This window comes from Eriocheir sinensis, chromosome 65 (assembly GCF_024679095.1).
Source record: "Eriocheir sinensis breed Jianghai 21 chromosome 65, ASM2467909v1, whole genome shotgun sequence".
NCBI classification, from domain to species: Eukaryota; Metazoa; Arthropoda; class Malacostraca; order Decapoda; family Varunidae; genus Eriocheir; species Eriocheir sinensis.
The window spans coordinates 9,600,122-9,657,884 of NC_066573.1; the positions used below are offsets into that span (position 1 = coordinate 9,600,122).

At 43.5% G+C, this 57,763-nt stretch overlaps 2 protein-coding genes and 1 long non-coding RNA gene across 3 annotated transcripts; all 3 read right to left on the reverse strand.

Annotated features, from left to right (window-relative positions):
- Window positions 1–1,945: 1,945 nt before the first annotated feature.
- LOC126987611 (proclotting enzyme-like) lies at window positions 1,946–4,343 on the reverse strand. Its single transcript, XM_050844733.1, has 6 exons — window positions 4,179–4,343; window positions 3,814–3,866; window positions 3,090–3,628; window positions 2,756–2,976; window positions 2,426–2,628; window positions 1,946–2,217 (listed from the first exon to the last, which is right to left on the reverse strand). Exons 1-6 carry the CDS (start codon window positions 4,303–4,305, stop codon window positions 2,053–2,055), a joined length of 1,308 nt encoding a protein of 435 aa, XP_050700690.1. The 5' UTR covers window positions 4,306–4,343; the 3' UTR covers window positions 1,946–2,052.
- A 27,128-nt stretch (window positions 4,344–31,471) lies between these two features.
- On the reverse strand, window positions 31,472–42,480 carry LOC126987472 (glutamate receptor ionotropic, delta-1-like). The gene is made up of 9 exons (XM_050844442.1): window positions 42,408–42,480; window positions 40,626–40,747; window positions 38,732–38,978; window positions 37,948–38,093; window positions 36,682–36,771; window positions 36,228–36,294; window positions 35,466–35,565; window positions 33,417–33,645; window positions 31,472–31,677 (listed from the first exon to the last, which is right to left on the reverse strand). The coding sequence occupies exons 1-9, from the start codon at window positions 42,466–42,468 to the stop codon at window positions 31,654–31,656; spliced, it is 1,086 nt and encodes a 361-aa protein (XP_050700399.1). The 5' UTR covers window positions 42,469–42,480; the 3' UTR covers window positions 31,472–31,653.
- A 1,279-nt stretch (window positions 42,481–43,759) lies between these two features.
- LOC126987473 (uncharacterized) lies at window positions 43,760–50,513 on the reverse strand. The gene is made up of 6 exons (XR_007740919.1): window positions 50,383–50,513; window positions 48,136–48,355; window positions 47,468–47,586; window positions 46,433–46,644; window positions 45,296–45,873; window positions 43,760–43,876 (listed from the first exon to the last, which is right to left on the reverse strand). It is a non-coding gene; the product is annotated as an uncharacterized LOC126987473 (long non-coding RNA).
- Window positions 50,514–57,763: the final 7,250 nt, after the last annotated feature.

Consider the following 57,763-nt stretch of genomic DNA (forward strand, 5'->3'; position numbering starts at 1 on the left):
GTAAATAATTTCTGTAATAAGCTTTGCCTCATATCTTCTCATCCCCCTTTTTTCCCCATCGCCCCCCCTCCTCTCCTCTCAGCCCCCCCACTCCTCCACCACCCCACCCTATCTACCTTGACCCTCACCCGAATTACGCCCCCCCCACTCCCCCGTCCCCTCCTGCCCGTCGCCTCTCCCCCCCAGTCTCCCAAATGATGTCACGGAGAGTTTCAAGTGGCTTAAACAAGTGGGTCACCGTAATTGTTGTGACATTTATTGCCTCCCTGATTCTCTCTCTCTCTCTCTCTCTCTCTCTCTCTCTCTCTCTCTCTCTCTCTCTCTCTCTCTCTCTCTCTCTCTCTCTCTCTCTCTCTCTCTCTCTCTCTCTCTCTCTCTCTCTCTCTCTCTCTCTCTCTCTCTCTCTCTCTCGTCAGACAGATGAGCAATCTCCTTTCATCCGTGCCACCTGTCAATCCAGCAGTGATCGGGAGCCTGATGTCTCGCCTCCCGAGTGTGTGTGTGTGTGTGTGTGTGTGTGTGTGTAAGTAAGGTTTCAGCGGTAGCCGAGCCTCCACGTACATGATCTTACTAACTCATTCGGGGGCAATACTGGCTGGCGATGGCGAGTCTAGCGCTTGATCGATCAGACTATGGTGAATTTTGCTGTTTTTAAAGTAAAGTGATGATGATATTAATTCTAATAGATGCAGTCATATCAAGGACCATTATTACGAGCACCATGCAAGCAAAAAAGCAACTAATTAAATTATTATCGGAATGCATTAACCGGGGAACAGATGAATATATTTTTATGTTGTGGATTGTTCACAAAGGTCACTGGGAGAGCAGTCTGGGAAAAATAAATCACAGGCCTTGACGTAACAGACTCAATTTACGTCCTAAAAGCCTTCATCGTCATCCTCTTTGAAATTTAATTAATAAGTCTCAAAGAGCACTTCCCTTCCGCTCCTCGCTGCTGGGTGGCGGCGAGCCTCATTACGGCGCGCACCAAGAGCCGGGGAATTAATAGAAGTGTCATTACAGCCCGCCCTCGAGCTTAGGAACCCTCGATGGCCGGGATGGCGATGTTACGGGACGGGGGAAATATTCTAATCGCCAATATCCTTGCCTCCACGATTGCCTCCTTCGCGTACTTGACCCCACGGTATATTCACTTTTTCCCCACTGTACTGTCTACGGTGAAGTTTTTGTAGGTAGATTTGTAACAGAGAAGTATTCCCTTAGTGACTCCGGTATGGAACTCCGCTTTGTAACATTCTCGCCATGCCCCGATCTGTAGCTGCTTACTGTTTTACTATCCCGTCTCTCGCTTCCTCTAGTCATTCAACTATCCTTTTATATCTATCAATCCTTTACCTACCTATCTGTCTGTCGATCAACCTTCATCGTCCCATATTAGATCATCCCGTACCCACCTTCAATTAAGTCCCACGTAATCATCCTTCTCCCTCCACTGGACCCATCGGACCCTATCTCTCTCCTGGGGTGTATCCTCGTTCGGCTCCATCGACTGGTTCGTTATGAGGCGGACGCTTTCGTGGAGTCTTAGTATTACAACGTCGAGCTTAGTCTGTGTTACAACGTCGATAAAGGTTTCTCAGGTATCTTACTCATATTTTAGGTTTTGAAATTTTATTATGCAGTTCTAGCATTTTTTTGGTATGAATCAGCAACATGGTATGGATAGAAATATTTGTCCGGCAAATTTTTGGCAAGAATTTGTTCCCTTTCCCTTTCCAACCTCAGAATATAAACATTAGGATGAGCAAAGTATTATTGTAGGGAATGGAAAGAATTATTTTAGTCACGCGTGTAAACAGTCATGTCCTTTAAAAGCCCTGCCGTTAGGATTTCCTCAAGCATCTTGCCCATTCGCTTCTTTAACGAACCCTCAGCCTCATATGGACTAAGGAATTCAGAGAGCTTAATTGAAAGTTTCGTGGTGTTTAAACAATCTAAAATGTATTTATTAATTCCCATCTCTACAATAGTAAGAGTAAACCAATTAGTGTTCAGTGAGCTAATCGAGGCTGAACCGTATGTACTCAATCACGCGTTGTTGATGGCCCAGTTGATAAGGCCGAGGTGGAAGGGCACACTCGTGTACACGCCGGGGTACTGCGCCCGCCCGCAGCCCGTGCCGAAGCTAACCACGCCCACCACGAACCACTTGTCGCTGGCGTCCTTGTACAGCAGCGGCCCGCCGGAGTCGCCCTGGAAAAAAGTTAATGAAAGCTCTTCTTAGTAAACTTTAAGGAAATAGTAAAGAAGACTTTTCAAGTAGTAAAAGTTAAGCTAATTGAAGGAACGAGGTTCAAATTCAAGTAATTTCAAGGTTACACTTATAAGCTAATTAAACCCAGACACTGCATCTCACCTGACAAGCGTTATAAGCTAATTTAACCTTGACACTGCATCTCACCTGACAAGCGTCTTTGCCCCCTGCCTGGTCCCCGACGCAGTACATTCTGTCGCTGCGGTACTGGTTCGGGTAGGCGGTCTGGCACTCCGAGTGGGCCAGCACGGTCACCTGCACGTCTCGCAGCACGTTCACCACAGGGCCGCCCTCCATGGTGGCGCCCCATCCGATCACCCACAGCTTCGTTCCCACCGAAAGCTGGAACTCTGAAAAGATGAAACCATGTCAAAACCTTATATAGTAGCCAGGAGGATGTCAGAACTGAAAATGCAGTGCAAAGGAAGGAACGCAAGAAAAGTACAGCCAAGCCCTCCGTTCACGCCTGGCACTCACGCGCAGAAGGGAGGCAGACGGGCGCCACCTGTCCCTGGGTGTCGATGGGGTCCATCACCACCATCACCCCTACGTCGTTGTTGTAGGTAGTTTCGTGGTCGTATTGGTTGTGCTGCATCGCCTGTTGCACCCAGCGCGTCGTGGAAATGGCCTCCGTTGTCGTGGAGAGGTCGTGGTCCCCAACAGTCACCTTCAGGGGATAGCGGTTGGCCAGGTCAGGGCTGCGGGGGAGGAGATTAAAGGATTAATGAAGCAGATAATTTTGATTTAAATTGCGTAATCAGACTGTTGTACTTGTAGGAACAGCGAGTTGGCTTAACGAAAAAAAACTTACTGTCCAATGCAGTGCGCGGCGGTGAGGACGTGTCGCGGGGAGATCAACACGCCGCCACAGTAGTGCACGTCGTTCTTGTCCTTCACCACGACAGCCCACGGCCACTCTCCCACAGAGGCCAGCAGACCCCCGATGATGCGGCCCCGTGAGCCACACAGGGAACTTCTTGAGGTCGGAGGCCGCTGGAAGCCATCAAGTTTGTACACTTCGCGGAGAATCGGCGTAGCGAAGTCATACAGCCTTTTCCTGGAATGTGGGGATTGGCCCAGTGTCGCGGACTCCGTGGTTGTTTGCTCCTCGGTTAATGATCCTGTAGTTTGTTCGTCGAGGAGGGCAGAGTCTTTTTGTTCTGTGGCGGCGTGTGGGGAGTCTGTAGTAGTGGCCTTCACGTCCTCAGGGGGAGGCGTGGTCGCGATGTTCTCACTGGCGGGTGTAGTGGGCATGTCACCTCCTAAGGTTGTAGTTGACACATTCTCATTGGAAGGTGTAGTTTCATTCTCCAGAGAGGATGTCGTGGTCTCCAGAGAGGGTGTCGTGGTCTGAGGGAGGAGGAGAAACTGCAGAACACTAACAAACTGAACACTAACAAACTTTACCAATAAACTTTATAATATATTGGATTCGGAGTACTGGCAAGGCTTTGAAACCGATCTGAACCACTCTAAATGGCAACTAACCACGGAAAGCCAAACTAGATATGATGACCCTTACTGTCAGTACTTACCTCTTCAGTGGGGTACTCTGTTGTGGATTCGAAACCACTTCCTTCGGTCACAGCTTTGGAAAAAAAAACTTCGGTCACAGCATTGGATATAAAGACAAACTCCGAACAGCATTGGATATAAAACTCATTGGGAAAAAAAATCATCCCTCTCAAAACAATTATCAACGCAAGAAGATCAAAGTATCGACTTGAACACTAATCCAGAACACTTGAATAGCCCCTTAAGCATCACAACTTTCCAGATAAAAGAAAAACACATGATTGAACGACAGCAAAAGACCAAGGCCCTTCTACGACCATGAAGACGTAGAGAACCTGCAACAGTAGTAGACAATTTGGTTCCCCTTAACAACCCATCCACTCACCATCGTCCCCAAAGCATCCAAGAGGGGAACCGCACAAGAGACCCAGCACCAAAACGATCACCCACGTCCCCGCCATCACTACCGTCGCTGGAGTATTCTTCGCTGGGCCGCGGCTGTGGACTGGCATGTGGCCCTGTCCGTCCGCCCACCTCCTCGCCTCAGCCCATCCCGACCCTTGCTTTGATTTCCTTCCCAGCACAGTACCGAGACAAGCAGAGTGGTTTAGAGCTTTGTTGCTTCGAAAGGGAAATGAAACAGTGTGTGCGGGGAGGGGGGAGGATAAGTGTGTGTGTGTGTGTGTGTGTGTGTGTGTGTGTGTGTCCACCTTCCTAATTTTACTCAGCACGTTATCATGATTTTAGTTCTGATTTAATTCTCTTTTTTTTTTTTTTAGTCTTTCTTCCTTCTTGCTTTTCCTCTTTCTCTTCTTCCTCTTGCCTGTTCTGCTTCTTCGGTTCCTCTTCCTTTTCTTCTTCCAACTCTCATACTTTGTTCCTCTTCTGCAAGCGACACACACACACACACACACACACACACACACACACACACACACACACACACACACACACACACACTTATTCTCTCTCTCTCTCTCTCTCTCTCTCTCTCTCTCTCTCTCTCTCTCTCTCTCTCTCTCTCTCTCTCTCTCTCTCTCTCTCTCTCTCTCTCTCTCTCTCTCTCTCTCTCTCTCTCTAATTATGGAGAGAGAGAGAGAGAGAGAGAGAGAGAGAGAGAGAGAGAGAGAGAGAGAGAGAGAGAGAGGTATTACTTTTCACACCTTGGTAATTACCTGTTTCATTCGTGTGCTATCGCTTCGTAATTAGAGTTCGTTAGTCAGTCAATCAAACCGCAAAAAGAAGCGTAGTTACCTGTGACTAATTACCTGTATATCTTGGTTTCAGTTTTTTTTACCTGTGTCTTATCTGCCTAATTATCTGCCTGTCTATTCGTATATCTATTTTTCTATACCCTTTTTTACCTGTAATTTATATGCCTATTTATCTACCTTTCTTTATCTGTTTTTGCCTACCTATCCTCGTCTATCTGTACCTGTCTATCTATTTACCTATCTACCTGTTTATATGTCTCTATAGCAACGCGTTTATCTGCCAACTAATATGTATCGTCTTTTATCTGCTTTTGTTTATCTGCGTCTATTTGTCTATTTGTTTATCATTTCTCTATATAAAATTCAGCGTGCGTGTTCGTTTTTTTGTTTTTTTGTTTGTTTGCAGATATTGTGAGCAGCGAGTAGCGGGCTTTTTTGTTTTGTTTGTTTGTTTACTTTTTTTGTGCCCTTGAGCTGTCTCCTTTGTTGTAAAAAAAAATATCTCTATCAGAACAATATAGAGCAACGTGGCGAGTGGGTTGTTTTACGAGCTGTGACCTTTCTGTCAATACCGGAGGAAAAAAAGGCACGCTATTTTATGTCCTTGTCTGTATCGCGCTTCAACATAACCGGATCCTCGACCTTATTTTTCTTACAGCAGGGGAGGCAACGAAAGGGCAATATAAACAAAAACAAAGAAAAAAGAAAAAAACCCGCTGAGTGTTAATGTGTAATAATGATTCTGTAATGTGCCTCAGTATCGTTTAATTTACTTGACCATCAAATACGCATAAACCTAATTTCATGTGTATTCAGTATGAGGTATTGTTGTACTTGTATGTCTGTATTTGTATTTCTCAGTCTGTTAATCTTGTTTTTCTCTATGTGCGTATTAAGAACTTAGTCTGTCTGCCAGTCTGTTTTACCTGAGAGGTGATCTTGGCGTGGGTGAAGTAGCGGGCTTTTTTTTATAATATTTTTCTTTACGCCCTTGAACTGTCTCCTTAGCTGTAAAAAAGAAAAGAAAAAGTGGGGGATGGCTTAGAAGGGGAAAGAAGAAGGAGAGGAAAAACGGACGGAAATGGACAAAGAAAGAGATCGTAGAGGAGGAGGAAGAGGAGGAAGACGTAGGGAAGGAGGTGAGTGAGATAATGAGAGGAAAGGTTTGGCTGATGATGAAGACGGAATGATGGATAAGAAGTCTTCGGAGGTTGGGTAGGCGGTGGCTGAGTGGTAGCGTGCTGGGCCCACATTCACCGCGTGATGGACGACGCGAGTTCGAGTCCCCACGCTACCACCTGGGATTTTTCAGTCACCGCCGAGTGGCTTAAGACTACCCACATGCTGTCCTGAAGACCACCCATCAACTCGGACTCTAGAGGAAACCGTCCAAGTGAATCAAGAACGAGTTCCTTGGGGCAGCATGAGCCAAGAGAAGATGGCGCCACTATAAACACTTGTCTGCGCCATGACGGGCTAGGGCCGAACACCATCCAGGCCCCTCAAGCAAGCCTACCGGCGCCATAGGCATAGACGTAAAAAAATAAAAAAATAAATAAACAATACCGGAACAATACAGCCTTCTATATGTCTTTCTAGATCTGTATGACCCGCTTACCAACACAGGAACAACACAAGTCTTCATACGCCTTTCTAGGTCCATATACCAGTCTATTTCTTGCCCTTTCTATTCATGTCACGGAGGCTAACTTATGTTTACCGAGTTTCAATGGGTCTCGTTTGACTAAGAAGTGTAAGCGAGACAAACCAGGAGGAACACAGCCCTTCATACGCCTTTCCGGGTCTATATAAGTCTAGTTGCTACCTTTTATATTTCTGCTGCGGAGGCTAACTTATGCATATCGAGTTTAATTGAATTCGAGAGGGAGAGAGACGGAGAAGACGAGGAGAGAACAAGATAGAGACAAGACGCTCCACATATTCCACAATTCGGGAGGGAGAGAGAGGGATGGACAAGACAAGGAGAAAACAAGATGAAAACAAGACGCTCCAGATATCCCACAGTTCAAGAGGGAGAGAGAGAAATGGAGAACACAAGGAAAGAACAAGATGAACACAAGACGCTCCAGATCTTCCTCGACCACTCTTCCCTCCATTGTCCGTTCGGGGTGCGCGAGACATTAATACAAAGCCTAACCAACTCCCTAAAACACCCAAGAAGAAGACATTAATACAAATCACGCTGCCAAGGCCCGGCCGGAAAGACTCTTACCAGTGATTTGAAAAAAGTGAATCGCCTCGGAAACTTTCGAGTCCAGTGGGATGAGGGATGATCCTAGCGGAGACGGGCGGAAGAAGGCTTTTGAGGTGTTTTGAGAGAGAGAGAGAGAGAGAGAGAGGTTGTCGACCCCGAATGTCTGAATAAGCTAAATAAAACCTTCTTTTACCCGAAGCCTCAAATGCGGAGAGGTTGTCGACCCCAGTAGCACCGAATGTTTGAGTAAGCTGAATAAGCCCTTCTTTTACCCGAAGCTTCAAATGCGAGGTGGCGAGCGGAATGTTATTTTTCACGGCTCCTCTCGGCCTTCATATACGACTTCTACGACCTCTTTCTTTGTTCATTTCCATCTGTTTTTCCTGCCGTTCTTCCTTCCCTCTTCTTAAACATCTCTCACCTCCCACATCAAAGATTTTTCCCCATTATTTTCCTTCCATATCTCCAAAGACCTTCAGACCATCTTTCCCATACCTCTCCTCTCGTCATCTCTCTCACCTTCATCCCCACGATTTGCTCCTCTTCCTCCTCCTCTTTTGCGGTACAAGAAGCCTTTGATTGGAGCTTTCACTGGGTCTTTCGCTACCCCACCTTATCCTCCACCTACGACTCGACCCCAACAAATAAACACAAAGATCATAGGAGGAGGAGAAGCCGCGTCCCATTGTGAGTGTGTGTCGCTACCTTTTGTGGTCTCCCTTTGTCACACACACAGAGGTCGACGAATTTGTGGGAAAGAGAGACATTTATACGAGAATACGGTATTGTGTGTGTGTGTGTGTGTGTGTGTGCGGGGGATGTTGGAAGCTTTGGTACATGGAAGAAGAGTAGAATGAGGCAGGCAATAGAAAGTAGAAGAAAGACTGGTTAATAGATAAGAGAAGTATGCAGGTAGCTACGTAATTAGAGAGAAAGAAAGGTATGTAGGCAGACAGGTAATCAGAGACAGATATGCAGGTAAAGCAGGTGTAATAACTGAAGATGTTTGTATATTGAACAGAAAACGAAAAGGATGTTATATAGTATCTCTCTCTCTCTCTCTCTCTCTCTCTCTCTCTCTCTCTCTCTCTCTCTCTCTCTCTCTCTCTCTCTCCAGTAATCAGCCATGGTGTTTTTTTTTTTTAAGGCTTTTGACTCGCAATATTGCTCCTGCTGTCCTCAGGGTCCATGCATATATATATTTTTTTTAGATTTTCATTAGCATCACACACACACACACACACACACACACACACACACACACACACACACACACACACACACACACACACACACACACACACACACACACACACACACACATACACACACACACACTAGGTAAATGAGATACTGTGCTTCTGTTTGATTTTTCTTTACTTCGTTTATTTCTATTCCTTCTTTTTCCTTATTTTTGAGTCATTTTATTTGTACCCTCTGTCCCCTTGTCCCCCAGTCCTATAATCTCCTCCTCAGTTTCCTCCGATTTTTCCTCTTCCTAGTTTTCCTCCTCCTCCTCCTCTGCCTTCTTACCTTCCTACTTCTCTTCCTCCTCCTCCTCCTCGTCTTCCTCCTCCTCCTCCGGTTTATCCTCCTCCTAGTTTTCCTCCTCCACCTCCTCGTCCTCCTTGCCTTCTCTCCTTCCTCTTCCTCCTCCTCCTCCTCCTCTGCCTTCTCATTTTCCTACTTCTCCTCCTCCTTGCCTCTCAGTGACTCACCTTTCTACTTCTTCTCCTCCTCCTCCTCCTCCTCCTTCTCCTCCTCCTCATCCACTTCCTCCTCCTCCTCTTTCTCTTTCAATTGATGTTGCGCTATATTTTCTTTCCATGATTGCTATTTACAAACGTTTAAAATATGTAAAGAAATTGGAAAGGCTTTTATTTTACCTGTGCTTCTGTTATCTATATATTCTCTTTATTAACCTCCCCGCACACCTTTTGTTTCCAGGTGAGAGAAGAAAAAGTGGGGAAGGACGGAGGGTTTTGGAAGACCTTGAAAAAAACTTTGATAGTGGAGAACGGTGGAGGAAGGTTGTGGAGTCTTTTTTTTTTTTTTTACCTGGAAGTCGTGGCGAAAGAAAATGATGATGATGATGATAAAAAAGTAAAAAAAAATGACTAAGTGTTTGAAATTTTTTTGGTAAAGTATAGAAGGAAAATGAGGAAAAAAATGAAAATATGAAACTAAGAAAAAAAGAATAGTTGTAAAAAAAAAAGATGATAGAAAAGTGAAGAAAAATGACAGTAAGTGTTTGAAAAAGTATATAAACTCGGAAGGAAAACTGCGAAAATAAAGACAAAAGAAAAGATGGTAAAGTATAGAAGGAAAATGAGGAAAATAATGAAAATATGAAACTAGGAAAAAAGAATAGGTGTAAAAAAAGTAATGTAAAATAAATGAAAGAGGATGAAAAAGAAAGAAAAAGAATGAAAAAGTGAAAAAGAAAGAAAAAAATGAGAGAGAGAGAGAGAGAGAGAGAGAGAGAGAGAGAGAGAGAGAGAGAGAGAGAGAGAGAGAGAGAGAGAGAGAGAGAGAGAGAGAGAGAGAGAGAGAGAGAGAGAGAGAGAGAGAGAGAGAGAGAGAGAGAGAGAGAGAGAGAGAAAAAAAAAAAAACACGAACAGATAAACTCAAGGCGGTGCTCTGTAAAAAAAAAAAAAAAAAAAATAGTGATAGTTACGATGCAGTGATAAAAAAAAATAATGATAGCAGTTGATAATGGTGATAATGATGATAGCGTTCGTAAGCCAGCGTGGAAATAATTGAAAAGACTTACAATACACGTTCGGTACAAGTGCTAATATAAACTTGAATCTTGAAACTGAAAACAATGAAAGTGTCGAAGTTGAAGAGAAAGATGAAAACAAAAAATCGTAAACTTGAGATAATGAAAACAGATAATCGAAAACTAACCGAGAAAATAAGAGAAGAGAGACAAGGAAGGGAGAAGAGGTAGAAGGAGGACAGAGGAGGAGGAGGAGGAGGAGGAGGAAGAAGAGTAATATAAATACCTTCCCTGCCCATACCTTTATTGCAATCTCCCTCCTCTCCTCCCCTTCCCAATCTCCCCTTCATTCCCCTCTTCTTCCGACCACCACCACCACCACCACCCCTTCGTCCCTCTCTCCTACGTCCCATCATCCATCGGCCAAGGTAAGGTAGAAATGCTTTGATATCATTGAGAGAGAGAGAGAGAGAGAGAGAGAGAGAGAGAGAGAGAGAGTATATATATCTTTCGTTTCAGACGTTTATTCAATCCATTTCAGCTCCGTAAAGTCAACAAATGTTTCCATCTCTATACTATCTTTCCCTCCTCCTCCTCCTCCTCCTCCTCCTATCTCCTCCTCCTCCTCCTACTTGTCCTCGATTTCGTTGTCCTCCTTTTCCTCCTTCCTGTCCTACACTATCTCATGTTTCTTTGTCCTTCCTCTGTATCCATTTTCCATTCGCTCTTTTGTTTGTTTTCCTTTATTTTCCTCGTCATATTTTTCCTTTTTTTTTTCATTTGTTGCTTTTTTCTTCTGCCTTCTCGCTTCTCCTGTTCCAAGCTGATTATTTTTTTTTCTTTTTCCTATTTTTCGTATTTTATTTCCGTATTTTCTTTCATGTTCTCTCATTTTTCGTCTATTCTTCTCTGTCTCCTTTTATTCAACGCTGTATGTTCTTCCCTTTTCACATTTTGCACTTTTCTTTCATATATTTTCTTTACTGTTTTCGTCTTTCCTTTTATGTTGTTTTCCGCTTCATCATTTTATATTTTCCTCTCTCTTTTCATGCAGTTCAGCTTCCTTGTTTTGTTTATTTTTACCCACTTGCATTCACGTTTTATCCTTTCACACTTTTCATTATCTTTTTCTTTTGTATTATTTTCCAGCATTTTCTTCGTTTTTTTTATTTCCCTCCAATCGATGTTTTCAGTCTAACTATTTTGTTGTTATTTTACAGTTTCTTATTTTCCTTTCTTACTTTCTCTCTTCCTTCTTCTCCTCCTCTTTTTATCATCTTCCAATTCCTTTTATCCTCCTACCCCCCTAATCCTCCTCCTCCTTTTCCTCTTCCTCTGCGATCTCTTTGGCCTCCTTCTGCTCCTCCTCCTCCTCCTCTTCTTCCTTCTCTTTGGCCTCCTTCTGCTCCTCCTCCTCCGGCTCCTGCTCCTTCTTCTTTTAAACTATTTCGTTCCTCTCCCGAAGCACTTTTGTAGCTTTAATGCACTCCCGCCGGGCCCCTCCAGCGCCCTTTTCTGTTGCCTCCCGACCTCTGAGGACCGGGGAGGCTGCCTAAACCGCTTGTATTATATTTGTTGTTGTTGTTGATGTTGTTGTTGTTGTTGTTGTTGTTGTTGTTGTAGTTGTAGTTGTTGTTGTAGTTCTTCTTCTTCTTCTTTTTCTTCTTCTTCTTCGTCTTCTTCTTCTTCTTTTGTCTTTTCTTCTTCTTCTTCTTCTTTTGTCTTTTCCTTTTCTTCTTCTTCTTCTTCCTCTCATTAATATTGTCATTGTTTATATTGGTATCACTGTGAATGGTGGTGAGTGTTTTTTTTTTAATACATTTTCTGGATTTTGGTGAAGTGTAAATCTATAATCCATTTTCTTCTTCAAATATTCACTACTCTTCCATTGTCTCATTGTTAGATATTCTTTTCTATTATTATTATTATTATTATTATTATTATTGTTATGTTTACTATTATTATTATTATTGGTCTATCGTTATTGGTGGTCATGAATTTTTATGTATTTTTCGCTTACATTTTCTGGATTTCGTAAAAGTGTAAATCTATAATCCACGTATTTTCTAATAAGTAATACTCAGTACCTCAAATATTTAATTCAGGCGTTACTGTTGAATTTAATGAGGGATTTTTCTTTTCCTTTTTGCAATGTTTATTTTCTGTCTTTGCCTTTGAGCTGTTGCCTTTCCTGCAAAACTATAAATCCGCTTTGCTTTTTCATCTTCTTGATATCCTGGAATCGCTTTTAACTAATCCTCGTTTTACCTTTTGAGAATCCGCGGCTGTTCAGAATAATCCCAGGCGCGTCATTATTGTCTTTCTGCGCTGATCCTCGGGGCGCGGGGGTCGGCGTCACCTTGGCCGCCCCAGTCCAGGTGTGTAGCAGCTTGCAACGTTGCCAAATCGTCGCACTCAGTTTCTTATGTTTTCCGATTTCCGACCCAAAATCTGTCTCCTCCACCCCAATAACTGTCTTCGTATATAGTTGTCGTTAAAATGGTTAATTATTGGTGTTTCTTGGCAGTAGTTGAGGGTCAGAAACAGATAAATACGATGCTCTGAGTACGATAATCTGGCAGAGGTGGTAGCAGGTGAACCTCGAAGCCCGGCCGGGAGCTGAAGGGATTTATTTAAGTCCTTCCTTTTCTGTGTGTGTGGGTGTGGGTGTGTGGGTGTGTGTAGCGTCTGGTTGGCTGGAGGGAGAAAATGAGAAAAAGATGAAGGAGGAAGATCAACAAAGAACCACAAAACAAGAATGTGATCAGAGTGGAAAGATGAGAAGGAAGCGAAGGGTGTCAGGAGGTAAAGAAAGGAAAAAAAAAAAAGCTAAAGATAGGATGGAAGGATGGAAGGAATGAAAGAAGGAGGAAAGGAAATATGAAAGGAAGGTAGGAAAGTGCAAGGAAAGGTCGAGCGAAAAAAAGAAAGAAGGAAAGAAAGTAAATAAAAAAAAAAATAAAGAAGAAAAGATGGAAAGAAGGAAAGGAGAGGAAGGAAACAAGGAGGAAAACCAGCAAAAAAAAAAAAAATTGTGATCAAAGGAGGAAAGAAAGGAAGAATGGAATATAGGAAAAAACAAGACACTGAGAAGAGATAAAAGAAGAGAGAGAGAGAGAGGGACATAAAGAGAAAGAGAGACGCGTAAGAGGGAATTACAGAAGATGAAAACCGCGGCTAGAAACGAAGGTCACTGTGGAGAGGAAGTCGAGGAAAGGACAGACAGTTATATGACGCGTTAAAACAGCAACATATATATTTTAACATTTTATCCGGCTGAAAGTTTATTATATTTGTTCACGGCGTTGAGGAGCTACGTGTTTTTCTCTTTTTCCCTCCTTTTCTTTATATCCAATTGAAAAGTATAAAATTTGGAAGGAAAACTATTAGGAGATAAAGAAAGAGAATAAATGGTGGAGTATAGAAGAAAAATGAGGAAGAATGTGAAAATATGAAACTAAGAAAGAAGAAGAGAGAGAGAGAGAGAGAGAGAGAGAGAGAGAGAGAGAGAGAGAGAGAGAGAGAGAGAGAGAGAGAGAGAGAGAGAGAGAGAGAGAGAGAGAGAGAGAGAGAGAGAGAGAGAGAGAGAGAGAGAGAGAGAATTTGAGGGACTCAAGCTGACGCCACGTGAGGAAGTGGAGGTGCTGGGCCTCACATATGAGTCGAGGGCGCGATATACAGACACAAAACACAAATCCTCCTCCTTATTCATTTCCAGCCGTGGGGGGGAGCCCAGTACCCATCTGCGCTCCTACCGCCAGCCAGCCGGAGCGCAGAGTGACACAACACACGGTCAGCGGAGGCGGCACCACGGGCTCTGGTGGTGCAGCGATGCCGGAAACTGTCTCCTTGTCCGGTCAGTTGCCTCAGCCCAGTTCACACACCGGCAACAATATAAACTGTTTGTGAAACAGAGAGAGAGAGAGAGAGAGAGAGAGAGAGAGAGAGAGAGAGAGAGAGAGAGAGAGAGAGAGAGAGAGAAGGGAAAAAAAATGTATGTGTTTTTGTTTATTCTGTGTTCGTAGTGTTGAGCAGCTTTATTTTATTTTCTATATTTTTCTTTCTTTCTTTTTTTCTCTATTCTGTATATTATGTTTTCTTTTTTTCTTTTTTTCTTCCTTTTTTTCCATTTTGCTTATTTATTCTTTTTCTTCAGCTTTCGCTTTCTGCCCTTGTTCTCTTTTTCTCTTTTCCCTTTTCTTTCCTTCCCTTTTCTTTATTTTGTATTGTATTTTGTCAGATTTTTTGTTTTTCTTCTCTTTCAATCTTTGCTTACTTACCATTTTTTTTTCATATTTAATTTTCCTACTTTTTTTATTCATTGTTTTCTGTTTCTTTAAATATTATTCTTTCTTTCTACTAACTTTCCTCATTTTCTCCTTACATGTTTTTTTAGAGTGTTGACGTAAGGCTTAGTAATGTCATGAAATAGTTAAAGAAAACACAAGTAATGCTTCACAATGACTTATATTTCGTGTTGAGCGTTTCTCTTCGCAACGGCTGAACAACAACGATGGTAACTTCTTTCTCTCTTTACACATGCGAACAAAAATAAACAAAACGAGACCCGTATCCACCTGTTGACCGTCTTAGCAAGCTTCTTCGATCGCCAGGAAGGGAATAGAGATGCATTTCTTCTCTTACAAGTTCTCTTTCGCCGGTTTTCTCTTTCGACATCAAATGGTTTCCGGCACAAACTTCGAGATCCAAATATTGCCTCAGATGATGTTTTATGTTTCTTTTGTTGTTTTTGATGTTTTTTGTTGATTTTTGTCCGAGAGAGAGAGAGAGAGAGAGAGAGAGAGAGAGAGAGAGAGAGAGAGAGAGAGAGAGAGAGAGAGAGAGAGAGAGAGAGAGAGAGAGAGAGAGAGAGAGAGAGAGAGAGAGAGAGAGAGTCAGGGGTACAGCAGCAGCACCCTCGTTAGCCACGGCAGGAAGTTGGCTATCCTGGTGTAGGCGCCTGGGTACTCAGGGCGCCCGCAGCCGTTCCCGAAGCTGACCACGCCCTGCACCACCCACCCCGCCCCCCCTCCTGCCCCTCCTGCCCCTCCTCCTGCTCCTTCTCCGGTTCGCTGGATCAGAGGGCCGCCGGAGTCCCCCTAGAGAGAGAGAGAGAGAGAGAGAGAGAGAGAGAGAGAGAGAGAGAGAGAGAGAGAGAGAGAGAGAGAGAGAGAGAGAGAGAGAGAGAGAGAGAGAGAGAGAATATTCATTAATAACAGACAGGGTTTAGTTTGAATTTTGTTCAGTATATTTTAATCTTTTATTTAATTCCCTGAATGCCAGAATTTTTTAATGACATTTCATAGAATATTGTTAAGTTTTCAGCACACACACACACACACACACACACACACACACACACACACACACACACACACACACACACACACACACACACACACATTTTTTTTTTTTTGTTTAAATATTGAAAGTTCTTTGATGATAACTGTTCGAATGTAATGTAATTATTTTTGCTTTATTTTATTTCGGCGTGAAGCAGTGCGTTTGTGCTCTCTCGACTGTGTGCTTTATCAAACGCAAAGTCTCAGTATTAGTAAAAAATAAGGAAAAAAATAATAAGCATTCAAAATTGCTTCCCGTCCTCCATTATCTATGATTTGAAAAGTCTCAATTAATTTCAGGTAACACGCGGTATTTTTTCCTTTTTTTTTTTTTTTTTTCGTCTCGGCAGTTGAAACCTTTTTGGGTCCTTCCCTTTTCCGTGGCTTTCCGTCGCCAACAATTTGTATTCGTTTTTCCCTTCCGCTCCTAACTTTTATTTTGTCACGCTTTTCCATATCTCCACATTTTTCTTTTTTGCCCTTTAAATTGCTTTCTTCAGTTGTGGGATTTTCACCTTGCCCCATTTCTTAGATTTATGCTTGTTACCTTTTACCTCAGTGTGTGTGTGTGTGAGAGAGAGAGAGAGAGAGAGAGAGAGAGAGAGAGAGAGAGAGAGAGAGAGAGAGAGAGAGAGAGAGATTGTGTTGAAGAGTGTCCAATGTAGGCAGATGACTTATATACTTATCCATATTTATATAACTTTATTTGACGAAGACTCCTCAGGGGGTCTTGCCTTCCTTCTCTCTATGTGGCGATAAGTCTTCCCTCCTTTGACATGAACAAAAAAACAGGTTATAAAAGCTATCGGAACAATCTGACGCTCTCTACTCAAATAAAATAAAAATTAAGGTATGGTAAGGGAAGGGGAAGGCAAGGGAAAGGAAGGGGAAGGGAAAGGATAGGAAATAAGAGGTAAGGGAAAGAAAGGAAAGGGAGGGGAAGAGGCAATAGAATGATAAAATTGCACAGGGAAGCGAAAACATTTAAAAATTCACAATCAAAAGACGGTGACGCCATGTTGACTAGGCTTTCTCTCTCTCTCTCTCTCTCTCTCTCTCTCTCTCTCTCTCAGTCCTTCCCCTTATGTATTTCTCTCTCATTCCCTTTCTCTTCCCTCTTATTCCTGTTCTATATCTGGCTCCCTCTTTCTCTCTCTCTCTCCCCTTGTAAATTGCCGTAGTTTCTCTCCCTTGCCTTCTCTCAGTCTGCCCTCACATGGTTTAGTTCTCCTTCCCCTCTCCCTCTCCCTCTCCCTCTCCTTGTGGTTAATTATCCTCTCTATCCCCTATACCTCTTTCTCCCCTCGGTTATCCTTTCTCATGGTGTTGTTGCTTTGTTTCCCTTCACTCTCAGTCTCTCCTGTTAATTTATGAAGCTTTTTTATTCGTTCCGTCACTCCTCAGGTTCATTTCTCCACTTTTCCACTCTATTTAATTCCGTCTGTACCCCTCGACCCGATAATGTGTGTTATTTTCCTCCTCCTCCTCCTTCTTCTATTATTTTCCTTCTCAAGCTGCGGTTTAAATTTCCTTCCTCTTTCTTTCCCATTCTCTTCTTCCTTTCCGTGGTTGGTGTTACGTTTTACTCTATTTGATCCTTACATTTTATATTATCTCTTTTTTTCGCATTCCTTTACTCTTGTTTTAACTTCTCTCCTTGACCTTTTACTTTTGCCCTTTACTTTTGAGAGATATTTACCTTCCATGTCATTGATCTCACTTTACTCTCTTTTCTCTTCTTTGCATCAATAATTACTCCAACCCATTCTCCGATCGTTTACTCTCTTTTCGTCTCCGTTCTCCTCCCGTTTTCCTTCTTTCGGCGTTTCTCTGTTGATATCATCCCATTTTCTTCCCCACGTATCCTTAGGCTACACACACACACACACACACACACACATTTCAATTCACTTGTCCCCGGTCTCTCATCTTTTTTTCCACTTCATATCTTCCAAATTTGACTTCATGCTACAAACATTTTCATTCATTCATTCATCCATTTATTCTCTCTCTCTCTCTCTCTCTCTCTCTCTCTCTCTCTCTCTCTCTCTCTCTCTCTTTTACCTGGCACGAGTCCACGCCCCCCTCAGGTCTCCCCGCGCAGACCATCTTGCTGGGGTTGAAGTCTCTGGGGTAGGCGCTGAGGCAGGTCTCGGAGGTCAGGACGGTAAGCTGGGCCTCCCTCAGGATCCCGCTGCCGCCCCCGTCCTCCGAGGTCACGCCCCAGCCCACCACCCTCACCGCTGCGCCCTCCGTCAGTCTGCTGTCTGATAAGAGAGAGAGCGCCTTAAACCCTTGTCACACATTCACGACAATGACTCCCGGCGGCGTCCCGACGTTCGATATGCCGATAATCCTGGCTGCGTGACCCTGAGTGTGGCGATGGGTATGCTGCTGCAACGGCATTACGCCAAGTAACGACGTTATTAAGACGACATCTCGATGGGTGCGGACGGTGTTCCGACCGTCGTATGTGGGGAGCGATGACCTCCCGACATAATGGTCACGGCTTTTGACGATAGTCCTAACTGACACCGACTGGAAAAGGACGATCGTAACACCATCTAGGGGTGATAACGACGTTATTAGGACGTTATTAGGACTGCTGGCGATCATCTTGAGACCTCGTCACCTGTGTCCAGATGACAATAAAAAGGGAGCGTGCCCACCATGGACCACACTTTGCCCCGCTCTTCCAGAAGGCCAACACCACCCACAGACTGCATGATGGAGGCTACAATCCAGAATTATGTCATTGCCTTCCTCCAATACCGCCACCAGGCCAACCTGCTACAGACAATAGATTTGACCCGACTGCTGCTGTTGTATCGTCAGTGGAAGAAACAAATAAAAGCACGCCGGGTGTGGGTCAGGAAAAAAATGGAGCGAAAGAGGGAGCGTGGACCGGAAACACCTGTTTATATACCCCCGGCGGCCGCCACTCCATCTCCGCCCCGAACAGGTGCTCGGCGTGGCGCCGTTGCCAAATCTGTATGCAGTCGGTTACGTGACAACGCTGTCAGACCTACGTTACGACCACCGTTAGGAGATCCCCTTCAGTGCCGAGCATTGCCGCCTACGAAACGACGTTGTTACGATGGACATCCGACGTTCTTGGTTTCTTGCCGGCAGATGACGATGTCGTGGAGGGCGCCGAAGCCGCCGATTGTTTTGAACATTCCAAAACTGTCGGCGTGCGGCCTGCCGCGCCGCGGCGGCCGGTGAGATGTGGCGGAGCCGCAACGATCCCCGAAGATGGCCTGCCGGAGGATGGCGATCACCGTGGAGGGCTACATTTTCTGACGTCGGGACGGCGCCGGGAGCCGAGATCGAGAATGTGTGACTGAGAAAATGTAGTCAGGAGTTGGTTGGATGTGAATCTAGTGGAGTCTGCCCTTAATTTATTTATATATTTTTTTTAATGGGGAACTTCAATAAATAAATGTTCTTTTGCACGCATGTATTTGATGTCTGAACACAGGTGATGAAAATAGATAGATAAATACATAGATAGATAGGTAGATAAAGAGAGAGAGAGAGAGAGAGAGAGAGAGAGAGAGAGAGAGAGAGAGAGAGAGAGAGAGAGAGAGAGAGAGAGAGAGAGAGAGAGAGAGAGAGAGAGAGAGAGAGAGAGAGAGAGAGAGAGAATGTGTGTGACAGAGACAGGAGGATGAAGAGAGGAAAAGGTAGCTAGCAGAAGGAAGGAAGAGGGAAAGAAAGAAAAGGAGGACTTAGGGAGGGAAGGAGCAGGAGAGGACCGAGGCAGGAGGAAGAGGAGAGGACAGGACGGAAAGCGAGTGGAAATGCACTACGAGGAAGACTCACAGAAAAATATATAGCCCCATGTCTTTGCTGTTGTTATTTAGTTTTCAAGGGAGGAGGAGGCAGACCTGAGGCTGAAAAATACACGAAGGTAAAAAACGCACGCGACATGCCGCTCCTACAAAGAGAAAGAGAGGGGGGTGCTGTGAGAGGCTTACTTTTAATATTTCCTTTTTGTTTTTCATTTCTGTTATCTAATTGAACTAACGCAAGTGCCTGAGTTCATGGAAAATATATATATACACATGAGGCGCATCAAGAGTAAATGCGAGACGTAGAATGTTTATTTTTATGTTTATTTGAATTTTGTTTTGTGTATTTTTTTTATATATTTTTTGTGTGTGTTTGTGGGAGTGGTGAGAGTTATGTTGCCCATTTTACAACCCTCACAACACGCCAGAGAGGAGTGGCCACGTTATGGAATACCAACAAACAACTCGGCCACATTTTTTCCTGTCCAGATTCCTTTCCTAAAAACTCCCATCACGCTCCAGCCCAACCGTGAACACCCACTTCCCCCACTCCACTCAGCTCACGACCGCGCCTCTCCCTCAATACTTCCATACCCGCTGACTAGTTTTTAAAGAGCTCAAAAAAGTTATGTAACACTACGTATGGACGAGAGATAAGAGGAGAGGAAGGGCATTCATTAACTGGCATGAGAAGGCTAAAGGATATGAAGAAACGGGAAGAGGAGAAAGAAGAGCATTCGTTACATGGCAGGGGGAAAGAAAAGAAAACTGCTGTGATAAGCCAGGCGGGGAGGGGAGAGGTATAGATGGGACGGTAGAGAGGGGGAGGTGTGGCGGGGGAGGCAGGGAGGTGGGGAGCCATGCTTTACCTGGCAGGGGAAGGCAGGGGATTAGTGTGGGGGGGTCCAGGGCCTCCTCAAGCACCAGAAGGCCGATGTCATTGTCGAACTTAGAAGCCCTGCCGAAGTGGGCGTGGTAGAGGGCGTGGGTTGTCCCGGCGCGGCGCCCCCCGAGGACCACGTGAAGGGGAAATGCGTTCTTGACGGCGGCGCTGAGGGGGTGAAAGGGAAATGATTATATAAGGTAGTGAGGGAAATGATGCTAACGAGAGAGAACATAATTATACAGACGCTCCAGCTAACGAAGGGGTGGGAGGGAGGAGGGAAGGAGGGAGGAAGGAAGGAAGGAAGGAAGGAAGGAAGAGGAAGAAAGGAAGGGCGGAAGGAAGAGTGAATTGAATGTATGTATGAATGAAGGAAGGAACGAACGAACGAACGAAGGAAGGAAGGGTAAGAGGGAGACAGGGAGGGAGGAAGGAAGAAAGGCAGGAAAGAAGGAGGAAGGAAGGAAGGAAGGTGTAATGGCGGAGGCTTGTTTGGTAAGAATGGCCTCCTTTTCTTTTATTTAATTATTTAGTTATCTTGATTTACATATTTGATTATTACGTTATATCTCCGTCTTGAGGGTGATAATATGTAGGCTCAGGAAAAGTACCTATATTTACTTTTGGAGAGAAAGGTCCTTGCATTCTTTTTTACACCAGAGGAGGAATTCAAGGGTAATAAACACGAGAGAAAGACGAGTCATCATCTCCATCCTACGCAAACATGATCTTAATTAGCAAACGTTAAATTAAAATGATTAGAAACGGCGTATTACAAGATTCTGCCAAAGGAAAACTGAACTCCAGCTAACGAAGGGGCGGGAGGAAAGGAGGAAGGAGGGAGAGAAGAAGTAAGGAAGGAAGGAAGAAAGGAAGGAAGGAAGGAAGGGAGGGAGGATGAGGAAGGAAGGTAGATTGGTAGGGAGGTGTAAAGCCCGTCCCAACTCTTCCCCCTTTCCTGGAAGTGTCATTAACGTACGCTAAAATGGAACTCTAGACACGTATACTATAATAAACTACCTCTAATAAATACTACCTAAATAAAAAGATCGCAGTAATAAACCCTGAGACAAAAGCCAAATCAAAATAGTCAAAAACATAAACAAATGCACCATAAAGTAACCCCGTACAACCGAGGGAAACACACGTAACAACAACAACAGATGGTATACATTAGGCCAAACCAGTGCGCGCCTCCAACCAGCTAATTGTTTAATGATGATGTAAGCGGCTTTAGAGGGGGATATAGAAGAGATGGAACCCCCCTTTATGCCCTCCCCTACCTCTCCCTGCCCCCGTTTCCCTACCATGTCTTCCCCTATGCCTTTCCCTGCCTCCTTACAGCTCCGTCCCAACTAACAATGGGAGCCGAAGTGAGGGGCTTCTAATGGACTGTCGCATTGAGTTTGAGATGGAGAGGATTGCTAGGGATTGAGTTGAGTCCTGGAGGGGTGGAGAGACTGTGGTTGTGGTTGTAGTAGTAGTAGTAGTAGTAGTAGTAGTAGTAGTAGTAGTAGTAGTAATAGTAGTAGTAGTAGTAGTAGTAGTTGTAGCAATCAGTATTAATCAGAAATCGTAATTAAGAGAGAGAAGCCTGAGGTAATGGGAAATTGGTTGGTTACACGAACTCCTTAAAAGAGATTTGGAACCCCTCATTAAGGCTTCAAAGGTGTCTGAAGGGTTAGGTAACACACACACACACACACACACACACACACACACACACACACACACACACACACACACACACACACACACACACACACACACACACCTCCCCCCCCCCCCCCCACCCTTCACACGATTCGGTAGACTTTGAAGAAAAAAGTAAGTTGTCCCCAATTAAAAATAAAACCTTAATTAGTGTCGCCCGCAGTTATCACCTTTCTGTTCTACTCTTCTTGTGGTTATCTACGTATTTTTACTCGTATACTTCTCTCTGCTCTCTTAATTAATAGGAGCAATTACTAGCGGGTATTTTTCATCTATATATTTTTGCCCTTGAGCTGCTTCCTTTACAATAAAAAAAGGAGTAGGCTGAGGTCACTAAAGAACAGTAATAGGACAGAGAAAAAGAACCATTAGCAACAAGTTAACCAAGAAGAAGATTTAACAGAAGATGGTATGAGAGTGGAAAACGAGGCGAAAGATGGAGTGAGAGAGAGAGAGAGAGAGAGAGAGAGAGAGAGAGAGAGAGAGATGGTGTGATGTTCGAGGCCTATACGAAGGGATAAGGGAACCAGGGAACGTCTGTTGTGTGTAGCTACGCCATGGAGGATGAAATTGGATAGCAGGGCCTTATGGGGGATTGAAGCCTTTTAATTACTTTGTCAAGACCAGAATATTACGCCCGTGTGTGAAGGAAGGTGTGGCAGCGAGGGATGGAATTATAACGTAAAAATGAGAAGGATCGGAAAGCATTATTAGAGTTGCCGACGCTGACAGTGTAATACTCCCTTGTGTGTGTGTGTGTGTGTGTGTGTGTGTGTGTGTGTGTGTGTGTGTTATCAGAGTATATTTTCTCAACACAATTCCATTTTTCAATTTTTTTCCCCTCATAAGAGAAGGTGAAATAACTACTTGCATATCCTCGTAGAGTTTCTTTCTAATTCTACACCGTCCGCAATTTCTACGGTATTCAAGTGTGTTCATAAAATTTTAAAAAAACACTCAGAACTACGTAAATTTTAACCTTCGTTCGAATTAGCTCACTTTCTGGCAGCCATTCGCTTCTTCGTCCTTCAAAACGTCCACAACTTTAATACCACTCCAGCGTCTCCTCTCCCGTTCTTAAGAAAAAGTTAGAACTCACAACCACATTAACCTTGACGTTCCTCCGACTTGCAAACATTCCAGCAGTTTCTCGTTTCTTCGTCATTAACCTTGACATTCCTCCGACTTGCAAACATTCTGGCAGTTCCTCGTTTCTTCGTCATTCAGTTTGTGCTTCTTCCCCGCCGCTGCATCGTTTTGGAGTCTCTTACTTTGCCGTGTGTCTTGAAGCTCAGTGAATTGTGAGTTATAATCCAGCATCAGAATTTCAATAGCTGAGACTCGGTGGATTTGGTCATTAATGTATGTTTTTAGATGTGAAGGGCTGCCACGCGTTTCTCTCTCTCTCTCTCTCTCTCTCTCTCTCTCCTTCTTTCTTTCTTTCAGGGAAGTGGCAGCAGGTTTTAGTCTTGCTGTATCAAGAGGGTTTTCGTACTAACACCAGGACAAGAAAAGTCAAGTGGTGCATTGAAATCAAGTTAAGAGACTTTTTTCCATCACTTTCATTTCGTCGTTGTTTTTACTACACAAACAAACGTGGACTCATTTCCAGTTAAAAACTCTGCTACTTTAAAACGCTGTTACTAAATGGTTTTCTAGACTTAATTTCTCAGCGTGTTTGTTTTTTCGATTGGCTTGTGTTCTCTCCTTTTTACAATTTGAAGCTTTAAAAGGAATTGCAATTACCTGCGTGAAAATTAAATGAAACCAAACATGAAAAGGACTGACAATGATTATATGGCTGCGAATATTGGGCGATCGGTAACGTATGGTCTGGGAAGGGTAGACGGAGGGTTATATAACAATGTATTTGATATGGGAAAGGTACAGACGATACATAAAGGACGTTCACTATTGAAGCCAGAATAACTAATGATCCGGGAATTACTTGGAGGACTGGAAAAGCCTTATAGGTAGAAAGCTTGAAGTGTAAGCTGAAAAGTACATGTTGAGGTGGGTAATTATTGGTCGCATAGGTGGTCAGGGCTAGCACTTATGAGACTAATAACGAGGCTGGGGAGGAATGACGTATTGGCATGGTATAATCAGGCAAGAAATTATATGAAAAAAGGCAAACTGAATCATACTCGGAATTTTTTTTAAAATATTAGGGAGAAAGCTGTAGATTATTATGAGCATGTGAATTGAATCCTATAAAAAGAGCTGGCAGGTGTTTACTCGCACAGGTAATGAGATGATGAACAGGTGAACTCAAGCCTTATGTGAAGAGGAGGAAGGCGTTCATTGCCCGGGAAAAGTTAACATGCGAAGGAAGGGCCTCTGGGCCGTATTTTTAAGACACCATCGCTTCTCACATCAACTATTTCTAAAGGTCAAAGAGGGGATCAATCTGGTTTTCATGTGTTTTTAAGGTTCATGGCACAGAAGAAGGGTCAAACTACCACCAGGGTCATAAAACTACCCCTGGAAAGGCCTACAGCTCCTACGAAAGCCATGTCAAATATGTGAACTTGGGCGACGAAATGTTTTAAAATACGACCCTCTGACTCACCCTGCGAGGCAATGGGCAGCCGTGAGCACGTGTCGAGGGGAGATGAGCGCCCCGCCACAGTAAGTCACATTCGACCTGTCCTTCACGCCCACCACCCACGGCAGCGCTCCCTTCTCCACCTCCGCCCCACCCACCACACGCCCACTCAACCCACACGCTCCCACTGACGAAGACGAAGCTAGTGGCACTCTGGGAGGAGGGATGGCGATGACAGCGGTAGCGATGGGGTTAGTGGTGGTGGTGGTGGTAGGGGAGGTTGTAGTAGTGGTGGTTGTAGGAGTGGTAGTGGTGGTGGTGGCGGCATCCGAGAGCCACCACCACCACGGCCACCACATTTGAGAGGAGAAGCTTGATTGGGAAGACTCCAGGGCGCTCTCTGGGGGGATTCTGGACGACCCTGTGGGATGAGTGTTGGCGGTGAGATATGTGGTAAGCCTTGTGGTGATGGTGGTGGTGGTGATAGTGGTGGTGGTTGCAGAGGCCGATTAATCCGACCACCACCACCATCCCCACCACACCCCCGACAGCCTAGGTTAGTTTGGCACTCTCCGGTTGTCATTTAGGGGGCCACGTTAGTAATAAAGCCTGTAGAGGGGAAGGGTGTGAAAGGGGTCATTTTTTTTTACCCGGTAGCTGCGGGGGTCATGTTTCTTAGGTTAGGTTAGGTTAGGTTAGGTTAAAGGCCCCTCTAAGCAAAATAATGAGAAAGAATCATCACTCACGCAAACCATTTCATAATATATATCAACGCATGTGTGATCAGTTTATGCATCATCTATTTTGGGAGGTTTATATCATGGCAGAAATTTGGCCCGTCGCTGGTACACGGTAAAGCCACAAATTTGGCCCGTCGCTGGTACACGGTAAAGCCACAAATTTGGCCCGTCGCTGGTACACGGTAAAGCCACAAATTTGGCCCGTCGCTGGTACACGGTAAAGCCACAAATTTGGCCCGTCGCTGCTACCGGGAATCAAGGGTATAGTGCGAAGAGGAAGTGGGTTAGTTGTGAAGGTACAGTAGGAGTGTACAGTTGTGTGGTGTAGGTTCGTTAGACGTCCGAAGTGAAGTATGGCGGTCTACTTTCCTCGTCCTCCTTCAGCGGCATGTTGATAATTCTTCCTGACGTCACCACTGGAGGGCATTCTCTCTCTCTCTCTCTCTCTCTCTCTCTCTCTCTCTCTCTCTCTCTCGCTGTCTATCTGCATTTGTCTATCTATCTTTTTCCTCTTTGTTTTGACAGCTTTCAACTATCTTCATGCAGGGTTACCGTTCTGGGGTTGTTGCTCCGAGTTTGACGTGCACACATCAATCTCTATCTATCTGAATACCCGTCATTTTAACTCAGCCGGCGACCATGGAGTTACATTCGTTCATAGCCATTATTTATTACAGTGAGTTCCCTAAAGTTTTGCGTCACAGCTAGATCTCGCTAGTTAAATTATGTTCTCAGTTTTATTTTCGGAGTCATGCCTGGAAGTTGAGGTCACCAAATTTCCATATAATAACACCGCCCGTGCTGGTGACTATATAATTACATGCAGTTGACGTGTTATCGAAATTTAGCTCGCTTCGCCGTGAAAGAATACGCTACATATTTATACCGAGGAATTTGCCGCACATCAAAGTGAAGTATTTATAAATGTATCGGGAAAGTTGCACCTCATTACTGGCCGTGAAAATATGAACCGTCCATCACTGAGTTGACGTGGCCATTACAGATAAATGAGAAAAGTTATCGTTTAAAAAAATCCGAGTTAATATATGCGAGAGTTAATGTGAAAAAAAGTCTGTTGAATCGGCCGTTTTAATTTTTCCACTTCTCAGTACTGTCACGTTCAAAAAGAGTCTTCTGCAAACTGAATTTCAACCATTAATTGATATAGTAAATTGGAATGAGAGAGAGAGAGAGAGAGAGAGAGAGAGAGAGAGAGAGAGAGAGAGAGAGAGAGAGAGAGAGAGAGAGAGAGAGAGAGAGAGAGAGAGAGAGAGAGAGAGAGAGAGAGAGAGAGAGAGAGAGAGAGAGAGAGAGAAAACAATAACACGAATCACCACCACCAAAACTAACCACTACCACCATCACCACCATCATCACAACCACAATCACCACAATCACCACCACCACCATCACCATCGCCATCATTATAACCATTATCATCATATCAACAGAGAAAAAGGGTAGAAGAAGAGCGCGCAAGAGAGAGAGAGAGAGAGAGAGAGAGAGAGAGAGAGAGAGAGAGAGAGAGAGAGAGAGAGAGAGAGAGAATCATGCCTCGTGTTTGCCCCATGCAGCATTATATCCGTGCTGATCTGTTTGCCGATTGGAGACCGAACCGGCTGTTATTGCTTCCTCGGCGACCTCACAACTGTTGGTATTGCTGTTATTGTTGTTATTAGTATTGGTATTAGTATTAGTATTGGTATTAGTATTAGTATTGGTATTAGTATCAGAATTAGTATTAGTATTGGTATTGGTATTTGTATTAGTATTGGTATTAGTATCAGAATTAGTATTAGTATTGCTACTGGTATTAGTATTAGAATTAGTATTAGTATTAGTAGTAGTAGTAGTAGTAGTAGTAGTAGTAGTAGTAGTAGTATCATTATTATTATCGTTGTTATTTATTTTATTACTATTTTTTTTTTTTTACAGCAGAGAAGTCAGTTCAAGGGCATAAAAAAAGGTCTCTAATGTGAAAAAACAAACAAACGCTAGTGAATGACAACACAACACAAGCGGGGATTCAACAACATTACAATAATACTCGAGAAGTGTATTATGCATGACGGTATTATGTACTATGCAGTGCCTGAAGTATATAGTCCAGGAATTACTTCATTATTAAGTTTTCATGTTTCCTCTCATCTCCTTCTCCATCTCGCAGCATCCGACATTCCTGCGACCATCCTTATTTTTCTCGGAATCGTTTGTTTTCTCGTCCTGAACAAGCCCGTCCGTCTGGGAGCCATGACAACGTTCTGGTGTGTGTGTGTGTGTGTGTGTGTGTGTGTGTGTGTGTGTGTGTCCACCTTAGTGCCGGTTTTTTGCTGCTGCTGTTGTTGTTGTTGTTGTTGTTGTTGTTGTTGTTGTTGTTGTTATCGCCTCTGCCCCCTCACTGACAACGATAGTGATGATGATGATGATGATGATGATGATATGATGATGATGATAATAATAATAAAAACTACAACAAAATGGTGATGGTGAAAATGAGGAGGAGGAGGAGGAGGAGGAGGAGGAGGAGGAGGAGGAGGAGAAGGAGAACGATGCAAGAGGAAAAAAAACATATAAGAAATGATAAAATGATAATGAAACGGAAGGACCAAAATAACAACAACAACAACAGCAACTACTACTACTACTACTACACAACAACAACAACAACAACAACAACAATATCAATGAAAACCTGTACGTGGCATCGTTATACAACTCGCTGCACAGGTAATGACGTTAATTGATATCTAACCTTGCGTTTTCTGTCCCTCTTTCTCTCTTGATTCTTCTTAATTAACTTCCAGGTAGTGATATCAAAGGTTAATTATTTTCCCTCACATCCGAGTAGCATAGTCTCGCCCGCGCCGAGCTGCCTTGGAAGTCTTATTTACTTTAGCTAATTAGGATTTGATTCAAGAAGAGGAATTTTTTTTTCTTGTTATTCATGTAAGTGAGTTTTAACTGATTACTTACCTTTTTGAAGATACCATGGACAGCGAGAAGAACAAATGATGGGGAGATGGGAGTGGTGAGAGAAATGATGACAACAATAATGGTCGTATTATAAGACATTTCGCAGCCCAAGAACACATATTTGACAAGGCTTTCCTAGGAGTTGTGAGCATTTCCAGGAGTAGTTTTATGACCCTGGTGGTAGTTTGATCCTTCCTCTGTACCGTGAACCTAAAGAAACACTCATTAGAACTCGATCGACCCTCTCTTTGGCCTTCAGAAATAGCCGATGTGAGAACTGAAAATGTCTTATAATACCAATCTTATAAGAAGAATGTGGTTATGGAGGTTATGGAGGAGAATTTTCAAGATACCATGGAGAGCAAGAAGAACTAATGAGAATGTGCTGAGGCAGATGAGAGTGGTGAGGGAAATGATGACAACAATAAGAAGACGACAAATGAGATTTCTCGGACATGTGATGAGGAGGAACGAGATGGAGGCTGTGGTGTTGACTGGGATGGTGGAAGGCAGAAGAGCGAGAGGACGTCAGAGAGAAATTTATGAATGGTGTGACAAGAGTGGCGGGAGGACATCTTACCTGCTGAGTTGTCGCAGCTAACAAGAGACAGAATCAGGTGGCGCTCTATGGTTGCCTAAGTCCTGGTGGAAACTTAGGGTCGTATTATCAGACATTTCGCAGCCCAAGAACACATATTTAACAAGGCTTTCCTAGGAGTTGTGAGCATTTCCAGGAGTAGTTTTATGACCCTGGAGGTAGTTTGACCCTTCCTCTGTACCGTGAACCTGAAGAAACACTCATTAGAACCCTACTGACCCCCTATTTAACCTTTAGAAATAGCTGATGTGTGAAGGAAAAGTGTCTAATAATACCAACCTTACCTTCCACGAGGGCATCACCGGGAGAGAGGCTTCTTTGTACCCCTCTTCTTTCTCCTCCTCCTCCTCCTTGCTCTTCATTGCTACTGGCGGAGGGGAGGGAACACAGAAGCAGGGGCAGCAGGAGTAGGGACAGGAGGCGCCGCACCGTCACCATTAGCATCGTAAAGTGTTACCTGATCACGTCCTTAAGCTCAACTAAGGAGGGAAGGAGAGCTGGGTGCTGTGCCTGGTTAGGGGTCGAAGGCTTGGAGAGAAAGGGACGAGGAGGTTCCGGGAGCAGGGAAGGACAGGCTACAATAGGCGGGCAGGGACGGAATAGGGTATGACTCTTTATTAGGGGTATTTCGGCGGCCAAGAAAAAGGATCGGAGGGGGGAAAGTGTTGGAAAAAAGCAGGATGAAGTAGATTGGAACGTTGCAGGAAGGGATGAGGCTGGGCGGGGCTTTAATGTGACTGGGGAAGGATGTGTAGGCTGGGGTGGGGATGGTTAGTGTGGGTTTGGGTGGGATGGGTGGGGAGGGGCGGCCAACAGGAGGAGGGAGGGGCTGATATACGAGTTAATGGAAGTGAGATAAAGGCGCTGTCCTCCTTCTATTTTTAAGTGTTTTCTCCGTCGAGGGAAGGGAACAACAAGGATCACTTTCTCTCGTACCCCCTTACTGTTTTTCTTCTTCTTGTTTTGGTGTTCTGATGTTTCTTTCGTAATATTATATAAAAAACAATAATGCCAAGAACAGTTTAGTCTCCTTCTTACACATCTTTTACCAGAGTGGCCCTGAAGAGCAGCAATATATTAAGAGCTGAGGTGTTTCTGTTTGTTTACCAGAAGAAAAACAACTCTCTCTTCTGTTCCTTTGTAGCGCGACGGAAGCTGACAAAGAGAATAATGTTACGCGCGCTCAAATCTTCCTCTGCACCAAATTGTTGTCGTTTTTGTCAGCGTTGTTTGTTGTTTTATTTTTTTCGTCTTTATTTTTAGTGTTAATGTTACTGCGACTGCTGGTGCTTCTGTTTTGTTCCCATCATTGTTCCTCCTTGTAGTACAGCCACCACCACCACCACCATCACTTCTAGGCCTACCACTACTACTACGACGACGACTATAATAAACAGTACTACCACTACTTTTCTTTTAACTACTACTATTGCCGTTAGTACTTCTGCTGCTGCATTAAACAGATCGGATTTCTCGTTCCAGACAAAACTGCATGGTCACTGAATATTGCGTACACTTCGGTCACCTTCCTTACTCACCCACAGGAGAAACAAACCTTTTCCATTGTTTATCCTTGTGACCTTCCAGCTTCGTCCTATCATGACCCTAATCGTATCTGTGGCAGAATGTAATGCTGAATATCGACCAACACCAAGCATAACAGCACATGTAGGTAGACTAATCTGTTGAAGCCGATTAATCAGTATTGTTTCTCAGCCATGACGGGAGTGGGAGTTGAGCTTTGTGGCAGGTTATGAAGACGTTTTGTATTGCATTGTTTTGTATTTCCCTCAGTTGCCCTCTCCGCTCTCATAACTCTAGCGATAAGAAAAGCTAATGGTTGTGGTAAGGGTGATGATGATGGAGGAGCTTGTACTGGAGGAGATGGGTGGTTGGAGGAGGTAGAGATAGTGGTATTAGTGGTGTTGTGGGTAGCTGTGGTGATGCCTCAGTGGTTGTAGTGGTAGTGGTGGAGAGTCTAAGTGGTGGTGGCGGGTGTCCGGGTGAGTAGTTATGGTGGTTGTGGTTGTAGTGGTGGTGTCATTGGTGGTGGTGGTTGCGGGGTAAGGTTAGATGAGAGGTAATCGTTGCTGAGTGGCGGTGGCGGCGCGTAGCTGAGAGGTAGTCGATGTGAGGTGACGGGTGGATTGCCATTAGTGCTGAGTGGACAGGTATTAACCATCGGCTGCCACCTGTGTCTGATGAGGCCTGACATAAGCCGTTGATTGTCCCCGCCTGTGTCTATCCACCTCCACCCTCACCCCCCTGCTCGACCTGTCTCTTGATGGTATACGAGGGGCTTCCTGTGTGTGTGTGTGTGTGTGTGTGTGTGCGCGCGAGTGTGTGTGTGTCGGTTTAATCATAACACAACCAGAAATGTAACGTCAGTATCTCTTCATGTTTCACTCATTTACATTTCGAGGAAGAGAAAGAGTGATATATATATATATATATATATATATATATATATATATATATATATATATATATATATATATATATATATATGAAATAATGTACATTCATAATCCTCTTAACAGAATGCGTAACTTGGCGAGAACTGAAAACTTGGAATTAAATAAAAAGTAGCATGAGAAAAAGTAAAATGAGAAAAAAGTAGAATGAAAATAAAAGAGAAAAAAGAAGAATGAAATAATGAAAAAAAGTTAAAAAAAATGAAAATGAAAAAAACAGTGAAAACAAACATAAAACCTCTCTTAATGTTTGGTATCGATAAAAAAACAAAAAAACAACGGAGTGGCGGTGATAGTTATGGTTACTGAAGGAGAGAAAAAAAACGAGGTGCATGAATATTGAGGCAATTTATTAGTATTTACACCTGAGGAGCAATTACCTGGCGAGGACTTTAAAGGCACAGGAACACTCAGGAAATACGGATGAGGAGGAATTCTGGCTTCGTTGTGAAATACGGGAAGGGGTTTCATAAGTGTGTGTGTGTGTGTGTGTGTGTGTGTGTGTGTGTGTGTGTGTGTGTGTGTGTGTGTGTGTGATTCAATACTCTTCACACACTTTTCCTTTCCTCGCCTCTCCTCTGTTTTTTTCTCTTCTGCTTCTCGTAAATTTCACTTCCTCATTTGTTCGACTTCCATGTTAACTTTAGTAGACGACGACGGCTGGCGGCTGAAAGAAGAAGTCATTATTATTATTATTATTATTATTATTATTATTATTATTATTATTATTATTATTATTATTATTATTATTACTTATTCTCAAAGGATGGTAAAACAGTAGTCATCGTAATCGTTAGTATCGTCGTCTTCATAGCAGTAATAGTAACAGCAGTAGTAGTAATGTGTGTGTGTGTGTGTGTGTGTGTGTGTGTGTGTGTGTGTGTGTAATCATCCCCACACACCGCCCTGTTTTCCGTCCCAGCTCGCGTCAACAACAGGAACACAAAGAACCGTGATCAGCCACAACACTCCGGGCCTGTACCACACACCTGTTACCGCTCCTCCTCCTCCTCCCTCCTCTGCCGCCCACCTTTCCTCCTCCTCTTGCTGCTCTCCTGCTCCTCTGCTTCATCCTCTTATGCTGTCTTCTCTTCCCTCTCTCTCTCGCCCTCTTGTTCCTCCTACTTCCCCTGCTTCCCTCATCCTCCCTCTATTTCTTCCTTCACTCTCTCCTCCTCCTCCATCTCCTTCGGTTCATTCGCTTCCCGCTCCCTCTGTTTGGGTGATCACCTGCCCAATTAAGGCTCGGTAATAGATTTTCCCTTGTGTAAAGTTTGCCTCCCATGAGTTCCGGGGGTTGAGGTGAGAGAGGATGTGGGTGGGGCGTGTGCAAGGCTGTGCGTGTGCGTGTGGCCGTGTGAGGCGAAATCATTCTAAAACACCTTCACCGAATTATTTTGTGGTTTGAAAAGAGGAAAATGTCACTCAACCTTGAAAAGTCTGAGGCGTTGCACATTGGATTCTAAAATATTAACCATTCAGAAAACACGGTTGGAAAGCCTCTGCAAGTCGTAAAGGTGGACTGTCACATACGAGGCTCTAAAACTTCCTGTAAAATGATAATATTATGCTTTGGTTCATGCTGGGAGTCTATTAAGGGGTTATTACACTGGGCAAACTTTCCGTCGATCTCCAGTCAAACCACGATTTCCGCTGGCGTGGTTCTCATATTTCCATGGTTTTCTGAATTCCTTGAAGGACGACGGTATTACTCACCATCATCATCACCAGCAATAGCAAGAAATAAATGAGAACCACGCTTGCAATAATCGTGGTTTGACTGAAGATCCCCGGAAAGTTTACCCAGTGTAATAGCCCCTTCAGTGTAACATGCCGGGGGTAATTGCATCCTTGTATAACTCGCTTGCAAGACTTTACCTGGAATATAGAGCAGTGCAGTTCGGGTGAGAAGGAACTCTAATTACTTGAGAGAGCGCAGTGGCGTGTTAAAAAATGAAGTAATCGTTGAGCCAATAAAAAAGACCCGCGCCCGTTCCTCCACAGTATTATACACTAAGGCAAAACGGAAACGTCGTGGCAGCTTCTTGAGGTCGTTTGGTTTTGGGGAAGGACAGACTTTGGACCATATTCCTAAACACTTCAGTGCCCAATCTCACATATTTGACAAGACTTTCGTGAGAGTCTTGAGCATTGCCACGGGTAGTTTTATGACCCTGGTGGTAGTGTGACTCTTCTTCTGTCCCATGAACCTAAAAAGACACTCAATACAACCCGACTGATCTCATTTTTGGCCTTTGAAAGTTGTTGATGTATGAGGATGAGGGAGCATCTGAAAATACCAACCTTTATCTCGCAAACTGTCATCCTCCCTTCCTCTTTCATTTCCGTACTCTCAGCTACACCCCTTCCACCACCCCCTCTCCTTCCCCTTCCTCCTTCCCGCACCTTCAGACAGCCCAGCCAGCGCCAGCCTGTCCTCTCCAGCAGCAGGGCAGTCAGCGCCAAGGCCACGCCCATCACGTAGATAAAGAAGGCCCCCTGGAGATGCGTGATGGTGATGGCGCTTATCTGTCCCCTCCTTTGGCCTTGCCCGCCTGAGTCTTCGCCGCCTAGCTTGGCAATCTCCTCCCGCTTCCACTTCTCAACCAGGCCTGACTGTACCAGCCGCTCCAGCCTGCAATATAGGGGAAAAGAGTGGAGAAAAGGGATGGAAGAAGTCTGAAGTTTGATGTCGAGTAGTTTGTAGGGTAGGGACAGCTAGAGGAGTGAGGTAACGTAGGAGTAGGTGAAGTAGAAAGTAGGGGAAGGAGAGGAAGGTTGTGGAGGAGGAGGACAAGGAGGAGCCTGTGATATGGGTAAAATAACTCAAGATAAAGTTTGGAGTGGGAGAAGTAGGAAAGAGAAGAAGGGAGTAGAAGGAGTGGCAAGGAATGAAAAAGAAGAGAAATTGGACTGAACCAGATGTTGAGAAACGTACAGAACGAGATGGGGAGAAGGAGATTGGGGAGACAGGTGAAAAATGCGAGATAAAGGATCATAAAATAAGAAATTCAGGTCATTGCTCAAGTTATGAAAGGAGGAAGGGCAACACAAAGAGGAGAAGGAGGTAAAAGGAGCAGGAGGAGGAAGAGGAAGACGGTCAAAAGTATACAGTCAATTGTTCTGAATGCCTTGGTCTCAGGGTATTGTTCTCCCGCATAATGTCTTTACCGCTAACCCTCACGCTCTCATTATACTCTGGACTCAACAGTTTTTCCCTCTCTTAATGAAGCCCAATTGTGTCGGGCCCCCTTTTGAGTTGACTTTTTTCCACGTCTCGTCTGGTGCGTGGGTCCCCTTATATTATTCTTTTTAAGTCGCCGTAAAAAAGACGGATGACTAACCCGCTAAGTGGTATTTGCGTCGTCATTACGTGCAGAGTTTTGCGTTGCACTTCGAGGAAAAAGGGAGGAGGAGGAGGAGGAGGAGGAGGAACAACTGTAAATAAAAGGTTGTTTTTACTAGTTCAAGCTGCACTCCACGCCCTCTACGTATCTATTTTTTTTTTCTCTCCACGGTAAAGAGGGAAAAAAAAGACACAATTACAGGAATGATACGTGTTTTCTTGTCTCGAAACTTTAATACCTACCTTATTGCCCCTGTGTGTGTGTGTGTGTCTGTGTGTGTGTGTGTGTTGGAATTTTTTTTGTGTGTGTGTTTCTTTAATGTTGAACTGGATGGCAAGGAGGGGAAATTCTGGGATCTGTTTGGAGGAAACTTGTGATTACTTTTCTTTTCCTCCTCCTCGCCTCGCTGCCTCCTTTCTCTCTTTTATCGTTTCGTTCATTCTTCTCGGTTCCTTATTGGTTTCTCTCTCTCTCTCTCTCTCTCTCTCTCTCTCTCTCTCTCTCTCTCTCTCTCTCTCTCTCTCTCTCTCTCTCTCTCTCTCTCTCTCTCTCTCTCTCTCTCTCTCTCTCTCTCTCTCTCTCTCTCTCTCTCTCTCTCTCTCTCTCTCTCTCTCTCTCTCTCTCTCTCTCTGTCACTCTTCATTGCTTCCTCCTTCACTAATTCTTCTTCTTGGCATTTCCCTCCTTGTTCCTCGTCCACTTCTTTTTCATTTCCTTCTTAACTTATCACTGACGCATTTCTCACACCCTTCTTCATTCCTTCCCTCACTTGTCTTCCTTCCTTCCTTCCCATCTTTCGTTCACTGTTCTCTATCTCTTCCATCTGTTACTCACCTCCCCCCCCCCTCTCTCTCTCTCCCGCTCTCTCCCTTTTATACTCGCCTTCTCAGATCAGTTCCTTCCTTAATCCCGCTTCTCTCTTCCTTTCTCTCTTACCTTGTTCCCTCCTCCATGATTCCCTTTTCCCATCCTCTCTCGATCACTCCTGTTGTCTCCTCCGTCCTTCCTCTCTCAGCTAATTACTTGAGCACTCCTTCAGTCACGCACTCAATCACTCACTCACACACGCACTCACTCATGATCCCACTCCTGACACCATTTATCTTACACGCGGTCGAAGTGCACCCTGTAGTCGGAGCCCTCCATGCAGGCGATCCCGTAAGCTTGGGGGAAGAAACTCTGTCGTCCGAAGTAGAATTTGTCTCGACCTGCAGGGAATGTAAACCGAGGAGCGAAATGTGTCATCCTTTAGTTAAAAACATATATGTATACGTGAATGGATTTAATTATTCTCTGAGCGGCAAAGGAACTCTCTCTGCGTGGGATGACAGGACTTGCAGAAGAAATGAGTTAAAGGATGCTGCCTCAGGTGGAAAACTTGGTAAGGTTCTCCAATTTTATAAAATGATGATGTCTTTCGACTAAATTACATGTGTTAGGTAAAAAAATAGTTGAGTAGTATGTCACTGAACTCAAGAAAAATATAGCTGAGTATAAAGAATGTGGCTTATTTTATTACAGTGAAACACACACACACACACACACACACACACACACACACACACACACACACACACACACACACACACACACACACACACACACACACACACACACACACACACACACACACACACACACACACACACACACCTGCTGCATTGCATATTTTATAACCTTAAAGTGTAACTCGCATCACAATCTTATAAAGCAATAACGACTCGTATACTCATCAAATTAAAACAACTAGACACATACATACATACCTCGTGGACTCTTAACTCATGAACCTTGCAGAAGAGGACACTTAAAAGGGCTAATAACTGACATAAAACCCTGCAACAAGCACCCGTATGCAGAACTAACGTACCCTGGAGAATCATTTGAATCTCCGTACTCAGTCTGGCGTCGATGTAAACAGCTGGGCCTTGCAATACCTGTGGAAAGGGGGCAGGTGAGAGGGGACTGGGTGGGGGAAGAGGGAGGCACTTGAAGAGAGAGAGAGAGAGAGAGAGAGAGAGAGAGAGAGAGAGAGAGAGAGAGAGAGAGAGAGAGAGAGAGAGAGAGAGAGAGAGAGAGAGAGAGAGAGAGAGAGAGAGAGAGAGAGAGAGAGAGAGAGAAGACATATATAGGAAGATAGATAGACAGACAGACAGACAGACAAAAACACACATTGAAAGATAAACTGACAAATTTTCAGACAGACATAAAAAGGAAGACAAAAATAAAAATAAAATACTCAACGAAATTAGAGATTGTGTGTGTGTGTGTGTGTGTGTGTGTGTGTGTGTGTGTGTGTGTGTGTGACCTGCGCCGTGACTCACCGTGGCCACGCCTTGAGAGGAAGACTTTACGTAATTCTTCTTGCTCGTCATGAGTCGCCCGATTTCGTAGTAGATACCCGAGGTGGCTTTCTGGAGAGAGAGAGAGAGAGAGAGAGAGAGAGAGAGAGAGAGAGAGAGAGAGAGAGAGAGAGAGAGAGAGAGAGAGAGAGAGAGAGAGAGAGAGAGAGAGAGAGATTTGATTTGATTTGATTTGATTTGAAATGTTTATTGACATATTTACAGCCAAAAGGATGGGGCAGAGAGAGAGAGAGAGAGAGAGAGAGAGAGAGAGAGAGAGAGAGAGAGAGAGAGAGAGAGAGAGAGAGAGAGAGAGAGAGAGAGAGAGAGAGAGAGAGAGAGAGAGAGAGAGAGAGAGGGAGAGTAATAATTGTCAGACACGTGAACTTTTGAAGTATACAGATATTGCTGTTAACATTAATATTTTTTTAGAATCCTTCTTTTAAATGTACGGGGAAAATTAAACACGCTGCCATGCTAATGTACAAGGCCAAAGTGTAATGCATATATACACCACACTACACTACTTCAATATTCATCCCCATTAAAGCACAAACCCTTCATTTATATTCGAGCAATGATATTTAATTCTTTACCTGGCCTCATTAACGCAGTAAAGCTTCGTTGTTCAGAGTAATGGCTGTCTCGGTGAACATGCTTGATTGGTTGGGGAGGATTGTAAATGCGGGGGCGGACGATTACTGAGTTGGTCGGATACATTCTCGTACTGCTTTGTCCGTGATACCATAATGAACTATTTCACTGCTTACCAGAGCCCAGCAGTACACAGCTAGCTAGAGGCCTCAACATTACGCTCACACATCGCTATCTTGCATCACACACACAAGCATTCTTCAACCTAGGACTGTTATTTGGCCTTTAATCTCCATGTTATAATTTGATCCTCTCTTCCTTGTCCTCTTCTGTCTCTGTGTGTGTCTTTCAGCTCCCATCTCTCTTTCAACCCCACTCTCTCTTAACCCCTTCTCTCTTAATCCCCCCTCTTTCTTTCTCAACCCCCATCTCTCTCTCTCTCAACCCCTTTCTCTCTCTACCCCTCTCCCTTACCTTCCTCTCAACCTCTCTCTTTCAACCCCTCTCTCTCAACCCCTTTCTCTCAACCCCACTCTCTCTCAACTCCTCTCTCCCTTACCCTCCTCTCTTAACCTCTCTGTCTCTCAACCCCCGTCTTTACTTCCCTTCCTCCTCCTCTGCCCTGCCTTCCTCCTCCTCCTCTTCCTCGCTCACTTGAAATAAGAAGTCGATGCTGATTTCGCTGATGGTCACCGGGTAGAAGCCTTCCTCGGCGGCTGCCAGAAGGTCGTCGAGGGAGTCAATAGGCTTCTCGTAGACGGGGAGGGCCAGGACGGCGGTGAGGGTCCCGGAGTAGAGGGCTGAAGGAGGAGAACGAGGCGGACGAGAAGGTCAAGAAAGGGAAATGAAGTAGGGGAATGTGTGATAGAATGGGTACGAGGAGGAGGAGGAGGAGGAGGAGGAGAGAGAGAGAGAGAGAGAGAGAGAGAGAGAGAGAGAGAGAGAGAGAGAGAGAGAGAGAGAGAGAGAGAGAGAGAGAGAGAGAGAGAGAGAGAGAGAGAGAGAGAGAGGATAAAACGTGAAGCACAGTCGTAAACATTTAATAGGACAAACACTAACAAGGAGGCTAACAGATATACAAGAGTCGTAAACATCTGATCAGACAAACACTCATATCCGTCTCTTCCTTACCCTTCTTACCTTAATCCACCTCTGTAGCTCCATCATACTTTATCCCTTTGAAACTTAATCACCACACACGCCCACCATTTCTCCTCATTTCCTACACATAAGAACCACCAATGCTTTCTTCTCTTGCCCATTCCTATCTCCTCCTCATCTTCCTTCACACAAACCGACACTGGTACTCTTAATTTCTCTTTTTCCTTACCTAGCAGTCACCAAAAAGCCCCCCTTCCTCACGCACACAACCACCATCCATTCTTCTAAACACAGCATCTTCTTTCTTTTCCTCCCTCCTCCTCTCAACACGACTCACCTCTCATGTACAGGCAGTAGAGGTACCAGCCCACGATAACGAGTCTCAGGGGCCAAAGTGTAGCCGCCAGCCGGTCATTCTGGCCCAGAAGGCTGCTGTACATGTTGAAGGTTAGGTCGCGCAGTGGCGGGTTGGCGCTGCTGGTGGCTATGTCCTCGCTCCTGTCGCCGTAAAAGTCGCTCACGGCGCCCATGACCCACAGAACAAAGCCGATGAGGACCACGCTGACCCCGATGGCCGCCCAAACCTGTAGGAGGGGAAGGAGAAGGGTTTGGTGTGTCCCTCTGCCTGTCTCTGTCCGTTGTTTGGAATGTTGATTGAGGTGCTGGGAGACTTTGTGTGGTGTGTTTGTTTAGTCAATATATTTTTTCATGTTTATTTATTTATTTGTTTAATCATTCATTCATTTATTTATTTATGTGTATTTCTCGCATTTGCAGTTTGGTGTTTGATTTGCTGGTTTTTGTGATGTTTTTAATGTTTATTTGAAGGTTTTCTTTGGTCATGAATTTAGTGTGTTTATTTTTTTTGGGGGGGGAGGGGGGGAATATGCACATTGGTTTACACAGTTGCAGAATTCAGGAGTCGCGTGTATTTATATATCGAGTTGTCTACTTACGTGTTTATTTATCTTTGGAAGCTTTTTTTGGCTAACAGGGAGAATGCCGGAGAATCACACGTTTTAGAGTTATTTTTATATACAAGTCTGAGCACAGGTTGTTTGAGTAGTGGATTTCGTTACCAAGTTTGTCAGCGATGTTCTTTTATTTCAATTTTTTACTTAACAGTCCAACGTTATTTTTCTATTACAGATTTATACGAGTCTCATCCTAGTTCCTCGGTGACCTTAGTTTTCACCTACATCCGAAATTGACCTTTGTTATGGACTTTCTCTCTTTTTTTCTTTTGTCGGTGTATCGTTTAGCGTTTTTTTTCTGTTCTTGTTATTTTTTTTTTCCCTTGAGCTGCCTGCCTCCCTTGCTGGAAATAGAAAAAAAAATCTTCCGCGACACACTATTCGGTTATCTCGTAAACCAACCTTCCGAAACAACCTCTTTTATGGCCACTCAACGCTACTTACTTTTACAGGAGCAGGGCATAGGAGGCTTTTTTGTTTTGATCTGTAATTCTCCTTGAGCTACTTCCCTTACTGCAACAACAACAACAACAACAACAAAAACTGGATTACATCTCATGAAACTCCACATAAGCCACCGCCAGCAGCGTCAGTGTTCTCTCGTTCGTTAAGCTGGTCTGAGTGCTCGCCTGGGTGACCTCTTTACGAGAATGAAAATAATATATCGTCGTGTGTGTACGCGTTTCTTGTTGCCTCCAGTGATCTGAACCATTACCACACTGGATCATGGTTGGCTGAGTGATGTCGAGATGCCCTAGATAGTGTAGCTCCTGGCGTGAGAGAGAGAGAGAGAGGGAGAGGGAGAGAGGGAGTAACAGAAACAGACAGACAGGATACACAATGGTACCCTAGGATATATGCAAAGACGACAAAGAAAATTACTTGCCTATGGTGCCGTAAGCTAATGTGACAGTGCGGTGTGTTCGAGTGAGTGACTTACCTCTAACTTCTCCATAGTGCTCTAACGAAGCGTGGCAGTGCGGTAAGAGCTCCGTGTGACTCTCCTCTAACTTATCTTAACTTAGCTTGGCACTACGGGATGTTTAGGCTGAGTGACTTACCTCTAACTTGTATATAGTGCTCTAACGAAGCGTGGCAGTGCGGTATGAAGGGAGTGAGTAACATGCCTCTAACTTGTATACAGTGGCGAAAGTTAGCGTGGCAATGGAGTAAGAGCTCTCTGTGTGACCTGCCTCTAGCTTCTCTACGGTGTCCTTACTTAGCGTGGCTGTGCGGTAAGAGCTCTGTGTGACTTGCCTCTAGTTTGAAGGGGGAGAGAACGGCGAAGGCGCGACTCCTCTCCTTCGGGGCCCGCGAGGCACAACCCGACGCCTCCATGAAGTAAGGCCGCGTGAAGTCCACCACCGTCTCCCTGGCAGCTGACCTTGATCTTAGTGACTCATCCTGTAATTTCTGACCCCTCTCTAAGCAGCTGACCTCTTGACCTTAGTTACTGAATCTGATCTGGTGACCCTTCCCTTCCTCTTCCAGCTGTCCTATTGACCTCAGTTACTGAATCTCATCTTTTGACCCCTGACCTCTTGACCTCAGTGACTTAGTTTATACCTTGTGACCCTATTCCTCTTGCAGTTGACCTCGATCCTTGTGAATGAATTTATCTTGTCGCATTTCCCTCTCCTGCAGTAGCTAACCTCTTGACCTCTTGACCTCATTCTCTACTTTGTGACCCCTTTTCCCTCCTGCAAGTGACCTTTTGACCTTAGTGACTTTAGATTATACCTTGTGACCCTTAACCTCCTTGCAGCCGCCAACCTTTATTCAGTAATCTTTCCACTCCCTCCAGCAGGTGACCCCTTGACCTGTGACATTTGACCTGATGGCACTTTTCACTCTCCTCTCTTTCTCCACTTTCATTCATCCCTTCATCCATTCATCCATCCATTCCTTAACCTTCCCTTACCCCTTCACCCACTCATCTACCCTTCCCTCCCTTCTTTGGCCTTTCTGTGGCCCTTTTCTTCTCCCAACCCTTCCCTTCCTTCCTCCTTCCCTCCTTTCTTAGACCTTCCCTACGGCTCCTCCCTTGCCTCTCCCTCTCCTCCTTCGTCCATCTTTCATCCCTCACTCTCTCCTCTTCTCTTGTTATCTCGTGTTCTTTCCTCCCGTTATAGAACAGTTCCTGCTACACCCGGCATTCTCTTTTTTTTATATTTTTTTATTAATGCTTGGAAAAGGGAATAGCTTAATAAACGAAGCTCTTTGTTTGGGAGGGCAATAAAAGCGGCACAATATTGGCATTTTTCATATTTTTTTTAGGAGGGAAGCAGAGAAAACTACTTACAGTCTAGTGTTCGTGTGTGAGAAAACTGTGAAAGGAGAGAAACTGAAGAAAAATGGATGAAACGAAGAAGTGAAAGAAAATGAAGCTGCAGATGAAGAACATGGAAAAGAAGAAATATGGAAAGAAAATGTAAAAGAAAACTAAGAAGAGAAATAGATTAAACGAAGAAGTAAAAGGAAAAGGAAGATGAGGACGAAGGATTTGGCAAAGAAGACAGACATATGAAAATAAAATAAAAATTGAGAAACAAAGAAGTAGGAAGAAGGGATGATTAAGAAACGAAGAGAAATAAACAGGAAAGGAAGAGACAAATGAGGGAGTGCAAAGAGAAACAAGAAAAAAGGGCAAAAAAAAAAATGAACACAGGAATGAACAAAAGAAGAAGAAAAGAAGAAAAAAACAAGATTGGTATATATGAAACAAGAAGAAAAGGTAAAAAAATGACGACCAGAATACAAAAGAAAAGAAGAAAAGAAGAAGAAAACTTAAGTATTTTTATATAAGAAAAAATGAACAAAAAAAAGAAGAGAAGAAAAAAAACAAGTGTTGACATCAAGAAACGAAGACAAAACAAAAAATAAGAAAAACAAGACAAATGAAGTTATAAAAAGAGAAACTAGAGGAAGAGAAATTAATTAAAGAATCGCACAAAAAAAAACCCAAACAAAAACCAATATTGGCGTTCCTGCATCATACATAAAAACACAAGAATGCAATATAGTACCTTCATTTCTTACCTGTAATCGTTATTTCATTAATGGCCAGGTGTGCCTCTCCCCGTGCCACCATTCCAATCATGCCTGTCACGGTGCCGTCAGCCTGCGGACCCCCCCACTGCCCCCCCTCCTCCAATACCACCTCATACCTACGCCAGCCAGGAGGGACAACAAGAACGGTGAGGAATAGAGGAGCGAGAGACGAAAGAGACAGGCGAGAGAAACAAGAAAGGAAGGAAGAGGAAAGAATGAGAAGAATGGAAGAGAAATGACAAGGGGATAGAGAAAGAATTTAATACTAATGAACAACAGGAGATGGATGGAAAAGAAAGAGGAAAGATGAACGAGGGATGAGGAGGAAAAGACGAGCTTGCAGATGATGATGTGAAAGTATAAGCACAGAAGGAGTAGCAGGAAGGGGTGAAAAAATAACGAAGAAAAAAGTACAGGGAAGCAGGAAGGGAGCAGTTACGAGAGAGGAAGAGGGGCGATAAAAGGAAGAAAAGAAGAAAGAAAAGGAGAAAGAAGGAAAATGCAAGGAATAAGAAAAGAAGCAAGCAAACAAAGAAGGGAAGAAAAGAAGAAAAGAAGTGTGGATAATGTATAGAATGAACAACAGAGAACAAAGATGAGAGAGGGAGGATGGAGAAGAAAGGAGAACGAAAGAATGGAATAACACAAGACCGCGTATTGGATTTAACGAAGGAGAGGAAGGAAGGAAGGAGGGAAGGATTGTTGCCGGAGGGAAGGTGGAGAGAGGTCGAGCAATACAGGATAGAAATGTCGGAGATTCTTTTGACGGGGGAAATAACAATGTGTGTGTGTGTGTGTGTGTGTGTGTGTGTGTGTGTGTGTGTGTGTGTGTGTGTGTGTGTGTGTGTGTGTTTCGCCAGAGACTAGAGAACGAGAGAGAGAAAGAAAGACGTAACTGAGAGATGATGATGATGTTGAGGATACAGTGAAGGGGAAGAAGAAAAGAAACTAAAGAATAAAAATACAGTAAATGAAAGAGTTAGAAAGAGCTAAGAGACAAGAGAAGAAGAAAAGGGGCGAGTAAAGAAGAGGGGAGGAAGAAAAGGAAGTAAAATAAGAAGGAATGGAAATGAAAAAAAGGTAAATGTGGAAGGTGTCAATCTTATGAATAAAATACATGTATGTGAATCGATCAAAATAGGTAACTGATGAAGGAGAAGAAAGGAACAAGAAGAAGAAGAAAATGAAAAGAAAACCAGAAAAAAAGAAGACAAGGAAATTAATAAAAAGAAAACAAGAAGAAAACGAAAAAAAGAAGAAACACGAGAACACAAAATAAGGCAACAACCAATAACAAGGAGGAGGAGACGATGCTAATGACAGGTAACTCACGTGAAGTTCAACACCTGAGAGAGAGTGTTGAGGATGTTAACATCGATGCCCGCCTCAGCCTCCACGCGCCCCCCCTCGCCGTTGGAACGCAAGCCGAAGAAGGGCCAGTTTTCCAGCGCCGAGACCTGGGGAGATTGATAGATAGACATAAATAGACAGACAGATAGATAGATAGATGATAGGATGGTAGATGGATAGATGGATATACAGATAGATAGATAGACAGATAGAGATGAAAAAGAATAAATGAAAACAAGAGAGAGAGAGAGAGAGAGAGAGAGAGAGAGAGAGAGAGAGAGAGAGAATGAAAAAGTGAAAGAAAAGTAACTGAAAGAAAACAATGAAAGATGAAGGAAGGACTCAGAGATAGACAGACAGACAAAACAGCGCGACAAAAGGATAGACAGACAGACATATTGACCGACATAGACAGACAGACAGACAGACAGAGCGAGGAATGAGAGCAGGGGAGCGGCCGGGACGTTCGCTTCTCAGATCAGCTATTGCTAAAGGTCAAAGAGGGGGTCAGTCGCGTTCTAATGAGTGTTTCTTAAGGTTCACGGTAAAGAAGAAGGGTCAGACTACCACCAGGGTCATAAAACTACTCCTGGAAATGCCCACAACTCCGACGAAAGCCTTGTCAAATATGTGTTCTTGGGCGGCGAAATGTCTTATTGTACGACCCTGGTGCAGTACCTTCGACACAATAGCGCGCCTTTCATCCCGCTGCCTCCCGGTGCTGCGGAGAAATACCGCTCGCCCACGACAGACCACGTACTGCCCGGGGCCTGTCCTTTCCTTTGAAGAGGCGGAATCTTTATGTATAGCGACAAAATACCTCAGACCTTTCGCTAATACGCTGTACTGGTTATTTTTCTTTCTCTCTTTTTTACTCCATGAAGAGGCTGGCTCGCGTGGGAGGGCTTCCTGGAGTGTGATGACTTACGATCCGTTGCATCCTGTCGTGGGGTACCTATTAATTCTTCCGTTCGTCCTTTTACGAAAATAATATTAATTAATGTGATGGCGCTTGCCTCCCAGATAATAAGAGCAGAGTGTGTGTGTGTGTGTGTGTGTGTGTGTGTGTGTGTGTGTGTGTGTGTGTTATATATCAACTACGTATTAACTTACATCCGTGTATCGCAGCCTACTCACAGCGGCCGCTAGCAGAGTCCGGCGCAATGTGAGACCATATATTGATTGTGCAGGACAGGCCCCGTGACGCCCAAAATTTTAATATTCATGTAATTTAGTTTGGTTTTAAAATTCTTAACGTGTGTCCTTGGAATGGCTAAGCAGTTCCGTTGTCTGCCTCTTCCTCCTCCAGTGTGGCAGGGTAGGCATGCCGAGCCTCACGCGCTATGACTACGGTAATGATAATACTGATGGTAATAACTATCACTAATAATAATGATAATAATAACTAATAATGATATCAATAATAATAATAACTAATAATATTAATAATAATAATAATGATAATAATAATAATAATAATAATGATAATAATAATAATAATAATATAACAGTAATAATAATAATACCTTGAGCTTCCTGCCCTGGAGGTCTCTTGGGGGGAGTGGGGACAGACCCGACGACACCTCCGCCAGGTAGCTGCTCGATCCCCGGCAGGTGTGTCCGCCTTCCTCTGCGTCATCCTCGTTCCCGCTGCTGGCAAGAAAAAACATACGTGGTTTCAACATTTACCTTCAAACTATTGTTTTCTAACTCAAATGCTCTGTTTCACAGCGGAGATGAGTAAACAGGTTTGTTTTCATTTGTTGGAAAATGGAATCCACGAGTGCCCTTCAAACTCTCCTTCCTTGGACACGGTTCCAGGGAAGCGCTACTCACACGACCCTTCGGAAGACCCTCGGCCGCGCCGGAGCTGCATGTCTTCCGTCGTCGTGTATTTACTTACCTTTCCATTAAAACCGTGTGCCTTGTTTTCGTGTCTGGTCGCATCCCGCGCTTTGAGAGACCCGGAAGTGTTGAGTAAAGGCAGGGTAGTAAATACCTACCAGCCTGGCCTCTCGCCGTCCCGGAGAAGGGAGAGCAGTCTGATGCTTCTGCCACTCCTGCTAGTGATGTTTCGTTCTGAGCCTCCTTTTGTTTTTCTGTCCTGTTGATAGTCAGAGAAGTATATATATATATATATATATATATATATATATATATATATATATATATATATATATATATATATATATATGAAACGTCAAAATTTTCGCATTTATACACTCCCACACGACCTCTGCGTGTAACGAAACACACGAGAAATTAATACAGACAAGGAAAGGCTTTGCCGGCGCCGGGGATCGAACCCGCGACCAGCGAGACGGGAGAACCACTTCTTAACCAGTCGGACAAAGATGGACCCCGCTCGCAGAGTGAGTTATGGGAGGCTCGCCCATCAGGAAAGTCAGGTGCACTACATATATATAGTTAGTTAGTTGGTTAGTTAATTCGTTAGATAGATAGCCTGAGAGAGAAAGATAACCTGTTATGTTAAGCGCGAGCACACACACACACACACACACACACACACACACACACACACACACACACACCTCTTACCCCCACACTCACAGTTTGATATATATAGACAGGTTGATGGAAAGAAAAATAAATTGAATAAACAAGCAAATTTAACTCGATAAGGAGGAAACGATAATACTAACCTCCTCCAAAGCCCGTGACGTTGTGTTGGATATCGGGCACAGGAAGATTGCCAGGCTCCTGGGGCGCCGACCGTCTTTGAGCAGGCGCGGGAAGGCCAGGCTTACCAGGGGCGCTTTGAGGGCAACTGAGCCGCAGTCCCTCGCCTCCTGCAGCATCACCGGCGAGAGAGCTTTCCGCTGCACCGCCGCCACCGCCTCCGCCACCGCGATGTCTGCTCAGAACGAGAGGAGTTAATTTTTTAGTGTGTGTGTGTGTGTGTGTGTGTGTGTGTGTGTGTGTGTATGATTCTCAAGCTATATAGTACCAAGGTTCATATTCTCCAACATTTCGGGACTTACACATCCACCTACGATAAGCTTTTTTAGAGGTGGTTGTGGGTATGTCCATTAATAGTTTTATGAGCCTAGTGATAGTTTGACAAGACTTCTGCACCATGACCGTGAAAAATACTCATGAGAACCCGACTATTCTCCTCTGTGGCCTTTGAAAATGTGTGTTGTCTTAGCCGAGAGCGTCTGAAAATACGGGTCGGTCGTATTTTAAAACATTTCGTCGCCCAAGTTCACATATTTGACATGGCTTTCGTAGGAATTGTAGGTCTTTCCAGGGGTAGCTTTATGACCATGGTGGTAGTTTGACCCTTCTTCTGTGCCATGAACCTTAAAAAACACTCATGAAAACCAGATTGATCCCCTCTTTGACCTTTAGAAATAGTTGATGTGAGAAGCGGTGGTGTCTTAAAATACGGGTCTTAGACATGATACGGGATTGATGCCATAGCGATGCCTGCTTAGCAATACACGGAGGCAGAAATTCTTTTAGTTAGTATATTGGTGCTTGGTATTGGTGCACAGGTGTATTAGGCGTTTATTATGTATGGATGTGTATGATGTGTTGGTTTGTGTATATAGGAAGGAATACTATTGTTTATGAAGTAAATGTTAAAGGGTTTGGGTAAATTCGTTGTATTCTATCGTAAGAAGTAAAACACGTTATATAAAAGCGAAGACATGAAGAGGTAGACGGTATATTACCTGCTGATGATTCTTCCCATCTCAGGACAACCTCATTCCCATCCATCTCTTGGGTCACTTGTGTTATATGACCGTCGAAGGAAGGGACGAGGAGATCGGAGAGGTCGCTGTACATCTGACTGGCGGGAAGAAAGAAAAGATTGTGGTTGGCAGCTACGACGAGGACACACACACACACACACACACACACACACACACACACACACACACACACACACACACACACACACACACACACACTTCTAGAAACGGCCCCGATAGCAAAGGCCTACGTAGTATGTGTGTGTGTGTGTGTGTGTGTGTGTGTGTGTGTGTGTGTGTGTGTGTATCCTATTTTTGACGTTTTATAACTTTGCTTTCCCTTATTAGGTTTATAACAGACAGACACACAGACAGACAGACAGACAGACAAAGACATGCAGGCAGACAGACAGGGATTGGAAGACAAAGAAAGACAAACAGGTGTCTAACCAGTAATCCCGAAAAGAAGAGAAAAGCGGGAAGATTCGATATATAAGAAGAATACAAAGTGCTGATTGCTCGATAAAAGAAAAGGGGGTCAAAGAAATGCAATATGACGTGAGAGAAGTGAGCACTCTATTACTACTTAACACACACACACACACACACACACACACACACACACGCACAGAAGAACCTTTTTTTACCGATAGGATGGAAGGAGAGATCTTCTGGATTCCTTCGATTTTCCGCTTCCTTGGGGGACTCCTGCGTGGGGAAGGGACGGGGGCGGCTCTGACGTGTCTGCTGAACTTTTGGCCTCGTCAGCAGGGGCGGCAGGAGGGGAAGGAAGGGCGCCAGAAGGGAGCTGGAGGGTAAGGGGCGGGGAGGAGGGGAGACTGCAGGAGACGCCCGCCATAAAAGCCACTGAGAGAGAGAGAGAGAGAGAGAGAGAGAGAGAGAATTTCAAAATGAGCAGAATATTGTTTGGGGATTATTCTGATAGTTATTTCATTCTCTCTCTCTCTCTCTCTCTCTCTCTCTCTCTCTCTCTCTCTCTGTATAAATGCGAGAATATATTTATGCATGTATTTACGTATATATCCATGCGGCCTTGTACATCATAAAATAATATCCAATATACGTCAGTTCGCTAATATATGACATTTGAGTTTAAGCTTCGGGCGTCTGGGTCTGAATATTCACCTCGTCCCTTACTGCACTATTACCAACACCACCACCACCACCACCACCGCCGGCACCCCTTTTAGCAGTATTTGAGCGGCTCCGAATTATGTGTGCGGACTGAACAGCGAGGTTTTGGGGGACCTTGGAATTATATCTTGAATAAATGCTTTGTTTGCCCGGCTCACGTGTGCTGCACCCAGACTTTATGGAGCTTTTGCAGTAATTTGAAGGTGGTGGTAGTAGTAGTAGTAGTAGTCGTAGTCGTAGGAGTCTCGGGGCGCGTGACGTCACTGAGCCAACTGGACTGTGGTGGCTAATGGTGGGTGTTGATGTGGCATACTATTTGTTTGTGAAATATTTGAAGGGGAAACTGAAGATGTCCTGCTTCTCACCCCGCGGAGTCAGCACTTTTTCGACCCAAACCACGCGGGGACGTTTAATACTGCGGTTCATGGCCAAGGGAAAGGGAAGGGAAGGGAAATGGGGCTGGGAGATCAATGCTACGGTCTTCTGAAAAGCGACGCCGAACACATATAAAGTTAGAAGGAAAAACTGAGCTATTCTTTACATGGTTCTCTCTCATGCCATTGATTTATTGCGCTGCAGCTGATGTTACACGTGGAGAAATAGATAGATATAAATGATAAATAAATACATAGATAAAGAAAATGAAAGACAAAAAGAGAGAGAAAAAAATGGAAAAATACGACAGAAAATAGCGAAAGAGACATTGACAAAAACAGAGACATAGAAATAGACAGAAAAAAGTTGATAAATATAATTAATAGATAAAGATAGTGACAGACAGACAGACAGACAAACAAAATCACAGACACACAGAAAGACTGACAGACAAGAACAGACTGAGAAAAGCAGAAACAGGAAGATCTGCAGACCGAAATTAAGACGTAAAGACATACAGACAGACCGACAAGCAGGCAGGAAATGTGTTCGCTAAAAAACATATACATTTTATCAGGGAGAAAATAATTGATATAAACGCCGTCATATGAATAAAGAAGTGCTTAGAAATAACGACAAAGGTGGGGGGAACAAATCACAATAGAAGCAAGCATTAACACGCTGCTGTTGAAAGGAGTGAACCCGAACGGAGCGATACACCCCATTCAGGTCGCTCTAAGAAAGAAGCCAAGCACCCGGTTTTGGCCAGCCCCGTCAGGTTAATTTCGGCTAGGATTATCGGCATATCGAACGTCGGGAAGGCGCCGGGAGTCAAGATCGTGAATGTGTAACTGAGGCTTCAAGTGTGACTGAGGCCTAACCCATCGATCAGTCACGGGTACACGCGATGAACCTCCCGGGAAAAGCAATACCTGCGCCGATAACCTTCACGGCACTCACGGGAAAAGCAAATTGTATCTGCATTGTAGTTGAAACATTGAATGAACGAAAAAAAAGAGAAAAATACGCATTACGATATGAATCCGTGGAAGACAAACAAACATAGATCACACCAACACGGCAGTCAGATATATACGGAACACTTACGAAAAAAAATGAATGAATGTAGGTCAGGGAAAAAATATGTAAAAAAGGAGACAAAAAAATGGAAAAAAACATCACAATTCAGATTCAGAACTCAGAGAAACAAACTTAACAATTTCCAGCAACACAGAATCCAAGCAGAGAGTGTCAAGGTGAATTAAATAGATCAAGATATATTTAGGTTGAAAAATAAGTTAGCGCAGAGTAAGGTAGAGGGAGACAGTGAAAAGTGGAAACCCATTCATTACATATCTGCTCACCTGTCCCCAAGAGCCCCACAACACCTGTCCGGAGGTAAGCCAGCATCCTCTTCCACTCCTTTCACCTTTTCCTTCCCTTCTTCTTTATCTTCCTTTCCTCTTCGCTCGTTTTCTCTTCCGTGGAAATGAAACTATATTATTATTAAAGTCTGAAGAAAAGAGTTGAGAGAGAGAGAGAGAGAGATTGAAAGATAGATAGATTGAAAGATAGAAAGAAAAAAAACGAAAGTAAAAGAAAGAAAGAAAGAAAGGGAAAGAAAAAGAAAGAAGAGAGAGAGAGAGAGAGAGAGAGAGAGAGAGAGCACTCACTCACTAACAGTTGTGCTCCTTCGCAAGTTACTGAGAATCATCCTGCAATGTGTTCCTCCTTTTATGAACACACACGCGCACACACACTTACGCACACACACACACACACACACACACACACACACACACACACACACACACACACACACACACACACAGATAAATGACCTTCCAAAGTATTCCTGACCATCCATTTGTCCTTTTCCTTCATTTTCTTTTTCTTTTTTTTTATCCCTGTTGTCGTTCTTTCTTTCTTCCATCCCTCACTCCTTCCTTTCCTTTCTTCTCTTTCCATTTTCTCTTCTATAAATTTTCTGCTTCTTTCCATTCTTTCTCCTTTGTCCTTTCTTTCCTTTTGTCCATCCGTCTCTCCATGTTTCCTCCTCTTCCTCTTCGTTCATATTTTCTGTTCACAGTCTCTTCCCTCGTACAATTCCTTCTTCCAATCATCCCCTTATTTTTCTGTTGCCTTCTTCTCTGTCTATCTTTTCTCCCTTCCTCTTTTTTCCCTTTCACATTCTCTTTTCTCGTCGAACAATTCCTTCTTCCAATCATCCCCTTATTTTTCTATTGTCTTATTCCAGTTCCTTCTTCCAGTCATTCCCTCATTTCTCTATTTCCATTTTTCCCTCTCTATCTTTCTCTTTTCCTCTTATTTTCCTCGAACATTCTCTTTTCTCGTGGTATTTTTTCTGCTTCCAATTATTCCCTCTTTTCTTTGTTCCCCTTTTCCCTGTCTATCTTCCTCCCTTCACCTCATCTCTTAATTAATTTTCTTTCCTTTTTTTTCCCTATCAGCTCATTTCATCCTTCCTTGCTTCCGTATACTCCATCCCCCTTCCAATTATCCCTTTCTCTCTCCTTCCTTTTATCCTCTTTTCCACCTCACTTCCCTTTCTCCTATAAACTCGCCTGCAACGTTCCTCCTCTTCCTTCTTCCTTCTTTATCACCTTGCGCCCTCCTCCTCTATCGCATCGTTCCTTGTTACCAGACTTCTTTCCTCTCCTCCTCGTTTTTCTTTCTCCTTTCCCTTCGTAGTTCACATCCCCTTCTGCTACTCTTCTTTTCCCTTCCTTTTTTTTTTGCGCCATTCCTTATTTCCATACTTCTTGCTTTTTCTCGTCCTCCTCATCTTCATTTTTTCTTCTACTCTCTTTTTCCTTCTCTTCTTTCTTCTTTGTTTCGTTTTTCCTTTCCCTTCCTTTCCTCCTTTTCCTTCTTCCATCTTTATCACCGTTTCTCCTCCTACTTTCTTGCATCGTTCTTTCCTACTTCTCTCATCTCCTTCCCATCTTTCTTTCTCCTTTACCTTCTCATCTTAAATTCCCTTTCTTTCTTCCTCTTCTTTCCTTCTCTTCATTTCTTTGCACCTTTCCTGATTTTCAGAATTCTCTCTTTTTCTCCTCGTCATCTCTCTCCCTTCCTTCCTCGCTTTCTTTTCGTTTTCTTTTTTTCCTCACCTTCTCATTTCCCTTTCCTCCTTCTTCTCCTCCTCCTCCTCAATCTTCGTCCCCTCATTCATAACTTCCGTGCAATTGCTGGTATACGTGGGCGAGAGGGTTGCTGATCCATAATATTAGGCGTGCGAGGAGCGGGGCAACGGAGAGGCGTGGTGGAGCGCGAGGAATTGGGGTTTGTAAAGGATTAAATAGAGCAATTACTTCGTGAGTGGTGGAGGCGGCGAGCGAGCCAGCCAGTCGATGAGGTGTGTGTGTGTGTGTGGGGAATAGAAGAGGAGGGAAGGGAAGAAACAGACATAGAGAGAAAACTCCTTGAATGCCTAGCCAACCAGAACATCTTGGTGGCAGACATAAAAGAGAGTTATGGGGTCTACTCCTTGTATGTGGCAGATGACAAGTCATTTGACCACATATATCTGGACACAACAGCCAAAGCCCTCGTCGACGCGGGCTTCACCCTATGCACCCCCCCAGAGGTCAAATGCCGCAAGTGCATTATCATCAAGAATGTACAATGCTTGGCTGACCATGATGTGCTTCTTATCAAACAAGATATTGAACGCATACAGAGCTGGGCATCCGTCACGGAGGTCATTCGCTTCCCGAAAGGCCACACGTATAAAGTCATGTTCAGAACACAAGACATGGCTGCCACGGCATGCGGGCAGGGACTGAAGTCTGAAGGTCCCAAATCTCAGCCTTACGCCAGCCCAGCTGGAGGTGGAACAGTTTATTCCACTTACCGTGTGCTTAATTCAGATGCTACCAGATTGAAGGACACACAACAAAGGAGTGCACAAAGCCATAGGACTACAAGGTGTGCTTATCTGCGCAGAGACAGACCACTCGTGGCAGGAATGCGACGCAGGGGAGCAGAAGTGTGTCCTGTGCTCAGGCCAGCACTCATGCATGGCCATGAAATGACCCAAAAGAAAACAGGCACTAAAAGTCAAACGCACCAGGGTAAATGCCGGCAAGCTGAAACCTAACCAGTTGTATTCTTATGTAGCCAACAACAATCAGACCCGGGCTGAGGAGCGAGCCAAAAGGAGCAACAAAAACTTGATTAAAAAAAAAAAAAAAAAAAAAAAGTGTGTGAGTGTTTCTGGCTCTCTTACATAAATGAAGGGGCACAGGCTTGTTTTCTTATTTATTTATTTATTTATTTATTTATTTTTACTTTGGCATTGGAGGGGAGAGAGTGTTTTCATTTGTTTTGTTTTTCTTCATTGTTTGTGTCGTTTTATCAAGTGGAATCCTACTTTTTTGTTTTGTTTTCCTCGTGGATCTTAAGTGATGCATAATACTTCTGCTTCTTCGTTTAATATTATGAATGATGGATAACTCTTACAGGAAACTAATTACGGGGTTAACTTATTGTAACGTCGAGATTTTTTTCTTCTTTACTATCTATTTACCTTTATGTCTGTCTATGGCTTTCTTTATTTTTATCTATCCATCGCATTTTTTTTCTTTTTTGCTTATATATCTTTCGTTTTTGTCTGTGTTTCTTTCCTCAATCTAATCACAAACTTCTATTTCTTTCTCTCTACCTTTTTTTTTATCTCTATGTCTGCCTATGTATCTATCTTTCTTTTTATCTATCTATCTCGCATTTTTTTCTTTTAGCTAATATATCTTTCGTTTTTTGTCTGTGTTTGTTTCCTCAGTCTAATCACAGACTTCTATTTCTTTCTCTCTACCTTTTTTTTTTATCTCTATGTCTGTCTATGTATCTATCTTTCTTTTTATCTCTCTATCTCGCATTTTTTTTCTTTTAGCTAATATATATCTTTCGTTTTTGTCTGCGTTTGTTTCCTCAATCAAATTACAAACTTCTCTTTCTTTCTACTACCATTTTTTATCTTTATGTCCGTCTATGTATCTGTCTTTCTTTTTATCTCTCTATCTCGCATTTTTTTCTTTTAGCTAATATATTTCTTTCGTTTTTGTCTATGTTTGTTTCCTTTATCAAATTGCAAACTTCTCTTTCTTTCTACTACCATTTTTTATCTTTATTTCTGTCTATGTATCTGTCTTTCTTTTTATCTCTCTATCTCGCATTTTTTTCTTTTAGGTAATATCTCTCTCTCGTTTTTTGTCTGTTTGTTTCCTTTATCAAATTACAAACTTCTCTTTCTTTCTACTACCATTTTTTCTCTTTATTTCTGTCTATGTATCTGTCTTTCTTTTTATCTCTCTATCGCATTTTTTTTCCTTTAGCTTATATATCTTTCGTTTTTGTCTGTTTGTTTCCTTTATCAAATTACAAACTTCTTCTTTAAATCTACATTTTTTTTTATCTTTATGTCCGTCTATGTATCTGTCTTTCTTTTTATCTCTCTATCTCGCATTTTTTTCTTTTAGGTAATATATATCTTTCGTTTTTTGCCTGCGTTTGTTTCCTTTATCAAACTACAAACTTCTTTCTTTCTTTCAGGTAAGGAGACTTTTGTTATTAGGTTACGCGCTGTTGCATGGCCGGCTGCCTAACGCTGCGGTGAGTTTTTATTTATTTTTATGTGTGTATGTAAGTTTGGAATGTTTTGGTTCCATATCCCTTCTTTTTCTTTCCTTCTATCATCATTTTTTCTCCTTCCATCTCATCCTTTCGTTTCTTATCTTTCCTTATCTCATCTTCTAATCTCCTCATCTCATCCTTATTTGATTTTGTTTTGGTTCTATATTCTTTTTTTTCTTTCCTTTATCATCATTTTTTCTCCTTCCATCTCATCCTTTCGTGTCTTATCTTTCCTTATCTCATCTTCTAATCTCCTCATCTCATCCTTCTTTGATTTTGTTTTGGTTCTATATTCTTTTTTTTCTTTCCTTTATCATCAATTTTTCTCCTTCCATCTCATCCTTTCCTTTCTTTTCTCTCCTTATCTCATCTTCTAATCTCCTCATCTCATCCTTCTTTGATTTTGTTTTGGTACCATACTCCTTTTTTTCTTTCTATCATCATTTTTTCTCCTTCCATCTCATTCCTTCGTTTCTTTTCTTTCCTTATTTTCTGATCGGCTCATTTCATCCTTCTTTTCTCCCGTATATTCCATCTTCCTTCCAATTACCTCTCTTCGTTTCCTCTTTCCTCTTTCCCACCTCACTTTCCGTTCTCTCATAAACTCTCCTGCAACCTTCCTCCTCCTCCTTCTTCCTTCTTTATCATCTTTTCTCCTCTCACTTTATCGGTGCATGTAATTTTCTTAGTTTGTACCCATTGCGAAATTTTCAGATGCATATTATATTTCGGGCTTGGCATACAACATGATTTTTCTCGTTCTTTCGTTCATTATACAGCATTGCCAGATTGTCGTACTCAGCCTTCTATGTTTGCCGGTTTCCGACCCAAAAACTGCCTTCTGGAACACAATAACTGCCTTCAAATGTAGTTATCGTTAAAATGGTTAATTATTGGTGTTTTTTGACAATAGCTATGTCTCAGAAGTCGGTAAATGCGAGACTCTGAGTACGATAATCTGGCAATCTGGTTCATATTTCGAGTTTCTGTGCACTGTCTTGGGGAGGGCGGGAGCAAACGGAGTTCAGGTCATCGATTACAAAACTACAGAATTCTCTTCCAAACGAAAAGTGCACAGTGTTTAGAAATATGACAGACGACGTTGTAAGAAACATTTTTTTGGCGACCCTGTATTTCGGGTCCTCGGACTTTTTTTTTTGTTAATTCTTTTTGCTCGCAGAAGAGGAAATACTCATAATCTTCTTCCTCTTCTTATCATTATCATTTTCATTTCCGTCTGTCATTACTATTATTATCATCATTATTATTATTTTATTTTAATGCATGTATCAGTATCAGCCTCCATATTGCTTGTTTCTTTTCTTTATTGATGTTTGGTGTGTCTTGCGGGCTGAGTTGCAAACCGCACGTTTCTTATATTTTTTTCTTTGTCTGATGCGGACGTCATGGATGACTTCTTTTGGCATACTGTATGATATCACCTCTGTCATGAAATTACGGCAGTAGTATCATAAATCACCCTAATTAGAGCTACACAGACTTTTAACACCCGTCCCTCAAACGGGGAACATACTGCAGCGGCCTTCGTGCTTGCCTTCAGAGATTGTTCGATACGATGCGGCAATGGATCCGTCACAGTTTAGAGTGCGTAGCTAACTTGAATGACGACCGTATCAAACATGTTTAGTTGTTACACTCCTCATCGTCTGGGAGACATAAATGCGATAAGGATATGGCATTATCTGCTCAAATCAGTGTGGTTAGTATGCTGTTTTAGGCAAACTTATGCATTTTTTTTATTGAGTTTACTTTTGGTAAATGGAAATAATCTTATGATAGAGGCAATGCGTCGTAGGGTACAACATAAGGTGTGAGTTTAACAGCGACTTATGAGGACGATGAGAATTTGTGAGTATACGAAGCACGCAAGCAGATGATGAGAAGGTGGCACTCGGCAAATGAAAGAGAAATCAAATAATTGTCAAAGGAAGCCGAGGGCGTTTAGAGTATGGATTCTCTCGTTGGTAACAGTCACCCCAACAATTTATCTTCCCCCGTAAGAGCGGATGTAATTATTCAAAACGGTCTTCAACATGCATCATTTACAGCTCACGGCGTCCATCCTTTCTCATTATCCCTCATCTCTTATTCTGTCTTTCGTATGGCAGCGGATAATTGAAGTGGAAAGTGCAGAGCGAGCGGGGAAGGTAGCTCTCCTCTGGTACATCACTTACTATGAAAACAGGCTTAATACACGCGTGATTTCATGTTAGCTGAGTCTACCCTGCATAATTTTCGCCCATTTTCTCGGTTTGATAAAGAGACGGTCGACACTTCCTTTTTTTATTGTTACCTGCATTACAAATTTGCATGCAGAGTACAGTACATCACTTACTATGAAAATGGTTTAATGTATATGTCATTTCGTGTTATCTGAGTCCATCCCGTCTAATTTTCGCCCATTCTCAGTGTGACAAAGAAGCGGTCGACACTTTTTAATTGTTTTTATTGTTGTTGTTACCTGCATTACAAATTTGCATGCAGAATGAGCGTGGAAAGTAAACCTCTACTCCAGTACTTCTATCAGCGTGAAAATCATTTAAATACACACATAATTTCCTGTTAGGTTAGTCCATCCTGGCTAATTCTCGCCCATTCTCAGTATGAACATAAGAACATAAGAACGTAAGGAGTCTGCAAGAGGCCACTAGACCTATACAAGGCAGCTCCTATGAACCTAACCCCACCTAACATCACTATCCATGAATTTATCTAATCGTGGACGTACAGCTTGCATTTGACATATCTACTGAGTCATTATATTGTTGTTGTTGTTACCTGTCTTACAAATCTGTATGTAAAACTCTTTCCGTCTATATCCCGCCCACTTACAGTTAAAAAGAAGCGGGTGACATATTCCTCAGATTTGCATGTCGATTGTGAAGCGCTCAGACAGGCCATTCACGGTTTGAGGTGCTTCTTCCGCCACTCAGACAACCCGGGCGCATTTTTCCCCGTAACAAATTGAGCTTCTCCAATTCTTGTCGTGCCTGAGTGAACGCGACCAGCGGGGTGTGAGGCAAGATCCGTCTCACCTGTCCGCACCTTACCGGGAAGTGGAATCTCTCT

Excerpts from the sequence above, each read along its gene's own strand:
- LOC126987472 (XM_050844442.1), bottom strand. The coding sequence starts at position 42,468 with ATGATTGGAATGGTGGCACGGGGAGAGGCACACCTGGCCATTAATGAA. Across the intron at positions 35,566-36,227 it reads GATTCAAATGATTCTCCAGG|GTCGAGACAAATTCTACTTC; the intron begins GTACGTTAGTTC and ends CATTCCCTGCAG. Across the intron at positions 33,646-35,465 it reads AGGGTGCACTTCGACCGCGT|GCTGGAGCGGCTGGTACAGT; the intron begins GTAAGATAAATG and ends CCTATATTGCAG.
- LOC126987611 (XM_050844733.1), bottom strand. The coding sequence starts at position 4,305 with ATGCCAGTCCACAGCCGCGGCCCAGCGAAGAATACTCCAGCGACGGTA. Across the intron at positions 3,629-3,813 it reads CAGAGTACCCCACTGAAGAG|ACCACGACACCCTCTCTGGA; the intron begins GTAAGTACTGAC and ends CTCCTCCCTCAG. Across the intron at positions 2,218-2,425 it reads GGGGCAAAGACGCTTGTCAG|GGCGACTCCGGCGGGCCGCT; the intron begins GTGAGATGCAGT and ends ACTTTTTTCCAG.